General features: G+C 35.5%; 2 protein-coding genes across 3 annotated transcripts; one reads left to right on the top strand and one right to left on the bottom strand.

The window, feature by feature from the left end:
• The first annotated feature begins 41,173 nt into the window (after positions 1–41,173).
• Positions 41,174–44,703, top strand: LOC145134656 (inactive leucine-rich repeat receptor-like serine/threonine-protein kinase At1g60630). The gene is made up of 2 exons (XM_079069501.1): positions 41,174–42,813; positions 43,871–44,703. Exons 1-2 carry the CDS (start codon positions 41,508–41,510, stop codon positions 44,542–44,544), a joined length of 1,980 nt encoding a protein of 659 aa, XP_078925627.1. The 5' UTR covers positions 41,174–41,507; the 3' UTR covers positions 44,545–44,703.
• LOC145134657 (uncharacterized) lies at positions 44,555–47,527 on the bottom strand. 2 transcript variants are annotated; one of them, XM_079069502.1, is made up of 8 exons: positions 46,473–47,527; positions 46,281–46,380; positions 46,100–46,156; positions 45,442–45,562; positions 45,240–45,325; positions 45,089–45,150; positions 44,933–45,014; positions 44,555–44,847 (listed from the first exon to the last, which is right to left on the bottom strand). In XM_079069502.1, exons 1-8 carry the CDS (start codon positions 46,787–46,789, stop codon positions 44,788–44,790), a joined length of 885 nt encoding a protein of 294 aa, XP_078925628.1. In that variant the 5' UTR covers positions 46,790–47,527; the 3' UTR covers positions 44,555–44,787. The 2 variants fall into 2 exon arrangements, with proteins under 2 accessions (XP_078925628.1, XP_078925629.1); XM_079069503.1 differs by having other exon boundaries at positions 45,240–45,322; positions 46,473–47,525.
• Between the last annotated feature and the right edge of the window lie 24,562 nt (positions 47,528–72,089).

Genomic DNA, 72,089 nt, shown 5'->3' with positions numbered 1-72,089 from the left:
AAATGGTGCTGCTTTGAGACTGGTGTGATAACTATTACTATAGGAAAACTCAATCAACGGAAAATGAGTATCCCATAAATTTCCAAAGTCGATTACACAAGACCGTAGCATATTTTCTAGGGTCTGAATGGTTCGTTCACTTTGACCATCTGTCTGTGGGTGGTAAGCTGTGCTCATATCCAAGCGGGTTCCCATGGATTTGTGAAGTGAGTGCCAGAACTTTGACTTGAACCTACTATCCCTATCCGAGATAATAGAAGTTGGCACTCCATGAAGCTTGACAATTTCCCTGAGATATGTTCTCATTAGCTTTTCCACTTTGTCGGTTTCCTTGATTAGTAAGAAACGGACAGACTTAGTTAATCTATCAACCACTACTCAAATAGTGTCATAACCACTAGGTGTCCTGGGCAGCTTTGTGATAAAGTCCATTGCAATTTGCTCCCATTTCCACTCGGTAATCTCAGGTTGTTGCAGTAATCCTGAGGGCTTTTGATGCTCTGCCATGACTTTAGAGCAAGTCAAGCATTTGCCCAAATAAGTGGCAATCTCAGCCTTCATATTAGGCCACCAATATAACTTCTTCAGATATAGATACATCTTGTCGGAGCCAGGATGTATAGAATACCTTGATTTGTGAGCTTCATCCATGACCAAGCTTCTAATGTTACTAAACTTTCGTATCTTATGAATTTTAAAATTATACATATATCTTAAAAATAAAGCCCAATAATGGTTTATTGGTATTATTATAGTTAAATTTGTACTAAAAAGTTTCTAAAATCTGTAGAAAGAGTCTTGAAAATTGTAAAAAGATCATAAGACATGTTAAATACTGTATTTTATGTTTTTTCTTTAAATTATAAAAATCAATTTGTAAATAAATTATAACAACAGTGGATAAATTATTAAGAGAAATTAAATATCATCCAACTAAAAGATGAAGGATATTTATCTTTTCAATTAATAATTTTTTAATTTTCTCAATTAATAATCAAAGCTACAATTATAATCTTTTAATAGAACATGCCAATATCAAGTGTAAGATCGTTTAGTAGGGAAGACAACCTTAGGTAAATCTTATAATGTTTTTTCATCTTATAAATAAGAAATGGAATATCTAAAATGTGTGTAGAATCAAACGTTATTATGTTTGATTATTAAGGATTAGAAAGTTTAAAATACATGCGGATATAGTTTAGATAAATGGATACATAAATATTTCCATTAACTTATATATAAAACATTATAAAGTATTTATATTAATCTAACTTAGGACAACAATATATTTTTTATTTTCATTAACAATGGCATTTATATAATCTTACAATCTTTTGCTTTCCAACAAAAAAATGAAAAGGAAAATGTTAGCTTTAAAAACTATGCACATGCATTCCGCTTCGAACAAATTGAAATGTGAGAGTATAGTTTACAAAATGAAAAATACTAATAAATGCATACTAAAACTCTCTTTCGACTACTAAAAATAACCGTATTAAAAAAATATAAATCAAATTTTGATCAAAATATAAATATAAAATATCGGATACGCTAAAATCATTACATGGTCATGTTGTATACAAAACAACATATTTTTGTTTTTAGGTAAAAACCGCGTACTTTAAAAAAATAGTAATATACTTTTATTTTAACCCAAATAATAACGTCTGTTGAAAAGAAACTATACATTGAAAGGATACAATTTGACGAATGTCAAATGAAAACTAATTCCGGAATGAAATAAATCGCCTCCGCCGCATCGCACGGGTACACCACTAGGATATATATATATATATATATATATATATATATATATATATATATATATATATATATATATATATATATATATATATATATATATATTAGGGGTGGAATTGGTATGGTACCGGTCATTTTTTGCCTAAACCGTGTACCGTACTGGTTGTAGTTGGTATAACTTTTTTGCTACCACTACCGTACCAACTATAGTTGATACCAACTTCTTTGGCTACCAATAAGTTCGGTTGGTACAAGTTGGTAATGGTATATACTAAGATGTATGAGAAATTTGTAAATAACGATTTACATTTTCTTGAACATTGTGAAATGTAAATGAGGTTTTGTAAATTCGAGTTTGGTAATGGTTGGGATTCAAAATTCAATCCAAAAAGATTTTATTAATGTCTACCATGATTTTATAATTTCAAATACCAGAGGAAAATTGGACACGCTATCATTAGTTTAAAACTTTAAGCTTTACTAATACATTGAATGCTAATATAATATTAAACACCAAACATACAAAAACTTTAAATATGCAATATATATATATATATATATATATATATATATATATATATATATATATATATATATATATATATATATATTGAATTGGTTGGTTGGTATTATCGTGGTATTGAAAATTTTGTACCACTACCGTACCATGATTCCTCAATTGATATGGTACTACCAACCAAACATGTTGGCAGCAAACATATTTGTTACCAACATTTTTTGTTTGGTTGGTAACATGTTGGTTGGTTTTCCGTGGTACATATTTGTCAGCCCTAATATATATATATATATATATATATATATATATATATATATATATATATATATATATATATATATGTGTGTGTGTGTGTGTGTGGTGTATATATATATATATATATATATATAAATTAATTTATATTTCTTAAACTAAACACCGATAATAATTAATTTACATTAAATAATAAACATGCACTATCAATATAAGTTCGATACATAAATATTTTATTTTTAAGTGGTAATCTTTTTATTAGATAGTAATTAATAATAAAATCTAATAATTATTTCTCCGTAAGAAAATAATTTGGCAAAAGAGCTTTTTATCGACGCTGCTTTGCACGGGCACACATCTAGTGTGTGTATATATATATATATATATATATATATATATATATATATATATATATATATATATATATATATATATATAGATGAACTTATAAAATAAATAAGTGATTATAAAATTATAAAAGATTATAAGGTTATCAATTTCATAGTAAATGTGAGAAAAAATCTGCCAAACAAGTCATGTGGGCATGCATATCACATATACTGACATGCATGTAAGCTGTGGCATACATATACAACCCACATACATGTCAATGCATGTGATATGCATGCCCACATGACTTGTTTGGAAGTGCATGAATTCTTGGAAAAAGAGAGAGCGAGCCTATATAAAAAATGGAATCAAGCAAATTCAATGAATAAATAGAGTCAACGGTACGACAGACAGCGCTGCCTACACGCGAATTTGCCTTAGCCACATACATGTAAGTGCATTTGATATGCATGCCCACGTGACTTTTTTAGCAGATTTTTACTCACATTTACTATGAAATTTATAACCTTATAGTCTTTTATAATTTTATAATCACTTATTCATCTATAACTTCATCGGTAGTCGAATTCTTTTTTTTACATTGTCTTTATATATATATATATATATATATATATATATATATATATATATATATATATATATATATATATATATATATATAGAGGGAAGGGTTATTTGAAAAACAAAAAAACCCTAAAAAAACCCTAAAAATCATAAAAATGCATAAAAAATACATAGAGATCACAAAACTTTTTTTTGAATTTTTTTATGAAAAAATCGCAACTTTTTTAATAAAATCGCTGAAAAAAAAATAAAAAATCAATTTATTATTATTATTATTATTTTATAAAAAAAAGAGGTTTTTTTTCAAAAAAAATTTCAGCGATTTTATATTAAAAGCAGCGATTTTTTCATAAAAAAATTCAAAAAAAAGTTTTGTGATCTCTAAGTATTTTCTTATGCATTTTTATGATTTTTAGGGTTTTTCATAGGATTTTTTGTTTTCCATAGAACCTAAACCTATATATATATATATATATATATATATATATATATATATATATATATATATATATATATATATATATATATATATATATATATATATATATAGGTCAGTTGAAAGTATTGATCCTATTTTTTTTTCTTTATATCTCAGATTAAGTGAAGTTGAACACATGCACATATCAATGTTATTTTTTTACGTTTGTATTATTTTTTCTAGATTTTTTGTTTTTCTTTGGATAAAAATAATTTTTTTGTTTATCATTAATAGATATTTGGAGTTTATTTAATATTTATATGGTTTTTTGTTTATTTACTTTTTCATTTCAAGTTTTATATAACTTTAGTTGTCGTTTGTTGATTTTTGTATTATAGGATTTGCTGATAATAATTTGCAACTGCAGCTAGCAAGTTTGAACTTGTAAATGGTATAATCTTTTTTTATTACTATTTCAAATGAAATTGTTTAATATATAGTTTGTATGAGATGTTAATAAATTATAATATTGGTATTTGTTTATAAGATTGAAGGGATAAACTGTTGTTTTATTAGAGGGTATATGAGGTGATAAATATTTCCTATGATATGAATTTTAAAATTATACATATATATCTTAAAGATAAATCCCAATAATGGTTTCTTGGTATTATTATAGTTAAATTAGTAGTAAAAAGTTTCTAAAATCTATAGAAAGAGTCTTGAAAATTGTAAAAGATCATAATACATGTTAAATATTGTATTTTATGTTTTTTCTTTAAATTATACAAATCAATGTGTAAATAAATTATAATAATAGTGGATAAATTATTAAGAGAAATTAAATATCATCCAACTAAAAAATGAAGGATATTTATCTTTTCAATTAATAATTTTTTAGCTTTCTCAATTAATAATCAAAGCTACACTTGTAATATTTTAATAGAACACGTCAATATCAAGTTTAAGATCGTTTAGTAGGGAAAGCAACCTTATGTAAATCTTATAATGCTTTTTCATCTTATAAATAAAAAAAGGAATATCTAAAATCAATATGTAAATCTTATTACGTTTGATTATTAAAGATTAGAAAGTTTAAAATATATACGGATATAGTTTAGATAAATGGATATATAAATATTTCTACTAACTTGTATGTAAAACATTATTAAGTATTTATGTTAATCTAATTTAGGACAACAATATTTTTTTTTCATTAACAACGTTATTTATGTAATCTTAGAAACTTTTGCTTTCCAACAAAAAAAAACGAAAAGAAAAATGTTAGCTTTAAAAACTATGCACATACATTCTGCTTCAAACAAATTGAAATGTGAGAATATAGTTTACAAAATGAAAAGTACTAATAAATGTCTAATAAAACTCTCTTTCGACTACTAAAAATAACCGTATTAAAAAAATATATATCAAATTTTGAACAAAATATAATTATAAAATGTCGGATACGCTAAAAATTATTACATGGTAATGTTGTATACAAAACAACATATTTTTGTTTTTAAGTAAAAACCGCGTACTTTTAAAAACAAATACTAATATACTTTTATTTTAACTCAAATAATAACGTCTGTTGAAAAGAAACTATACACAACGATACAATTTGACGAATGTCAAATGAAATTAATTTTCGGCCGAAAACTAATTCTGTAATGAAATAAATTGCCACCGCCGCATCGTGCGGGTACACCACTATATATATATATATATATATATATATATATATATATATATATATATATATATATTCTTAAACTAAACACCGATAGTAATTAATTTATATTAAATAATAAACATGCACTATAAATATAAGTTCGAAACATAAATATTTGATTTACAAGTGGTAATTTTTTTTATTGGATAATAATTAATAATAAAATCTAATAACTATTTTTCCGTAAGAAAATAATTTGGCAAAAGAGCTTTTTATCGACGTTGTTTTGCACAGGCACACATCTAGTTTGTGTGTCTATATATATATATATATATATGAACTTATAAAATAAATAAGTGATTATAAAATTATAAAAGATTATAAGATTATAAATTTAATAGTAAATTTGAGTGAAAATCTGTCAAACAAGTCATGTGTACATGTATATCACATGTAGTGACATGCATGTAAGCTGTGGCATACATTTACATCCCACATACATGTCAGTGCATGTGATATGCATGCCCACATGACTTGTTTGCCTTACCCACATACATGTCGGTGCATGTGATATGCATGCTCACGTGACTTGTTTAGCAGATTTTTAGTCACATTTACTATGACATTTATAACTTTACAGTCTTTTATAATTTTATAATCACTTATTCATCTATAACTTCATCGGTAGTCGAATTCTTTTTTTTACATTGTCTTTATATATATATATATATATATATATATATATATATATATATATATATATATATATATATATATATATATATATATATATATATATATATATTGGTCAGTTGAAAATATTGATCATATTTTGTTTTCTTTATATCTCAGATGAGGTGAAGTTTAACACCTGCATATATCAATGTTATTTTTTTAGGTTTGTATTATTTTTTCTAGATTTTTTGTTTTTCTTTAGATAAAACTAATTTTTTTTGTTTATCATTAATAGGTATTTGGATTTAATTTAATATTTATATGGTCTTTTGTTTATTTACTTTTTCATTTCAGGTTTTAAATAATTTTAGTTGTCGTTTGTTGATTTTTGTATTATAGGATTTGCTGATAATAATCTGCAACTGCAGCTAGCAAGTTTGAACTTGTAAATGGTATAATCTTTTTTTATTACCATTTCAAATGAAATTGTTCAGTATATAGTTTGTATGCGATGTTAATAAATTATAATATTGGTATTTGTTTATAAGATTGAAGGGATAAACTGTTGTTTTATTAGAGGGTAAATAAGGTGATAGATATTTCGTATGTTATGAATTTTAAAATTATACATATATATATATATATATATATATATATATATATATATATATCTTAAAGATAAATCCCAATAATGGTTTATTGATATTATTGTAGTTAAATTAGTAGTAAAAAGTTTCTAAATCTGTAGAAAGAGTCTTGAAAATTGTAAAAGATCATAATACATGTTAAATATTGTATTTTATATTTTTTTCTTTAAATTATACAAATCAATGTGTAAATAAATGATAATAACAGTGGATAAATTATTAAGAGAAATCAAATATCATCCAATTAAAAGATGAAGGATATTTATCTTTTCAATTAATAATTTTTTAGTTTTCTCAATTAATAATCAAAGCTACACTTGTAATCTTTTAATAGAACACGCCAATATCAAGTGTAAGATCGTTTAGTAGGGAAAACAATCTTATGTAAATCTTATAATGCTTTTTCATCTTATAAATAAGAAAATGAATATCTAAAATGTGTGTATAATCAAACGTTATTACGTTTGATTATTAAATATTAGAAAGTTTAAAATACATACGGATATAGTTGAGATAAATGGATATATAAATATTTCAACTAACTTATATATAAAACATTATTAAGTATTTATATTAATCTAACTTAGGACAACAATATATATATTTCTTTTCATTAACAACGTTATTTATATAATCTTACAATTTTTTACTTTCCAACAAAAAAAAACAAAAAAAAAATGTTACTTTTAAAAATTATGCACATACATTCCGCTTCGAACAAATTGAAATGTGAGAATATAGTTTACAAAATGAAAAGTATTAATAAATGCCTAATAAAACTCTCTTTCGACTACTAAAAATAACCGTATTAAAAAAAATTTTAATCAAATTTTGATCAAAATATAAATATAAAATGTCGAATACGCTAAAATCATTACATGATAAAACCGCGTACTTTTAAGTAAAAATTGCGTACTTTTAAAAACAAATAGTAATATACTTTTATTTTAACTCAAATAATAATGTCTGTTGAAAAAAAACTATACAATGAAAGGATACAATTTGACGAATGTCAAATGAAATTAATTTTCGGCCGAAAACTAATTCTGGAATGAAATAAATCGTCGCCGTCGCATCGTGCGGGTACACCACTAGCGTATATATATATATATATATATATATATATATATATATATATATATATATATATATATATATATTTCTTAAACTAAACACCGATGGTAATTAATTTACATTAAATAATAAACATTCACTATAAATATAAGTTCGAAACATAAATATTTTATTTACAAGTGGTAGTTTTTTTTATTGGATAATAATTAAAAATAAAATCTAATAACTATTTCTCCGTAAGAAATTAATTTGGCAAAAGAGCTTTTTATCGACGTTGCTTTGCACAGCCACACATCTAGTATGTGTTTGTGTGTGTCTATATATATATATATATATATATATATATATATATATATATATATATATATATATATTGGGCTGTATAATACATATACAGCTCACATACATGTCAGTGCATGTGATGTGCATGCCCACATGACTTGTTTGCCTTACCCACATACATGACAATGCATGTGATATGCATGCTCACGTGACTTGTTTAGCAGATTTTTACTCACATTTACTATGAAATTTATAACTTTATAGTCTTTTATAATTTTATAATCACTTATTTATCTATAACTTCATCGGTAGTCGAATTCTTTTTTTACATTGTCTTTATATATATATATATATATATATATATATATATATATATATATATATATATATTGGTCAGTTGAAAATATTGATCATATTTTGTTTTCTTTATATCTCAGATGAGGTGAAGTTGAACACCTGCACATATCAATGTTATTTTTTTTAGGTTTGTATTATTATAGGATTTGCTGATAATAATCTGCAACTGCAGCTAGCAAGTTTGAACTTGTAAATGTTATAATCTTTTTTTATTACCATTTCAAATGAAATTGTTCAACATATAGTTTATATGCGATGTTAATAAATTATAATATTGGTATTTGTTTATAAGATTGAAGGGATAAACTGTTGCTTTATTAGAGGGTATATGAGGTGATAGATATTTCGTATGTTATGAATTTTATAATTATACATATATATCTTAAAGATAAAGCCCAATAATGGTTTATTGGTATTATTGTAGTTAAATTAGTAGTAAAAAGTTTTTAAAATCTGTAGAAAGAGTTTTGAAAATTGTAAATGATCATAAGACATTTTAAATATTGTATGTTATGTTTTTTCTTTAAATTATACAAATCAATGTGTAAATAAATAGTAGTAACAGTGGATAAATTATTAAGAGAAATTAAATATCATCCAACTAAAAGATGAAGAATATTTATCTTTTCAATTAATAATTTTTTAGTTTTCTCAATTAATAATCAAAGTTAGTCTTGTAATCTTTTAATAAAACACGCCAATATCAAGTGTAAGATCGTTTAGTAGGGAAAACAACCTTATCTAAATCTTATAATGCTTTTTCATCTTATAAATAAGAAAAAGGAATATCTAAAATGTGTGTATAATTAAACGTTATTACGTTTGATTATTAAAGATTAGAAAGTTTAAAATACATACGGATATAATTTAGATAAATGGATACATATATATTTCTACTAACTTATATATAAAACATTATTAAGTATTTATATTAATCTAACTTAGGACAACAATATATTTTTCTTTTCATTAACAACGACATTTATGTAATCTTACAATTTTTTACTTTCCAACAAAAAAAAACAAAAAAAAAATGTTAGCTTTAAAAACTATGCACATAGATTCCGCTTCGAACAAATTCAAATGTGAGAATATAGTTTACAAAATGAAAAGTACTAATAAATGACTAAAAAAACTATCGTTCGACCACTAAAAATAACCGTATTAAAATAATTAAAATCAAATTTTGATCAAAATATAAATGTAAAATGTCGGATACGTTAAAATCATTACATGGTCATGTTGTATACAAAACAACATATTTTTGTTTTTAAGTAAAAACCGCGTACTTTTAAAAACAAATACTAATATACTTTTATTTTAACTCAAATAATAACGTCTCTTGAAAAGAAACTATACAATGAAAGGTTACCATTTGACGAATGTCAAATGAAACTAATTTTCGGCCGAAAACTAATTCCAGAATGAAATAAATCGTTGCCGCCGCATCGCGCGGGTACACCACGAGTATATATATATATATATATATATATATATATATATATATATATATATATATATATATATATATATATATATATATATATAAATTAATTTAAATTAAATAATAAACATGCACTATAAATATAAGTTCGAAACACAAATATTTTATTTACAAGTGGTAAATTTTTTATTACATAATAATTAATAATAAAATCTAATAAGTATTTCTCCGTAAGAAAATAACTTGGAAAAAGATCTTTTTTATCGACGTTGCTTTGCATAGGCACACATCTAGTGTTTGTGTGTGTGTCTATATATATATATATATATATATATATATATATATATATATATATGAACTTATAAAATAAATAAGTGATTATAAAATTATAAAAGATTATAAGGTTATAAATATCATAGTAAATGTGAGTAAAAATCTGTCAAAAGTGTCATGTGGGCATGCATATCACATGTACTGACATGCATGTAAGCTGTGACATATATAAAAAGCCCCCACATACATGTCAGTGAATGTGATATGCATGCGCACATGACTTGTTTGCCTTAGCCACATACATGTCAGTGCATGTGATATGTATGCCCACGTGACTTGTGTAGCAAATTTTTACTCACAATTACTATGAAATTCATAACCTTATAGTCTTTTATAATTTTATAATCACTTATTCATCTATAACTTCATCGGTAGTCGAATTCTTTTTTTTACATTGTCTTTATATATATATATATATATATATATATATATATATATATATATATATATATATATGAACTTATAAAATAAATAAGTGATTATAAAATTATAAAAGATTATAAGGTTATAAATATCATAGTAAATGTGAGTAAAAATCTGTCAAAAAAGTCATGTGGGCATGCATATCACATGTACTGACATGCATGTAAGCTGTGGCATATATATAAAGCCCACATACATGTCAGTGCATGTGATATGCATGCCCACATGACTTGTTTGCCTTAGCCACATACATGTCAGTGCATGTGATATGTATGCCCACGTGACTTGTGTAGCAAATTTTTACTCACAATTACAATGAAATTTATAACCTTATAGTCTTTTATAATTTTATAATCACTTATTCATCTATAACTTCATCGGTAGTCGAATTCTTTTTTTTATATTGTCTTTATATATATATATATATATATATATATATATATATATATATATATATATATATATATATTGGTCAGTTGAAAATATTGACCCTATTTTCTTTTCTTTATATCTCACATGAGGTAAAGTTGAACACCTGCACATATCAATGTTATTTTTTTTAGGTTTGTATTGTTTTTTTTAGATTTTTTGTTTTTCTTTAGATTAAAATAATTTTTTTTGTTTATCGTTAATAGGTATTTGAAGTTTATTTAATATTTATAGGGTTTTTTGTTTATTTACTTTTTCATTTCAGGTTTTATATAATTTTACTTGTCGTTTGTTGATTTTTGTATTTTAGGATTTGCTGATAATAATCTGCAACTGCAGCTAGCAAGTTTGAACTTGTAAATGTTATAATCTTTTTTTATTACCATTTCAAATGAAATTGTTCAATATATAGTTTGTATGCGATGTTAATAAATTATAATATTGGTATTTGTTTATAAGATTGAAGGGATAAACTGTTGCTTTATTAGAGGGTATATGAGGTGATAGATATTTCGTATGTTATGAATTTTAAAATTATACATATATATTTTAAAGATAAAGCCCAATAATGGTTTATTGGTATTATTGTAGTTAAATTAGTTGTAAAAAGTTTCTAAAATCTGTAGAAAGAGTTTTGAAAATTGTAAAAGATCATAAGACATATTAAATATTGTATTTTATGTTTTTTCTTTAAATTATACAAATCGATATGTAAATAAATAGTAATAACAGTGGATAAATTATTAAGAGAAATTAAATATCATCCAACTAAAAGATGAAGGATATTTATCTTTTCTATTAATAATTTTTTAGTTTTCTCAATTAATAATCAAAGCTACACTTGTAATCTTTTAATAAAACACGAAAATATCAAGTGTAAGATCGTTTAGTAGGGAAAACAACCTTATCTAAATTTTATAATGTTTTTTCATCTTATAAATAAGAAAAGAAATATCTAAAATGTGTGTATAATCAAACGTTATTACCTTTGATTATTAAAGATTAGAAAGTTTAAAAATACATACATATATAGTTTATATAAATGGATACATAAATATTTCAACTAACTTATATATAAAACATTATTAAGTATTTATATTAATCTAACTTAGGACAACAATATATTTTTCTTTTCATTAACAACGTTATTTATGTAATCTTACAATTTTTTACTTTCCAACAAAAAAAAAATGTTAGTTTTAAAAATTATGCACATACATTCCGCTTCGAACAAATTAAAATGTGAGAATATAGTTTACAAAATGAAAAGTACTAATAAATGCCTAATAAAACTCTCGTTCGGCCCCTAAAAATAACCGTCTTAAAAAAATTAAAATCAAATTTTATTCAAAATATGTATATAAAATGTCGGATACGTTAAAATCATTACATGGTTATGTTGTATACAAAACAACACATTTTTGTTTTTAAGTAAAAACTGCGTACTTTTAAAAACAAATAGTAATATACTTTTATTTTAACTCAAATAATAACGTCTATTGAAAAGAAACTATACAATGAAAGGATACAATTTGACGAATGTTAATGAAACTAATTTTCGATCGAAAACTAATTCCGGAATGAAATAAATCGCCGCCGCCGCATCGCGCGGGTACACCACTACTATATATATATATATATATATATATATATATATATATATATATATATATACACATTAAATAATAAACATGCACTATAAATATAAGTTCGAAACATAAATATTTTATTTACAAGTGGTAATTTTTTTTATTACATAATAATTAATAATAAAATCTAATAACTATTTCTCCGTAAGAAAATAACTTGGAAAAAGAGTTTTTTATCGACGTTGCTTTGCACAGGCACACATCTAGTGTTTGTGTGTTTGTGTGTCTATATATATATATATATATATATATATATATATATATATATATATATATATAATAAATAAGTGATTATAAAATTATAAAAGATTATAAGGTTATAAATTTCTTAGTAACGTGAGTAAAAATCTGCCAAACAAGTCATGTGGGCATGCATATCACATGTACTGACATGCATGTAAGCTATGACATACATATACAGCCCACATACATGTCAGTGAATGTGATATGCATGCCCACGTGACTTATTTGCCTTAGCCACATACATGTAGTGCATGTGATATGGATGTCCACATGACTTGTTTAACAGATTTTTACTCACATTTATTATGAAATTTATAACCATATAGTCTTATAATTTTATAATCACTTATTCATCTATAACTTCATCGGTAGTCGAATTCTTTTTTTTACATTGTCGTTATATATATATATATATATATATATATATATATATATATATATATATATATATATATATATATATATTGGTCAGTTGAAAATATTGATCATATTTTGTTTTCTTTATATCTCAAATGAGGTGAAGTTGAACACCTGCACATATCAATGTTATTTTTTTTAGGTTTGTATTGTTTTTTCTAGATTTTTTGTTTTTCTTTAGATAAAAATAAATTTTTTTGATTATCATTAAATTGTATTTGAAGTTTATTTAATATTTATATGGTCTTTTGTTTATTGACTTTTTCATTTCAGTTTTATATAATTTTAGTTGTCGTTTGTTGATTTTTGTATTTTTGGATTTGCTGATAATAATCTGCAACTGCAGCTAGCAAGTTTGAACTTGTAAATGTTAGAATTTTTTTTATTACCATTTCAAATGAAATTGTTCAATATATAGTTTGTATGCGATGTTAATAAATTATAATATTGGTATTTGTTTATAAGATTGAAGGGATAAACTGTTGCTTTATTAGAGGGTATATGAGGTGAAAGATATTTCGTATATTATGAATTTTAAAATTATACATATATATTTTAAAGATAAAGCCCAATAATGGTTTATTGGTATTATTATAGTTAAATTAGTAGTAAAAAGTTTCTAAAATCTGTAGAAAGAGTTTTGAAAATTGTAAAAGATCATAAGACATGTTAAATATTTTATTTTATGTTTTTTTTCTTTAAATTATACAAATCAATGTGTAAATAAATTATAATAACTATGGATAAATTATTAAGAGAAATTAAATATTATCCAACTAAAAGTTTAAGGATATATTTATATTTTCAATTAATAATTTTTTAGTTTTCTCAATTAATAATCAAAGCTACTTGTAATCTTTTAATAAAACACATCAATATCAAGTGTAAGATCGTTTAGTAGTGAAAGCAAAGTTATGTAAATCTTATAATGCTTTTTCATCTTATAAATAAGAAAATGAATATCTAAAATGTGTGTATAATCAAACGTTATTATGTTTGATTATTAAAGATTAGAAATTTTAAAATACATACGGTTATAGTTTAGATAAATGGATACATAAATATTTCTACTAACTTATATATAAAACATTATTAAGTATTTATATTAATCTAACATAGGACAACAATATATTTTTCTTTTCATTAACAACGGCATTTATGTAATCTTACAATTTTTTACTTTCCAACAAAAAAAATGTTAGCTTTAAAAACTATGCACATAGATTCCGCTTCGAACAAATTGAAATGTGAGAATATAGTTTACAAAATGAAAATTACTAATAAATGTCTAATAAAACTCTCGTTCGCCCACTAAAAATAACCGTATTAAAAAAATTAAAATCAAATTTTGATCAAAATATAAATATAAAATGTCGGATATGTTAAAATCATTACATGGTCATGGTGTATACAAAACAACATATTTTTGTTTTTAAGTAAAAACCGCGTACTTTTAAAAACAAATAGTAATATACTTTTATTTTAACTCAAATAATAACGTCTGTTGAAAAGAAACTATTCAAAGAAAGGATACAATTTGACGAATGTCAAATAAAACTAATTTTCAGTTGAAAACTAATTCCGGAATGAAATAAATCGCCGCCGCCGCATCGCGCGGGTACACCACTAGTGTGTATATATATATATATATATATATATATATATATATATATATATATATATATATATATATATATATATATATACACATTAAATAATAAACATGCACTATAAATATAAGTTCGAAACATAAATATTTTATTTACAAGTGGTAATTTTTTTTATTACATAAAAATTAATAATAAAATCTGATATCTATTTCTCCGTCAGAAAATAATTTGGCAAAAGTGCTTTTTATCGACGATGCTTTGCGCGGGCACACATCTAGTGTGTGTGTGTGTGTGTGTGTGTGTGTGTGTGTGTGTGTATATATATATATATATATATATATATATATATATATATATATATAGATGAAGTTATAAAATAAATAAGTAATTATAAAATTATAAAATATTATAAGGTTATAAATTTCATAGTAAATGTGAGTAAAAATCTACCATACAAGTCATGTAGGCATGCATATCACATGCACTGACATGCATGTAGGCTGTGGCATACATATACAACCCACATGCATGTCAGTGCATGTGATATGCATGCCCGCATGACTGTTTGCTATGGCCACATGCATGTGATATGCATACCCACATGACTTGTTTAACAGATTTTTACTCACATTTACTATGAAATTTATAACCTTATAGTCTTTTATAATTTTATAATCACTTATTCATCTATACTTCATCGGTTGTCGAATTCATTTTTTACATTGTCTTTATATATATATATATATATATATATATATATATATATATATATATATATATATATATATATATATATATATATTGGTCAGTTGAAAATATTGATCCTATTTTGTTTTCTTTATATCTCATATGAGGTGAAATTGAACACCTGCACATATCAATGTTAGTTTTTTAGTTTTGTATTATTCTTCCTAGATTTTTTGTTTTTCTTTAGATAAAAATAAATTTTTTTTTGTTTAATTAATAGGTATTTGGAGTTTATTTAATATTTATATGATCTTTTGTTTATTTACTTTTTCATTTCAGGTTTTATATATTTTTAGTTGTCGTTTGTTGATTTTTCTATTATAGGATTTGCTGATAATAATCTCCAACTGCAGCTAGCAAGTTTGAACTTGTAAATGTTATAATCTTTTTTATTATCATTTTAAATGTAATTGTTCAATATAGTTTGTATGCGATATTAATAACTTATAATATTGGTATTTGTTTATAAGATTGAAGGGATAAACTATTGCTTTATTAGAGGGTATATGAGATGATAGATATTTCGTATGTTAAGAATTTTAAAATGATACATATATCTTAAAGATAAAGCCTAATAATTTTATATTGGTATTATTATAGTTAAATTTGTAGTAAAAAGTTTCTAAAATCTCTAGAAAGAGTCTTGAAAATTGTAAAAAGATCATAAGACATGTTAAATATTGTATTTTATGTTTTTTCTTTAAATTATACAAATCAATGTGTAAATAGATTATAATAACAGTGGATAAATTATTAAGAGAAATTAAATATCATCCAACTAAAAGATGAAGGATATTTATCTTTTCAATTAATAATTTCTTATTTTTCTCAATTAATAATCAAAACTACACTTGTAATTTTTTAATAGAACACGCAAATATCAAGTGTAAGATCGTTTAGTAGGGAAAACAACCTTATGTAAATCTTATAATGTTTTTTCATCTTATAAATAAGAAAAGGAATATCTAAAATGTGTGTATAATCAAACGTTATTACGTTTGATTATTAAAGATTAGAAAGTTTAAAATACATACGGATATAGTTTAGATAAATGGATACATAAATATTTCTACTAACTTATATATAAAACATTATTAAGTATTTATAATAATCTAACTTAGGACAACAATATATTTTTCTTTTCGTTAACAACGGCATTTATGTAATCTTACAATCTTTTCCTTTCCAACAAGAAAAAAGGAAAAGGAAAATGTTAGCTTTAAAAACTATGCACATAGATTCCGCTTCGAACAAATTGAAATGTGAGAATATAGTTTACAAAATGAAAAGTACTAATAAATGCCTAATAAAACTCTCTTTCGACTACTAAAAATAATCGTATGAAAACATTTAAATCAAATTTTGATCAAAATATAAATATAAAATGTCGGATACGCTAAAATCATTACATGGTCATGTTGTATACAAAACAATATATTTTTGTTTTTAAGTAAAAACCGTGTACTTTTAAAAACAAATAGTAATATACTTTTATTTTAACTCAAATAATAACGTTTGTTGAAAAGAAACTATACCCTGAAAGGATACAATTTGACGAATGTCAAATGAAATTAATTTTCGGCCGCAAACTAATTCCGGAATGAAATAAATCGTCGCCGCCGCATCGCGCGGGTACACCACTAGTGCGTGTGTGTGTGTGTGTGTGTGTGTATATATATATATATATATATATCTTAAACTAAACATCGATAATAATTAATTTACATTAAATAATAAACATGCACTATAAATATAAGTTCGAAACATAAATATTTTATTTTCAAGTGGTAATTTTTTTATTACATAATAATTAATAATAAAATCTAATAACTATTTCTCCGTAAGAAAATAATTAGACAAAAGAGCTTTTTATCGACGCTGCTTTGTGTGGGCACACATCTAGTGTGACTGTGTGTGTGTGTCTATATATATATATATATATATATATATATATATATATATATATATATGAAATTATAAAATAAATAAGTGATTATAAAATTATAAAAGATTATAAGGTTATAAATTTCATAGTAAATGTGAGTAAAAATCTGCCAAACAAGTCATGTAGGGACGTTTGTAATTTTTTAAGTTGTAAAACTATTCATTTCTAATTTCTAGTTCTTATTATATATTAAATTGTTTCTTGTATTTGTTTCATAATTTTTCTTCTCGTTCTTTCATTTTATCGTTTTTCAAATTAATTATTTAATGAATATCTTTTTATATTAAAATGAGTAATCTATACCATCATCATATCTTGACATCGTCGTCTTGTTTTTTTATTTATATTTAAATATACACACATTGATAAATTTGAAAATAATTTAGATGGAATGTCTATTAGTTATATTTTTCTTATTCTCATAGAATAATATAAAAACGTTTGTTATTTTTAAGAATGTCATTATATAATTATTATTCTTTAAGAATGATATTTTTTCCATTATCATAGAATAATATAAAAATGTTTGTTATTCGTTAAGAGTTATATATTTTTTCTATTCTCATAGAATAATATAAGAACGTTTGTTATTTTTAAGAATGTCACGATATAATTGTTATTATTTAAGAATGACATTTTTTCCATTCTAATAGAATAACATAAGAATGTTTGTTATTTTTATAAATAATAATATAGCTAAACTTGTATATGTCTTTTGACGTAAGATATGAAAGAATATAAATGTCTAGGAGCGACAAATTTATTTCTTTTCTTATATATATATATATATATATATATATATATATATATATATATATATATATATATAACTTGTAATTCACGACATGTTCTTCAAAAATGAGAATGATAATAATTGAAATTGAATTATATCAATGGAAATGTTAATAACAATCTCCAATAAAAAATTATTCTTTAGGAATGAAAATCATAAGAATATAAATTGACAATTGTAAAAGTTAAAAAAATTAATTATAATATTTCAATTTTGATTTTTATTGAGTGATTTCACCTTGTTACCTAAAATATAGGGAAAATTTATTTTTCTCTCTTAACAAAATGTTATAAATGCCCTTATAATTATTTACATGAAATTATAGAGTAAACGCTAGCCCATGTTAATAACATATACCGTAAGATCACAACTCTATATTTTTTTTGTCTAATGGTCATATGTTGGTCATACATTCACATAATAGTTATTATTCACATTTGATCCTAACCCTTACAACACATATATTGGGGTCTTGTTTTATTGTAATATTATTTATGTCTACAATTGCAAGAACGAAAGTTTTTCGATTATGAGGTTGTTATCTTAATACAAAAAGTACAATTGTTGATTAATATAACGGGTCTCGTAGAGAAGTAAACTCGTTATTTCTCATTTACCTACAACGTTACATAATATGGAATTCAAATTCATGGAACTTTAGAAATTCATAGTTTGTTTTTGGTCGTAAGGTATACCAACAACTATAAAGTAACACCGCGTTTATTAAATAAATAAATAGATAAAATTGATGAATGAACAGTAGCCCTAAAATCCATAATATTTAGTGGGGTGTTGATTTTCGGGAGCCAAATGTTATAATTTGGAGTATTCGGCGGTTAAAGTGTAAATTCGAGATTTATTTTGTAACGATTTTTAGAAGACAGGGGGTGTTTGGTATCATTTGGACTTAATATGAAAGGATTTATGGAAGCAGGGGCTAAAAAGTAAATTCTAGACCTTAGTTGAAAAGGTTTTGTAGAGGAGGGGCCATTTGGTAACATAAGGACTTCAGTTGAAAATAATTTGTAGAGGGAGGGGCTGCTTGGTAAAATATTGGACCTAATTTGAAGGGATTTTGGATGGCTGGGGCTAAATAGGTAAATAATGGAGCTAATTCGAAAGTATTTATGAAGGGAGGGACCATTTGCGACATTATGGAAATAAGTTTATGGGGGATCGGGGTATATAACCCGTCATCCCCCGTCCAAACCCTAACCCTAAAGAACTTGTCTCAGCCGCCGGGTAGGATCTCTCCGCCTCCACCATTCACCTAGTCGTTCTCCGACCAGCTAGCGGCCACCGAAGCCGACCACCTCATGAACCCTACGACATGATGTGTGCTAACGATGCTAGGGGAAGAGCTCTGGGACCAACGATGGCGGTGAGCGGCTGTCGCCGCCTCCATCCGCCATTTCCGCTAAAGACAAAGACGCCGTCGAACGAGCCCCGCTCGATTGTTGTCGCTGTTGCACCGCCGCCGACGACGAAGTCGGAAGCCACAAAGTCGAAGACCGCCACTGTTGCATCCGCTATCGGCGAAGAACGAGGACCGACAGGAAGGATCATTGTGGCCGTTGGGAGAAGTAGGAGGAGCTGGAACGTAGATGTTGTCATCGCGAAGCCTCCCTCTTCTCCGGTTCGTTGTTGCTATGCCACCATCCTTCTCTTCTTCTTTCCAATTAACCAATGTTGCCGATGGTGCTGATGTTGCCGCCGTGCTACCCTATTCTTCCGCCACCAGCCACCGTGAGAGGTGACTGTGTGCGTGTTATGGTGTTAGTGTGCGTGTGTTGTGATGGTGTAGGGTTGTTGGAGTGTTTCTTGGCCGGAGAGCCAAAGAAAAACCCCAACGCCACCACCGTGAGGTGGTGGCTGCCACTCTCTACCGTCGCTTGCCGCCACAAGGTGGTTGTGTGTGTATTTTTTGGGTGTGTTTATTTTTGAAATATGGTGTTGTATTATTGTAATTGGTGACCGGAATAATCAAGAAATTCATAACCACCACCGTGAGGTGGTGGCTGCCACCTTCTGCCGCCACCAGCCGCCGTGTTGGATGGCGATGCGCTTTTGCTTGTGTTTAGATTTCTTTTGGGATGCTTGGACATAATTGGACTAGAACCATAACCACCACCGTGAGCCGCCGTTGACCACCACTACCGAGGTGGTAGTGGGTGGTGCCGACTTATTTAACCCTAGTTGACCTAATGAAACCCTAATTGATCTAAAGACTTAGCTTTTGGGCCTAATTGGGTTGTGATTCGGTTGGAAACCCTAATTAGGGTTTAGAAAACCCTAATTTTGGATATATGGGTTTTGGATTGTCGGGACCCGCATTTTGGATGACCGGATTAGGATTATATATTAAGCCCGACCACACTATATGATTGACTTACTAGATTGATGGACTTAATGGGTTAAGTCCTTAATGGGTTAAGTAAGAAACACTTAACCCTAATCGTCATTTTATGTGAAAACCCTAATCTTGCTTGGGCCTTAAGTTGGGCATTTCTATTGGGATTTGGTGATTGTGCTATTGATGGGCCATCCAAGAACAATCATATGGACTAAGAATATATGGATGGGCTTTAGGGTAAGGCCCATGTGAGGGTTTGGGCCTAATTTGGAAAATTGGGCCATAGATGGGCCATAACTGGGCCTTGAGGATTATGAGAGGTTGGACCATTGGAATGCCAAATGTTTGGACTGGAAGAAATGGATGTGCCTTAGGGCAGGACTATGTAGCGGTTTGGGCCCAATTTGGAAAATTGGGCCATATGTTGGGCTTTGGTTCATAGTTTGACTTTTGGGCCTTTGGATTGGGCCTTGAGCTTGAATCAAGCTAAGATGGGGGTAAAGTAATCTTTTACCCCAAGCATGGACTTATGGTTATGTGTTGGAACCCAATTATTGATTGGGTGTTGTTTTGATGTTGACAATTCGGGAATCTGTCATCCAGCAACCAGGGTTTTGTCTGCAGGACTTCAGCAATGCGAGGTGAGTTACCTTCCAGTAGAAGTGGGTCTAAGGCACCAATGTTGACCCACTGGTTGGTGATTATAGTTGAGATGATTCTCTTTGTGATAATTGTCTGGTATGCTACTATCTGTCATGCTTTACGTGCTAGTATGTTATGTTATTATGTGGTAGTGGTAGGGGTGAAATAGTCCCCAGTTACCGGTTGAAAGATACCGAAGGAGAGGCCAACACCTAGATATGCTAGGCAGTATATGATTTATATGTATATGTTATGTTATTATGTGGTAGTGGTAGGGGTGAAATAGTCCCCAGTTACCGGTTGAAAGATACCGAAGGGGAGGCCAACACCCAGTTATGCTAGGCAGTTACCGGTTGAAAGATACCGAAGGGGAGGCCAGCACCCAGTTATGCAAGGCAGTTACCGGTTGAATGATACCGAAGGGGAAGCTAACACCCAGTTATGCTAGGCAGTTACCTGTTGAAAGATACTAAAGGGGAGGTCGGCACCCAAATATGCTAGGCATTATGTGTTTATATGGTATGTGGTATGATGGGGGAACTTAGTAAGTTTCATGCTTACGGTTTACAGTTTTTGTTTCGGGTACTTCGTTTTCAAAGGAAAGGAGTCGGCTCTATTACAGCGCGTCACACTATGTTTTCCGCACATGAGATCTTTGGGATTATACTCTGATATTGTTTTATGATGACATGCTTTGATTATTAACATACTGATTTTGACATGGGATGCTATTATGAATGTTTTTATACTATTGGTTTTTATAACAACTTATTCAAAAATGAAATTTTTGGTCTTGAATTTTGGGATGTTACAAGTTGATATCAGAGCCTTGGTTTGAGGGATTTGGGAACACTCTCGGGTGTATCTGGACTCAAACTGAGGACTTGGTATGAAAATTTTCAAAAGAAAATCATTTTTATAAAAAAAATTGAAAAGAATTTTGAAAAGAGAAAAGAACTTTGAAAAGAACAAGGTGTGTGATGCGTGCAATCAGCCGAGCTCAAGTAAGTTTTCCCCAAGATACCCATACATGTTGTGTTATGATATGATATGATTATGAGAACTGCATAATAGATTAGGTTTGAGGATCTAGGAAGGATTCCTTATATGCCTACTTTATTATTGTGGGTTGAAAACCCTATGTACTCACCAAGTTTCCCAACCTGACCCACTCAGTTTATTTGTATCACATGTGTCGATACGAATCCACATTACACTGAGAGATTAAAGGAGATGTAAATCACTAGTATCAATGAATGTAAGTTCTGTTTATGCTTATGTTTCTGTATTGACGATGACATCCCAAAGTTTTAAAATGAATAAAATACATTTCTTCGGAAATGTCTTGATAACATATTTATCATGTTTTTTTTGGGACAAATTCCGCAACACTTTTCTTTAAAAAGTTACTCTGATTTGAAAATAAAGCATAAACAGATCGGTTTTTCTGGCCGTGAAAATGGGGATGTCACAGAATCTTTTACTCGAAGGATTATCTAATTCACACGCTGAGTTGGGCGTTCAGCATCTGGACAGAGTAAGTGGAATCATTCAGTAGGTAATGACGAAATGACCGGCACTGGGAGTGGCTGGGATTTCAGCAATGTCGGAGGATTTATCCTTCATAGAGATAGGAAAAGGTTTTGTTGTTTATGTACAGTTGCCTTGGGAAGGCCATTGACTGCGTAGGGTAATGGTTGTACCCCTTAGGATGTCAAGTATAAGTATTCAGGGAGTACAGGAAGGACTGTCGGCAGTGGTGAGAGCAGTGTACTCAGGGTTTCTAGTGATGGAAGTATTCTCAAAATTTTACCTTCGGGTTGTAGCATTTCGCTCAGGAAGCCGGACGGAGGGCCAAGTGTAGCGGTCCCTTTGAGGATTGCACCGAGCAGACAAGATGTTACATTGTATAGAAATTTTTGTGAGCTTTCAGGCTAGCATAGAGTGGCCATTGTAACCCATGAAAGACATTAGTTAGTCCGAGATATATTGCAGGAGCCGAGGGCGCAACGCGTGAGATATATCCGAGGTAGGTAACGAAAGGTGATTCGAGGACGAAGTCTAGTTTAAGTGGGGGAGATTTGTAACACCCAGAAACCAGAAGTCTAATTAAGGAAAGTTGATAAGCAAATTGAAGGTCTACTCGTCGAGTCCATAGGGGATAACTCGACGAGTAGGAAATTAGTTTTGGACGCGGGTAGAGAGACCTACCCGACGAGTTGGGGAGGACCAACTTGACGAGTTGGTCTGGGTTTGGGAAACCCTAGATTCGGGGTTTTGCACCCTATTTAAGCATCTTAATACCCACCCCTCGGCCTCATTTACAGCTTCCAAGTCCCAAACCCTAATCCACGAAACCTTAGTGTTTTGTTTGAGGTTGTGAGCCATTTTGAGTGATCCTTGTGTACTTTTGAAGCTTGTGGAAGAAGAGGAAGCTAGAGGGCTCAAGAGGGAGAGAGTAGATCCAGAAACTACACATCATTTGCTACATTTTCGGGTAAGCAAGTCCCAACCTTGCTCAATGGTTTCTTAGATCTCTCCTTTTCATTTTTTATGAGGGTTTTGGTTCAAGAATCTTGATAATTGGGACATGGATGTCCCAAGTGACTTATCTTTCAGATATGGGATCTAGAAGGGGTTTCATGGCATAAAGGTGAAAACTTTATGACTTTGTAAGCCCCATGCAAGCTTTAAAGTGTTGTTATGGCCTTTTAAGCCCCAAAAGGTCGTGCATGGAAGGAAAGCCTGAGAATTTACGTGTCCAAATGAGGTTTAAGATCTAGATCTATGTTAGTATGCTTTAGCTCAGAGTATTATTTCTTTTTGGACAAGATCTATGTCCTAAAGAACTAGGGTTTTAGTTAAACCCATTAAGAAGGACTAGTAGCGGGTAAAGTTGGAAACTTTACCCTTGAGAAGGCATTTTCTATATGTAGAAGAAGTATGGAGTCTTGATCTAAAGAATAGGGGGTTAATATGTTAAGATGGCCCAAACAGACTGAGGAACTCGGTGACTCCAGAGAGGGACTCGACGAGTTGAAGCGATTTGTCCTGATTCAGTACAAGGAAGAGCTCGACAAGTCTGTGAAGGGACTCGACGAGTTGACTCGTTCTATCACGACTATGAGTAGCATGGGAACTCGACGAGTCAGGGGGATGACTCGACGAGTTGAGTCAACTCAGCGTTGATTTTGACTGTTGACTTTGACTTTGACCAAGGTTGACCTAGTTTGAATTTTGAAGGAATTTTGGACTAAGTGTTATTTTGGGTATTGATAGCTTGGCGAGCTGAAAGATTAGCAGTTCCGGGAATTGTCTGTTAGCAGCCAGAGGATTATCTGCAGGATTTCAGCAGTGCAAGGTGAGTCTCCTCACTGTTTGCATGGATCTACGGCCACAATACCGACCCATTTAGTTTATGTATGGTAGGAAGACCCAGGGGTTATCCCTAGGCATGGTATGATAGTGTGCTATTCTAGATCAAGGTCCGATGCAGGGCGGTGCACGAGGAATGTTTGCATGTTAGATTATACTTGTTGTCTGTGTGATACTTGTATGTGCCTGGTAGGGGCGGGGCCCGTGATAGGAGAGAAGTGAGTGTGGGCTGGGGTCCGTATCTCACTATCAGCAGGAGTGTGGACGGGGTTCCGTGACTCATCAGTAGTAGGTCAGGGGCGGGGCCCAAGATAGGCGAGGCTTAGGGCAGGATTACATTTAGAGTATGTTTCTTTATGTACTATTATGATTATCTGATATTGTTGTATGCGTATAGCGGGCGGGGCCCAGAGACAGGCGGGGCCTAAGAGAAACAGATTTGTATACCGAGCGGGGACTGATGCCAGGCGGGGCCTGATGCCGGACATTGTCCGATGCTGGGAGGGGCCCGATGTAGGGGCGGGTGCCCAATATATGCGTTTATGTGTATGGTATGTGGTAGTATGGGGAACTCACTAAGCTTCGTGCTTACGGTTTTCAGTTTTGGTTTTAGGTATTTCCAGTTGTAGAGATAAGAGCTCGGGATGACTGCATTGCACATACCAAGATGTTTTAGCCTGGGATGTTTACTCTGATGATTTGATACTCTGATAATAATATTTTGAGATATTTTGACTATGATTTGATGAAATGATTTATAACTATGATTTTATTTAATTATTTAAAATGAAATTTTTGGTCATGATTTTTGGGATGTTACAACCAGCCACCATGAGAGGTGGTTGTGTGTGTGTTATGGTGTTTGTGTGCGTGTGTTGTGTTGGTGTAGGGCTGCTGGAGCGTTTCTTGTCGGAGATCCGAAGAAAAACCCCACTGCCACCACCGTGAGGTGGTGGCTGCCACTCTCTACCGTCGCCTGCCGCCACAAGGTGGCTGTGTGTGTATTTTCATGGGTGTGTTTATTTTTGAGATATGGTGTTGTATTATTGTAATTAGTGACCGGAATAATCAAGAAATTCATAACCACCACCGTGAGGTGGTTGCTGCCACCTTCTGCCGCCACCAACCGCCGTGTTGGGTGGCGGCACACTTTTGCTTGTGTTTAGATTGCTTTTGAGATGCTTGGACATAATTGGACCAGAACCATAACCACCACTGTGAGCCGCCGTTGGCCACCACTACCCAAGGTGGTAGTGGGTGGTGCCCGACTTATTTAACCCTAGTTGACCCAATGAAACCCTAGTTGACCTAATGAAACCCTAATTGATCTAAAGACTTAGCTTTTGGGCCTAATTGGGTTGGAAACCCTAATTAGGGTTTAGAAAACCCTAATTTTGGATATATGGGTTTTGGATTGTCGGGACCCGCATTTTGGATGACCGGATTGGGATTATGTATTAAGCCCGACCACACTATATGATTGACCTAGTAGATTGATGGACTTAATGGATTAAGTCCTTGATGGGTTAAGTAAGAAACACTTAACCCTAATCGTCATTTTATGTAAAAACCCTAATCTTGCTTGGGCCTTAAGTTGGGCCTTTCTATTGGGCTTTGGTGATTGGGCTATTGATGGGCCATCCAAGAACAATCATATGGACTAAGAATATATGGATGGGCTTTAGGGTAAAGCCCATGCGAGGGTTTGGGCCCAATTTGGAAAATTGGGCCATAACTGGGCCTTGAGGATTATGAGAGGTTGGACCATTAGAATTCCAAATGTTTGGACTGGAATAAATGGTTGGGCCTTAGGGAGGACCATGTAGCGGTTTGGGCCCACTTTGGAAAATTGGACCATATGTTGGACTTTGGTTCATAGTTTGACTTTTAGGCCTTTGGAATGGGCTTTGAGCTTGAATCAAGCTAAGATGGGGGTAAAGTAGTCTTTTACCCCAAGCATGGACTTATGGTTATGTGTTGGAACCCAATTATTGATTGGGTGTTTTTTTGATGTTGATAGTTCGGGAATCTGTCATCCAGCAGCTAGCCAGGGTTTTGTCTGCGGGACTTCAGCAGTGCGAGGTGAGTTACCTTCCAGTAGAAATGGGTCTAAGGCACCAATGCCGACCCACTAGTAGGTGATTATAGTTGAGATGATTGTCTTTGTGATAATTGTCTGGTATGCTACTATCGGTCATACTTTACGTGCTAGTATGTTATGTTAATATGTGGTAGTGGTAGGGGGTGAAATAGTCCCCAGTTACCGGTTAAAAGATACCGAAGGGGATGCCAACACCCAGATATGCTAGGCAGTATATGATTTATATGTATATGTTATGTTATTATGTGGTAGTGGTAGGGGTGAAATAGTCCCCAGTTACCGGTTGAAAGATACCGAAGGGGAGGCCAGAACCCAGTTATGCTAGGCAGTTACCGGTTGAAAGATACCGAAGGGGAGGCCAGCACCTAGTTATGCTAGGCAGTTACCGGTTGAAAGATACCGAAGGGGAGGCCGACACCCAGATATGCTAGGCATTATGTGTTTATATGGTATGTGGTATGATGGGGGAACTCACTAAGCTTCATGCTTACGGTTTACAGTTTTGGTTTCAGGTACTTCGTTTTCAAAGGAAATGAGTCGGCTCGATCGCAGCGCATCACACTATGTTTTCCGCATATGAGATCTTTGGGATTATACTCTGATATTGTTTTATGATGACATGCTTTGATTATTGACATACTGATTTTGACATGTGATGATATTATGAATGTTTTTATACTATTGGTTTTTATAACAACTTGTTCAAAAAAAAATATTTGGTCTTGAATTTTAGGATGTTATGTATAAACTTGAAGTTTATTCATACCTTTGAAATATACTTTATCCATATTGGGAAGAGAGTTTGGTGCAATGTTAATATTAGACATGCAAACAACTCTAAATTTAAGTTTTAGTCATACATTTGTAATATACTTTATCAAATATTGAGAAGACATTTTGGTGCAATATTTATCTTAGGCATGCAGTCTATGAACTACAATTGTATGTTTATTTTTATATTTATAATTTTCATAATTTTCTTTATAAATATGATAAATATTAATTATAGTAATAAATATAAGGCGAACGTCATTTTTATAAACATCTAGCAATAGTTGCCAACGATCTATCATATATGAAATGTGTACAAGTGTAGTATGTATAAACTTTAATTAGCGAGTAATCATACATTACTTAGTGTGATGCTTAGACTCATAAAAAAATGATAAGCGAGTGTTTCCCTAATATTCTTGTAAAAGTATTTAAATCATGTCATGGTTGTTTTCACCTATTTCCTAAATAGGTTTATGTTTCCCCTTTGAACGTTTTTAACTTTTCTACATGTTTTGCCGGTTACTAATAAGTATTATTATCAGTATTGAGTATAAGTTTCATAGTATGACCCATTTAATATTTAAATCATGGCATGTTTGCTTTCACATAAAGTATAAATCAAGACTCATGAAAATAAACACTTTTGTTTCTATTCAAAAACTTAAACGGTCTATTCACTTGGTCACATCATGTTGGCTTGCATATGGATAGCGTCAAAAATAGTAGTAATCGGACAATAAAGCATAGTAAAATGGTTTGAAATTTGAATAAAGACAAACTCTTAACAAACAACTAAAAAAAATATATGTGATAAACACAACTATACATGCTACATCGTTTTCTTTGTTATATATTGGAATAATGATATGTAAGGGTAAATAATTTTGTTTCGTGTACACATTTATTTATTTAAGTTTTTTTTTGTACAAGCCTTATTATCGAACTTGTTTATAGGGTTCAAAATAGATCATTATATGATAATATTGCAGGTCATATAATATATTTAAACACTATAAAAAAATAGTAAGATGTAGACATAAAAACTTGAATGATTAATATATATATATACGAAACAAAAGTTTGGTACTTTTTTTTTTGGATTATGAGCATGATCAAATATTGCAATGTTTAGAGCAATAAGATGTAATAAGATGGAGGGAAATGACACATTGATTATTTCGACTTTGTCATTTTTGTCCTAAAGTTTTTTTCGTGTCTTTAAGACCATCCACATCGATGGCTTGCAAATGGTTTGCAAGGCCAAGTAGGCCATTATTTTATGCCACATATGAGTGTCTTTTTCAAAACTTGAAAGGCTTGCAAAAGGATTATATTAGTATTTTAATCAAATAGTCATATCAAGATATTAAAAACAATTGAATTGATATATTATATTACCTTTATAATAAAATAATAATATCTAATCCATGTGTCTTGCAAACATTATACAGGTGGCCTTTACAAATATATTGCAAGACTACCACTGATGTGGTTGCTCTAAGACCATCTCCATCGGGTCGTTCAAGTAAAATTTGCAATGCCACTGAGCAATAATTTAATGCCACCTAGGACTTCATCTTGCTATATATGAAAAGCTTGCAAATACTTTTATAGTGGCCCACTGGTTTCTCTTTCTACAAATGGATGAATAATGATGAGCTGTACACCATTTGCAAGATCTTAACATGGCACCGGTGTGGGTGCTCTAAGGAAATAAACTGTTTGGTGACATGTTACTCCTCTTTACTTGTTTTAACCGGTTTGAGAGACTCATAAATAAAACCTGGGGCCATCTATCTCTTTCTCTCTCTTTCCCTCTGTGTGTGTTTCTTTATGCCAGATAAAATCCAACTCACCCCCTCCCGTCATCCTCTTCTTCTGGGTGCTTCTCCTCCGACGAACCACCACCACCTTACTCTTCTCCGACAAGACAGTCGGCAATCCCTCCTCCTTCTATGCCCATATTTGAAATGAATCAGTAGATGCATCATCTGTAGATGCATCTGAAGAACACAAAGCACTGAGTGAAACCTGTGGAACTAAAAGGAGGTGATGATGATGCAACCCCCCGAATCTCACACAAGCAAAACATCGAACACCTTATGGGTGTCACCCAGATCAGTTTGTAAGTTTCGAGTGTTATGTTGATGAATCCATTAGTGAATATGTTGAGCATTAACATCAACAAAATTGAATTAATGTTGAAAACCTGAAAGTATTTCCTGAATTGAATCAAAATGAAGTTGGATTAATGTTTAAAATTCAATAACAGGTCAACTAACATCAACAAAACTGGTGAAACATGCAAACACTGAAGCAACATCCAAAGGTCCCATTCTTCATCATCTGTGAAATTGATGAAAAAAAAAGTAAAAGGATGATGAAAGATTAAATAGATTACATTGTTCATGGGTGTGAGCTTTTCGTCTTGTACTGACTTCATGATTTTGTATCAATCTGAACTAATCAAGTCCCAAACAAAGCACATAATCTTATAAACGAAAACCCAGGAGAGAGGGTGCGGGAAAAACCCATCAACGTCTCCACCATCATCACCATTACCGTTCACCTTCATCTTCCTGTCACCATCGAAGACCAGCACATACGCACAACATAACCCAAGATCTTTGTTCTTGACATTCTAATCGATCCACTAAGGTGGAAGGGGAGATAAGCAGAGATCGAGTTTTAAAGATAAGGGTGTAAGTTCTTTTTCTTTCTTCTACGACCAACTTAGAGCAACACAAAAGAACAGAGCATACCACGTGGGTGTGTGTTTGTGTGTGTAAGAGAGAGACTTGTCATTTTCTTTATACTAAACAAATAAATAATTAGACAAATTAAGTGAGCTGGCACAAGGGATTCGTTTTTTTGCAAAAAATACCTATTCCCATATTTGTTCCCTTAGAAGCACAAAAATAACTTAAGGGCTGAACGGGTAAAATCGAAATACATAGTAGTGTCCTTGCGCATTCTATATAAATTAATATCGACAAAACTGCACAAATGGTCCCTGTGGTTTACACAAAATTGCCACTTTGGTCCAAAAAAGTTTGGGCTAGGACCACAAGTCCAAAGTTTTCATTTTCTTGCGTCTTTGGTCCAAAGGGTTAACTTCCGTCTATTTCCCTCTGTTAAGTTCTGTTTGACTAGTCAAATTAGGGGTATTTTGGTCATTCCATATTTATGCCCCTTATTTTATATTAATAAAAGAGTCCTATAAGAACCAATTCCAATCCCTCTTTGTCGTCGTTCTCAGCTGCGTCTTCTTCAACTCTGCGATCGTCTTCGATTTCTTCAAGAAATCAAAATCAAAAATAGTGCTTTGTTTTTGTGGTAAAATGGCCATAGTTCGCATAGCATGGACTGACAAAAATCCAAGTAGACGCTTCTGGGGATGCCCTACTGAGGTACGCAAAGGTTTTTTTTTGGATTTCAGCATAAATCTCCCATTACATGTTATGATCTTCTTTTGTTTCTTAAATTTTGAAGGGATCCAAATGTCGATTTATTGGTTGGTTTGATGGTCCAATTTGTGAACGTTCAAAAGCTATTATACCTGGGCTGCTGAGGTCAATCAACAAATAGAAGTCACAAAACACAAGACTCAAGTGTTACCTGTTATGCAGTTGGGTGTTGTTCGTGTTTGTTCTGTTTTATAAGAAGTAGACCGAAGTGTAATGGTTTGGGTGGTTTCTAAGCAGTATATTGAAGTGTAATGGTTTGGGTAGTGTTTTAATGTTTTTGGTAGTATCTTGTTTAAGCAATGTAATCTTTTGGGCAATACTTTGTGGTAGTCTTTTGTGGTTAAAATGTAAGCAATGTAAGACATGTTTTGCAAGAATTTGTCAATGGTGATTATATTTGGTATGTACATTTTGACCAATTTATTTTGTTTGTTGTTTTGTTTAAAGGGGCATATTGGTCAATTTATTTAGTTTGTGGTTTACACATTATGAATGACAATGGTATGTTTTGTTTAAAAGCGCATATTGGTCAAGTTCTACAACAAAAAATTATACATGAGAATAACATCAAGACATTAAACATAACGTAAGCCATTACATCAAATCCAGTGTAAATTGTTCCCATACATCACATGGGTACACTATCAAGTACCAAAAATAACATCCAAATTGCTTAAACCCCAAAACACATAAAGTACTAAACATACAATACACATAAACATAACATTATCCCAAAAAGACACTTATACCCCTACATACATCAAAATCCCTTGAAATCCCATCACTTACCCCCTTGGCCTTTGCAAGTTCTAGCATTGTGCCCTTTAATTTTACACTTGCTGCAAGTTACTTGGATAAACTTTCTTGTAAGCTTTCCACTCCCACTAGCAATATGGCTTTGACTCCCACTACCACTAACAACATTGTCTCCCTTCTTCTGGTTTTTCTCCTCAACAGATTGCCTCCTCTTTTTCTTGGGCCTTCCAGGCTTATTATGGTGTAGAGGAGGGGTGATTTTAATTGGGCATTCACTTATAGGCCACATTGCTCGACCTTTAATAGGCTCTACCTTGTACACATAAGCTGCTTTCCATGTTTCTAGCCAGTGCACCCTGTAGGCATAAGTGTGCAGCTCTCCAACTTCCTCACCATTATCTGTTTTGTCATTTAGGACTGCAATGACATGCTTACAAGGGATTCCTGTTAATTCCCACTTCCTACAACTGCATACTCTTTCAACCATGTCAACAACATGTTGATCCTGCCATGGCCCTTGCACTTGGTATTTATCTGACCCATTCCACCTAGTTGTGTACTGAGATGCCCAATTCACATTCTTCTCCATGATCTTTGTTGCAGATGGGGTTAGTGGACCAACACACTTCTTTTGCACCTTTATGACATTGTATATTCTTTTCATCATATACTCCCTAATGTACTCCAAGCAGGTTATCAGTGGCTTGTCCCTTCCCTCAATCAATTTGCTATTAAAAACTTCACAAAGATTATTCAGAAGCATGTCTGAAACTGCTCTACCTGAAAACACCACAATAATGTCAGGATCAAACATATACTAACATAAAAGGGTAAATTTGGAAGCTGAAGTATATACCTGTGAAGTGGCTTCTTGCCCAGTGTTGTGGGGGAATCTGCTTCAACCAATTATAAGCTTCTATATCATATGAGTTAAATTCCTTCATCCTTTGATTGAACTCTGGTACTGTTGTAGCTGTAGCACAATTCCACAAGTGTTCTTTGTACTCATTAGTTCTCCATGTTTTCCTCATATTGTTATGTATATGCCTGAGACAAAACCTGTGCTCAGCACATGGGAACAACTGAGAAATGGCAGCCTGCAATCCCTGTAAAGGAATTAAAACATAGTTAGTATAATACATCTAAATATGTCAAATATAAACAACAAATTACAAACCTTTTGTCTATCACTTATAAATGTGAAGTTTGAGTTTGCATATAGGTCCAGATCATCTCCAATACACTCAAGAAACCACTTCCAACTGTCAGTGTTCTCAGTCTCAACAATAGCATAAGCTAGGGGGGTATATTCCATTGTTGGAGTCTACCCCAACTACAATTAAAATTTGTCCTGGGAAAGGGCCCTTCATAAATTCCCCATCAAAACCTAGAAAATCCCTCAGGCAAGCTCTAAACCCCTTCTTCATTCCACCCAGGCACACATACATCCTTTTAAACCTTCTTGAGGTAGCACTTAGGTTGGGTTCTGAATCAAACTCTAACTTCACAGTGGTTTCTGGATTAGTAGACTGCAACTCCAGGATGTAATCTCTGAGAACATCATACTGCTTTTTGTAATCACCCTGGACAAGTTTTTTTGCAGTAGATTTGGCCCTGAATACCTTGTGAATAGAGAATCCAACTTGATATTCCTTTTGAAGTTGTTCTTGAAGAGCCTTGACTGGGATTGTTGGGTTGGATTCAATTTGGTCCATTATCTGTTTCGAGATAAACTTTGCAGTTGCACTTCTTACTTTTCTTGTCTGGAGGCATCTATGTTCATGGTTGTAAGTTTTTATGAACCAAGTACTATTTACATCTGACCTAGAACCTTGTATCACCCAAGGACAAGGGGTAGGTTCACCCACATGACCATCATTAAAGGCTACAGTTCCTTTACAGAGTGCCCTTAACCTCATTTTGTCGTTTTTCACAAAGATTATATTCCTTCTTGTTTCCAGTGCATGCAATTGTATCTTGTCCTTTAACTCCTTCTTACTTTTATATTTTTGTCCTATCCTAAAAGTTACCTTGTGTACCTCACCTTGAGAGCACCTTGTCTCCTTCCCCAATTCCTTTATTACAGCTCTTCTTTTCCTATCTATATCAGAACCCTCATCCAGTGAATCCCATTGATCATTATCTATAACATCCAATTCTTCATTGACCCCATCACTCTCATTATCTCTATGCTTTGATAATCTTTTTTCAAGAAATTCTGCTTCAAGATCTATATTCATGTAAAAATCCCTCATATCTACTTCTACATCAGGGATTATGTTGTCTTCATCCACCCAGAAGTCACTATCATCACTGTCCTCACTCTCATCACTTCTTTCATGATTCTCTTCATCGGTCTCTGTCTTATCTTCACTTCCATCATCAACTGCAAAATCTCTCATCTCTACATTCTCATCATTCATTTCATTTCTTTCATGATTCTCTTCTTCAGTGACTTCCTTATTAACTGCATTGTCCTCACCTTCATGAACCTCATCATCTACATTTTGGTCATTAGACTGTAAAATCTCTTGGTACAACCCAAGATCAAAGTCATTAGCTGCCTCATCAAATTCATTGAATCCCTGGTCAAAGTCATTAGCTGCCTCATCAAATTCATTAAATCCCTGGTCAATATCATTAGCTGCCTCATCAAATTCATTAAATCCCTGGTCAGTATCATTAGCTGCATCATCCTTATTCCCACCAATCCTATCAACACCAACATCATCCATCACCAATTTCTTAATAGATGATGACAATGGTTTGTCCTTGATAAATTCCCTTTTCTTAGTATATTCAGGGGATATCGACAAGGCTAAAGCAGCTTCATTTGCTATCACATGTGGTATGCATGTTTGTGGCATGCCACTGGGTTGGTTATTAGTTGGGGGGGGGGGGGGTTTGATGTTCATCAATCTCCTCTAATTGCTCAATAATAACTTTTCTTATAGGTTTAAGAGCCATAAAGTAAGTAAGCAAGTTAGTAATACCATGTTCGGTGTAAACCCTTATTAGTTTATGCTCCTTCACATACTGGGCAAGATTGAGGACATCATCATCATTTCCTAGGGCCCGTAGCCCAAAATGCATGTCTCCCTTTGGCACTCGAAAATGATAGTAGATAACTGGAGGAACTGAGTATCCTAACCCTTTCATAATCGCATCCATCTCGTGAATAGAAAACTCTTCTATATCCACCATATCTACGTACGTCACAGTACCCTCAATGTAGTTGACATTTGGAAACTTTGTGAACTCACCTCCATGATGTAGCTTGATGGTAAACAATGTAGGGTATCCATCTTCAACACAAGAGCAAAAAAAACTTCAGAAGGTATGATTTCTTGTAAGCAAATCAAGAAAATGATCAAAAACAAAATTACGTACCATAAACCACCCTTGGGTCAAATGACGTGCTTGACAACTTTAAGTGCCACATTGATATATGCATTCACTACGAAAGTCGCCTGATCGAAGCTATCAACCTTGGTAATCAGTTTAGGGTTCTTGATCCTCAGTCAATGAGGAGGGAAATTGTATCGACTCGCGGTTTTTAAGGACTATAAATGTGAATTAGGCTCGATATTATCCGTATGACGATGCATACATACAGACTCTCTTTTATTAATATAAAATAAGGGGCATAAATATGGAATGACCAAAATACCCCTAATTTGACTAGTCAAACATAACTTAACAGAGGGAAATAGACGGAAGTTAACCCTTTGGACCAAAGACGCAAGAAAATGAAAACTTTAGACTTGTGGTGCTAGCCCAAAATTTTTTGGACCAAAGTGGAAATTTTGTGTAAACCACAGGGACCATTTGTGCAGTTTTGTCATTAATATCAAATAATCTTACAAATCTAACTGTTATTAACTTTGTAAGTACATATATTTTTTTTTTCATGAAATACCGTTCTAAAGATATATATTTTGCCGGCAATTGGTTACAATCAAATCAATTATTGTCAAATACTTGTACTAAAAATAGATTTTCTTTAATACATGCTAAAGAAGTGATTTGTTCAACAGTGTAATTAATATATATCATACAACAATTAGGTTTTGTAAAACCTGATATTATCATTTTTCTAAAATTTTAATGTTATGAACTAGGCATCTTTTTAAAAATATTGCCAATCATTCAAAATGTTTATATTTCCACATTTCTCGTAAAAATCATTTGTAAAAATGGGATAATAATCCATTGATTTGTAAGGGTAACAAATTTTGTTAAATATACATATTTAATCACTTGAGTTTTCTTTATATATATATATATATATATCTTACCAAAGCACTTGTTTATGGTGTTCAAAATTTGTCGTTATGACCTGTAATACCTGGTCATAATGATATATTTTTCACGTCAAAAAAAATTCAATGGTAAAATATGTATAAAAAATTAAATAATTATATATACACACATAACAAAGTTCGTTATCCTTTATGAGTCATTATCTCTATATATTTAAGACAAAAAAAAAACATACTAATCATATATTTATTTTGTTAGAATCTTGTCTTGTTATATCATCTTGTTTAATTTTGAAAACCATACAATCTCATATTTCATCCAAGACCACCAAATATTTATGACTCTTTAATATATGTCGCTCATTTCTAAATCGCATCCCTAAAATCATCAAGTTCCTCTATTTCTAGCCTTATTGTTAGTATACGTTGCATTTCTCTATTTCTAGCGTTATTTATGACTCGGATTACATTACCCTTTTTGTGTTAGATCATCAAGTAACAATCGTGATGTAAATATCAATTGCTTAACATTAGGATGAAGGGTGTGGGCGCGGTCTGGGACCGCGGTTTGTGCCACGTCAACCGCGAACACCGCCCTCAGGTCGCGGTCTGGTGCGGTCTTGGCCGCACTGCGGCTAAAACTACCGCGTGCTGTGATTGGTCCTTGGTTTTTGACTGCTTTTTTGACCGTTGAATCGGTCTTTGTGGTTAATTTTTTTTTTTTAAACTTTACTACACACACACATATATATATATATATATATATATATATATATATATATATATATATATATATATATATATATATATATATATATATATTACCATTTTACACAACAATTTTACACAACCTTTAACCATATCTCTACTCCTTTTCTCTATTTTTTTTTTTGAAAAATGTCATCTTCCAAACGACCCAGCAAAGAAAAAACACCAGTTAGAAACACCAACACCCCAATACCTTCATTTGATCAACCGATTTTCTCACCTCCGTATTACCACTACGGCGGTATGTTTCCGTATTTTCCACAACGACCAGCGCAACCACTACCACAAAAACCACCACTACCACAACCCGACCCAGATTTTAATCCATTTGATTTTTTGTCTCAACCCGAGTTTGTTCAACAAACACAACCAGAAACGGTCGTTTCTGATTCTGAATCGGAATTCGTTACAGAAACCCAGCCCACTCGAGCAGCAACTAAAAGAAAAGATAAGGTGAAGGCTAGATGTTGGGAACCTTTGGAAGCGTTAGTGTTGGCACAATCTTGGATCGATATTTCAGAAGATGCGACGGTTGGAAAAGACCAAAAGCATGACCGCTTTTGGATTCGCGTTTTACACAGGTTCCATAAAGGAATGAACCGTGGAGAATACCGTTCAAAACATCAAGTGTACTCCAAATGGGGGAAAATGAACAAGGAAGTCATGTTGTTTATGTAACACCCATAAAATTTGAGCCAAATTAAAACATTTTAATCATTCAAAAACCATTACGTTCATACAACTCATTTTCAAAATAGTTTAAACATCAGAGTATCCCCCAGAACCATATCATATAAATCATAAAACATGAGGAGCGGTACGATCACGCCTTCGCCTCGCCACGATCTCCTGAAGTACGTGAAACAATACACTGAAACTGTAAGCCCGAAAGCTTAGTGAGTTACCCCCAAAATACCAACCACACATATCATACTCATAGCATATCATAAATAGAACAGCCACGCACATCGGGTCTACTGTGTGACTGGTCCGCCCGCACCGGGCCTTCAGTCCACCTGGTCCACCCTCCGAGTCTAGCCATGTACATTGAGTCTACAGTGTGATTGGTCCGCCCGCACCGGGCCTTCAATCCACCTGGTCCACTCTGAGTCTACAGTATGACTGGTCCGCCCGCACCGGGCCTTCAGTCGGCCTGGTCCACTCTCCGAGCCTCGACACGTCTGGTCCGCCCTCTTGGGGCCTTCAGCCTATCCGGACCGCTCGCTGGGCCTTCGGAATGTCCGGTCCGCCCTGGGTATGTTGGCCTACAGCACGAAGCAGGACCCGCCTCAACCCAACCACAGTCCAACAACCATGTGCACATAAACATATAATCATATACAATCCTCAACCAGACAAACAGTCTAACAAATCACATAGCATATCAATATCCTAACCAGGATTCCGACCTAACCGGTCACTAGCATAACATTACCCTATATCCCGGGTACCGACCTTAACCAGGTCTCTAACACATACCATCCTAACTACTAGGATGCAAACATAGCAAAGCAATAACATAACAACAACTACCCGGATTTCCATCCGATAAAGGGTCGGCCTTGGTGCCGTAGACCCTGTCGATATAGTGAGGATAACTCACCTCGCAATTGCCGACTGGAAGGATAAGATCAGCTGCTCCGACCCCGACACGAACTCCACCACCGTACACTACCAAGAACCAGATTCATAAGCCCAATATTACCAAAATACCCTTGGTAAACAAATTGGTCAACTCTTGGTCAAAGTCAAAGTCAACCTCCTGACTGACTCTACTCGCCGAGTCGACCCGTCGACTCGTCGATTCCCTATACTAAGAACTTCCCATAACACGACTCAGCTCACCGAGTTACCTCCCGACTCACTGCTTCAAGGTTTGACCAGAAAAGATTGGGGTTCTGCGACCAAACTCGTCGAGTCCAAGAACAGACTCGCCGAGTCCAAGGCAATCTTCAACAGGCTCGCCGAGTTGTTCTTCAACTCACCGAGTTCATGCACATATTCATACTACTCGTCGAGTGCACTCATGTGACTCGCCAAGTTCAAACGTGACATCTTCCTTCAGACGATTTCAGGCCATTTCATTGCTTCCAATACATAGATCTGGACTCCTAGGGCCAGATTCACACGTAAAGTTTCCAACTTTACGTGCATGCAAGGCTCAACAAGCTCCAACCAAGCTACAAGGAGGTTTTGGGACAAAGATACTCTCCATCAAGCCCCATGGCTGATGCTTTATGCTTGCATGGCTCACTACTAACCTAGATCTGAAGTTGCAACCTCAGATCTGGCCTCTAAACCCGAAATGGATTCCAAACAAGCTAAAAACCCCAAATTAACAACCAACAATGGATCTAGAAGAGGAAAACTCAAGGTGACGACTTGTTACCTCAGAAATGTGCCAAAGAAGGAGTAGATTCCGGATCTACAATGATCTCCCGATGCTAGCCTCTTGATCTTCTAGCTTTCTTCTCTTAACCTCTTCTTCCAAGCTCAAAACTCTAACAATGGAGGTTCACACACTCTAATTAGGGTTTCTGGAACTCAAATGGACAGTAAAGAGGCTGAGGGTGGCTATAATGTGCTTTATATAGGGCACAACTCCCGGATTAGGGTTTTCTCCCTTCAGCACCAACTCGCCGAGTCCACTTCCGACTCGCCGAGTTGGTCACTTAACGTGTGACCAAATCGCGACTCGACTCGCCGAGTCCATCCATAGACTCGCCGAGTCGACCTTCCTTATTTACACTAAGAACCCTAAACTTGCACTTCTGAACTCGGGGTGTTACAGTTTAATGACTTGTGGAACAACATGAAACGTCAATGGAAAAGTGGAGAAAGCGATGAAGTGATTTTGAAGAAAGCGTTGAAAGTGTATCAAAAAGAAAATCTGAAGGCTTTCAAGTTTCTTGAAGTTTGGAATTTTTTGAAAGATAACAGGAAATGGCTGAGTAGCAAAACATCAGACGAGCATATACAGTGGTTCAAAACGCAGCAGAACATCTGAGTCCGACCACACTACATCAGATGTTCGTGTTCAATTTGATCTGAGCGAAGATGAACCTGTTCCAGTTTCACCACCTTCCCGACCAATGGGAAGAGACAAAGCAAAAAGCAAAGGCAAAGGCAAAGCGTCGGATTCAGAAGATTTGAAAGAAATGGGAGCCGACATGAAGGGTATAAAAGACAGAATGGACAAGATTTTGCAAACTGCTTCTGAAAGAGAGCTTCGGAAACAAAGGGAGAGCGACATGTGAATACTAGCGACGGACACGTCGAATATGACCGGGGCCGAGCTTGAAGTGGTTTTGGCGATGAAGGAGGAAGTGAAAAAACGTTACATCAATCGTGGCTAATTTCTAGTTTTTTTTTCAAGTTTTTAATCGTTTGGTGTGTGTGTGTTTTTTTTTTTTAAGTTGTAGGTTTTATGTTTCTAATTTGTTTTTCTAAATTTTTAGGTTTTTTTTAAGTTAAGTAATGTATGGTATTTGTATTTTTAATTAATGAAATATTATCTTTTTAAAATTATGTTTTTTTTATTAAAAAAATCAGTTTTATTAAATTAAATAGTTAACAAAAAAAAGAAAATAAAAGTGTGGCACCACCCCTTTGGTGTGTCAAGAAACCACACTTGTGTGGTAAAAAATGACATGACGTTTATGTGGCGGGGGAGGGAGTACGGTTTCGGTGGCACCACTCCTTCCAGCCTTAATCCTTCAAATAGTCCGAACCTCAAGTAATTTTGGCACATGAGTTACCTCATGATGCCCTCACAACATGGAGTTTATAGCAACTGTCCACAAACTAGTAAAAGACAAATTTGTCCTCATACTATTCACCAACCTAGCTTGCATTCTTCCCCTTTATCTTTATATATTTTGCTATAAAACAACATAAGTAAAACATAAAAAAAAAAAAATTATAATACTAAAGTTAACCAAAGTAAAGATGACAGTAGACTGTAAGAATAATGTTGTTACATTTGATTGATTTGGTAGGCAACTGCATTGGATCCCATGTTTACCTCACTTCCATAAAAACTGTTAAATTTATAATTTTTTAGATTTTTAATTTCCATTGTTTAAAGCTTCTACTGACATCAAGAAAAGGAGTGGGGATTGGCCCTGAGAAATCACGTGGACGCTCACTTAACCATTTGTCCGTGACTCTACTAACCACCAACTTCAAGAACACCTTAAAAAACCTGCAAATTGTTATCTGATTCTTCCTTTTTCTATTTTGTTTTTGTTCTTTCAAGCTAATCTATAATCCAGATCTATTGCAGATTTCGTGGTTAAAAATCTTCTGTCAATCATGGGTTTTAATGGCGGATTCCACCCTTCATTGCTTCATTAATGGAAACCCCAGCTCTAAACTACAACTTTTCTTTCGAAATTTGATTTCAAATGTTTGAAATGAGAAACTCGAGAGCTGTTCTTTTTCTTTTATTTAGCTTGTGTTTTCGATTTGTATTCAGTGGTGATTTAGAATCACTTCTGGAAATAAAATCATCCATTGATCCTTCGAATTCATTGCAATGGAGAGGAAATGATTTCTGTAAATGGGAAGGAGTTCGAGAATGCTTGAGAGGTCGAGTTTCGAAACTTGTTCTTGAGAATTTGAACTTGAGTGGGACATTTGATTCAAGAATCATCAACCAGTTGGATCAAATTCGTGTTTTGAGCTTAAAGCAAAACTCAATCTCTGGTCAAATCCCTAATCTTTCCAACTTAACCAACCTTAAATCACTCTATCTTTCATACAACAACTTTTCCGGCGAGTTTCCGGCGTCTCTCACCACCCTCCACCGTCTCAAAATCATTGTTATTTCCGGTAACCACCTTTCCGGCGACATTCCTCATTCATTACTTGGTTTACAAAGACTGTATATTCTTTACTTAGATGACAACATGCTAACCGGAAAAATCCCAGCTTTCAACCAAACCACCCTGAAATACCTAAATTTGTCCAACAATCAACTTTCCGGCGAAATCCCGATGACACGAACTTTATCAAGGTTCAACTCAACGTCGTTCATCGGTAACAATATTGACTTATTATGTAGTGATCCCTTTGGTATTCCATGTGGGGTAGTTTCCCCGACTCCGTCTTTTACTCCGGCGGATCAAACACCACCCACCACCGGAACATCGTACCACCATCGCCGGGTAATCAAGATCATAACGATAATCACCGGTTCCATCGGTGGATTATCTTTATTGTGTGTTTTAATCATTTTACTGGCGTTAAGCTTGAAAAAGGAGAATAAAACCAAGACGGGTACGTTCGTCGGAGGTAAAGGTGTAGAATCAGCAGAAGCGGTGGGTGGTGGTGGAACAAGTGGAGACGGAGGATCTTCATGGGATGAAGAAGGTGGTGGGATGGGGTCACTGGTGTTTTGCGGCGGTGGAGATAAGCCGGAGATGAATTATAAGTTGGAGGATCTGTTGAAAGCGTCGGCGGAGACACTTGGAAGAGGTACGGTGGGGAGTACGTACAAGGCGGTGATGGAGACCGGGTTTATTGTGACGGTGAAGAGGCTGAAAGATGCCACGTGTCCTAGTCTGGAGGAGTTTCGTAGACACGTGGAGGTGATCGGGAGGCTGAGGCACAAGAATTTGGTGCCACTCAGAGCGTATTTTCATGCTAAAGAGGAACGTCTACTTGTATACGATTATTTCCCAAATGGCAGCCTCTTTTCTCTTCTTCATGGTACGCAATTAATATTATGCAATCGTTTCTATATATACTTTTTAATTTGTGAAAAAAAAATAGAGATTTTATACCAAATATACAACCAAAAAAAGGTTAACATATCTTTCTATGTTAACGTTTAATTTTTTTAATTATGTAACAAACTGACTTTTATACAAATTCATTTAAGATAAAGAAGATATGATATTTTAGTGGTTATTTGTTTAACAAGTTTGAAATATGGTTGCATTAGTTTGAGTTGCATTACTTGTTAAAAAATATATAAAATTGTTATTTAAATTAGTAAAATTTTGATTTTATTTTTGTTCCTTACTTGGCAAAAAGTTAAAAGTAGGTAACTAGTTACTAGTTAGGATATTGCATATATTGTCGTAGAACAAAATATGGTAACATGTTTTGTCTATATTCACTTTGTTGTATAATTAGAAATGAAAATAAAACATTGATGTGTAAATATACATTAACCAATATGATTCTTTATGTCATGACATTATTATTTCTTATTTATGCAAAAAAAGTTTTTTTCTTTTCAGAGAGAGAGAATCATTTTTCATTTTTATGATCTATATGCAAATTTACTTGTAGCTTGTCTAATGAGTTGCAATGCAATTGTATCCTTTGTCTCGAAAACTAGCTTATTACATAAATCAACATAGATACAAACTTATATAAAAGTATGTTGCTATGTTATCTAGGTTTTCATATACTTCTTTGACGATAAAACAAAAGAGATATAACCATAATTGCTTTACTTAATAGAAATTTAGTTAATTTTTTAACAAATTCTTATGTATTTACAAAAAAGAAATTATGAGATGTTAAAAAAATGCTTTACAAAAATTATCAAATTATCAAAATATGATAAGGGACTATTTTGTATTTGAAAAATATTTTTACTTTTCAAAAAAACTTGTTCATTAACAAATTTATAAAAGCTCTAATTTTATGTATTATTTTGAATTTTTGATGATATAATTAGGCTTTTCGTATTTTCATTAAAAACTCTAACTAAAAAAATTTGCCCTAATTAGAAATAATTTACGGCCTGTTGCAGGATCAAAAACATCATCTGGTGGCAAGGGCAAACCACTTCACTGGACTTCCTGCCTCAAAATCGCCGACGATCTCGCCACCGGACTCCTCCATATCCACCAAAACCCAGGCCTCACCCACGGCAACATAAAATCATCCAACGTTCTCCTCAGCTCCGATTTCGAATCCTGCTTCACCGACTACGGCCTCGTCTCCTTCAAAAACCCCAACTCCACACACGAATCAAACCCTAATAATTCTCTCCTCCGCCGTGCCCCTGAATGCAGCAACCAAAAAACACCACCATCTCAACAATCCGACGTATACAGCTTCGGCGTTCTTCTCTTAGAGCTACTAACAGGCAACCCTCCATCCCAAGCCCTAATTTCAGACAATGGCTCCGACATTCCTAAATGGGTCAACACCATAAGAGAAGAACAAACCGAATCCAGCGGCGAAACCGTTTCTTCAGGTAACGAGAAACTCGCAGCGCTTCTCAACATTGCGATGGGTTGTGTGTCGGTTGTTCCAGACAACCGGCCGGCGATGAAGGATGTTTTGAAGATGATTAGGGAAACGAGAGCAGAAGCAGGTCATGTGTCGTGTAATAGCAGTGATCATTCACCTGGAAGATGGTCGGATACCGTTCAAAGCTTGCCGAGGGATAATCATAATCATCTGAATCTCAGCATATGATCATGGATAGTTGCAGTAATTCGTCTTGCTAATTAAGTAAAATTAAGTAATTATCACTCGATTACAGTAGGAATCTTGTTTCTCTTCTCCTAATTGCTACCCAGCAAGCTAAACATTCTTAGCTTTTTGAAAATGGAAGTTTCTTATTGTGGGTTTCAATCGAAATGGGCAATCAAAATACATGAAGAAAATTTGGATTGAATTCTGTACTTGGAGAATCTAAAAACTGAAGAAATCGTCTTCTCACCAAGAACCTGGTTCTTGTTTCATATGCATCCCGCTTGATGAGGTGAACATCATTGTCTGTGTTATTATAAAACTTTCATACATTACTCTAAAAAAAACAAGAATTGTAAAATGTAAATGTAAATTTGAAAAAAAACGATACCTGATTTTTAGTGGAGAGAATGGTATTGGCAAGATCTTCGTTTAGCGATACAGGTAGTGGTGGCCCAGGAATAAATCTCATGCTGCAAGAATTGAAGTAAAATTCATATCAATTTAAAGAAACAAAATTGATGTTTACAGAAGCAATAAAACATACTCGTTTAAAATGGCAGATATATTGTTCTTCATCTGGCTGAAGAGGTTGACATTGTCTTGAAGCTGTTAAAAAATGAATTCAATTCCATTGTAATCCAATTCCTTTGATGGATTCCATTCCTTCCAAAAAAATTTACTAATAATTTACTTACCTTTAGTGCACACATATTAGTTGAGATCTGACCAATAACTTGTTTGTTTTGTTCCAACAAATGTCTTATTGAGCCTTGTAAAGCTGCTTAAATGAGTAAAAATATAAATCATTGTGTCAATAAAAGTAAAACAATCAAGATAAAAATCATCTTACAAAAGGCATACATTGGAATATGAAGGAAGGAATCATGAGAGACTAACCTTCAACATGATTACCATCAGCCTGGACTCGATTATTCATTGAAACTGAAAATGGAGCCACATTAAATGTTGATATTGGTGGTACGACACTTGGCTTTGAGGAAAATTCCACCAATTTATCCTGAATAAATATGACACTTTAATTGATAAGTATTGTATACTAATATATAAACATGGTAAAGAGAGAAAGAGAGTGTTTCACAATGTAAATGGAGTATTAGACATTAGTTCTTACAAGCAATTTCTTAATTATTATCTTGGGATCTTGCAAAAATCATCTCATGTAAGTCAAGCTGAGTACCTGATCATATCAAAGCCCTCATTATCCTATAAAATGCTACTATATAACAAACTACTCAAAACCTATGAGTAGTACAACCTTAAAGACTATTATTCGATTATCTTTTTGACAATGTGCCATTAGAAAACTAAAGATGATTAAGAGACAGGTGTAAATTCATCCAAAGAATCCAAGGTCGCAACATTATTCTAATTCTAATTCCAGAGTTCCCCAATATACACAGTTAGATATGGTTATCATTTCTAATTAATTTGAAAAGAAAAAATAAATTAGTTGTTTCATATATATTTCAATAACAAAAATAACAAATAACAAAAATAGTCATATATATATATATATATATATATATATATATACCTTCTTGTCTTTTGACTTCTTCCACAAACTGAATTCCTCATGTTTCCGTCTTTTTCTCTGATATGATGCAAAGATATTGATCAAAAAGTAATCTCTTAAAGTTTTATTTTAACTTTTTTAATTAATAAAAAGCAATTAATATGTTATATATTATATAAAAAATAAAGAGTGAGAAACTCACCGCCATCCATCTACACCTGAGAGCAACATCACGAACAGTTTTATTACGCAATGTGGCAGCAATCTTGACATACCTTATAATTCCAGGTTCATCAGCATATCTACATATATTGAACAAGGAAAAGGGCATAAATGTAATTTTCCAATTTTGAAAATGCAACACAAAGTGAACCCACTAGAGCAAAATACATACTTGAGAAGTGCTTCCTCTAGTTTATGTTGTTCTTCAACAGACCACTCCACAGCCACGCCTGCTCTGTGCTTCAATTCCGGGACGGAATCAACAATAATAGAATCACAGGAATTCCCAATTCCTGTGAATGTTGAACTACTGTTGTTTACTATAGCAGAATTCCCTGAAAAAATCATGCCATGTGTACCATTCATTCGATGGAAATCCAAACCCCCAATCATACTAATCTCAGATTTGCTGTCTCTTGGGCTAGATTGGAACGATATAGCTTGTTGGTTCAGAGATGAAGTTTGTTGATGGTGAAAACCCGTATCCATCACAATTGATTGATTTGTTATAGACAGGAGTATGATTAGGAAAATGGTGTTGAAGTTATGTAGCGTTTGAGCTACAAAACGGAGGGAATTTCGTACACCCAAAACGAAAGAGGAAAGGAAATACCCATGTTTTGAAACCCTAGATTCTCAGCTCAGATAGATATAACAGCCATAAGAATAAAAATCAAAACCTCCATTGATATCATCAAGAGCAACGTTAAATCGATCCGATCCCACGAAATAAAGTAGCATAGAATTACTGAATCAGTGGTGGAAGTACCTTAGTGAAGCTGAAACCCCAATCGGAGAAAAGACGAAATACCCAAAAAGGCTGAGAAGTTTCGTAAAATCTACGGAGTTCAGCAAACAAGTATCGATACAAAGAAAATTGAATTAAAAACGGGTAACTGAAAAGATAAAAAGGAAAGTTTGATAAATTGCATCCACTTTAGAAGGGAAGCTCTGATTGGTTGTTTGTGTCGCCGCCTTCGTTCTTTCTCTCACTACAACATTCTCTACTTGACTTTCTCTCTCTATATCTATTGGTGGCGAAAGAATAGAGAAGAGATCGTGTGGATAGATGAATGACTTTCCTTCTGCTGTTGAGCTTTTTTATAAAGTTTTGGTCTAGCAAGCAGACCAGGCCATGGGATTTAGCAAAAAGTGCGAATCGATAAGCATTTGATGCCCATTACTGTCACCATTCCACCAACCACCATGAAAGGGTGTATACCAATGATAGCCTCGATTGTCGAAAATGTTTTTCTTGAAGGTGTTTAAAGTTTAAACCTAATTTATATTTAGTTTAAACCTAAAATATAAAAGAAAAGTAACCAAAAATATATCATTGTACAAAATCAATCGATTCATAAAAATTTATTAGGCTGTGTAAGTTGATAAGAAATAACATTTAATAAAAATTAACTTATAATTTAACTAAAAGTATAGAATAACATAAAAATACACTTGGAAACATAATTCGGTATTTTCCAAAAGAGAAATTAAATATTCTCCTATTTTTTCTTTTTATAGTATCTTCATTGATAAACATATCTTATCACTTAGTATTTTTGCCCCTCATCATCCTAATACTTTTGATCTCTAATTAAATGAGTCTTCCAATGGTTAAACATTTTCAATAGTTTTTTTATAAACTAACACCTAAATTTCACTTATGTTCACAACGGGATTTGAACCATCGACCTTAAAAAGGAAGGGCACCACCTGATACTACCCATGTGAAATGATGACACTTATCATATTTTGTTAAAATTAATAATAATTTAAAACATGTGTTATCATTTCATATGGATAAAAAGATAAATAGGAAAAAATAAGATAATATTTATTTTCTCATTCCAAAAAGTTGAAACCTTCGCTAACATATTTGTTTGAAAACCTAGTGCAAATGTATATAATAATTCAACATTTTCTTTGTATACGATAATAACTCAACATTTTCTTTAGATTGGTAAGTTATCATTTGGGGTAAATTACACCAATCGTCTCCTGTGTATGTGCGATAATGCACGTTTAGTCTCTATTTTTAAAAATTAACTCGGACTGTCCATCGTTTGTTTAAAACTTTAACGTTTCGTCCCTGATATGCACATTGTTGCGATTTTAGACCATGCTAGATTTTAAATGACCATAATGCCCTTTATGTATTTTTTTTCCAATGGATTTAATGTTATTATTGTTATCTGTAATTTAAAGAAAAATATGGCCCCACCCTCAACCCCGCCTCCTTCACTGCCATGAAACAGAACCTCTTCCTCACATCCACTGGCGACCATGTACCTCTTGTCAAATGCTAGCATGCCCTTCTTCTCTGATGACTCTCAACTCCGACAACTCTCAATTCTGTTACTACCTAATCGTTTTTCAGGAAAAAAACATATCAATTTGAGAAAAGCAAACCAAAACACATCGATTTCATAAAACTAAAGCAAATTGATTTCAAAATGTTAAGACATAAAGTGACCATCGATAGCTGAAGTGTGTAATAAATACCGCAGAGTTGATGATTCAAGGAACCAGAGAGGAGATAAAGAATACCGAAGAGCCTTGTAAGTTGTTGAGCAATACTAGAGAGGAAAAGTCTAAAAATATTGTTATGTCTTTTCAGTGATAAAACAATGATGAACTTTATCCTGACATTTCTTGGTGGATTCCACACATCAGTCATGGGCAATAGGGTCACCCAAGCTACTCTTATTTTATAATTTAATGTGTAATGTTTTGTCCTATAAATAGATGATCTTGTTAATCAATCTAAGTAAGCTTTTCCACTTTCAATATCTTTTCTCTGTGTAATCGTTATATCAATACAGAAGTCTCTTTATCAAGATTATCTTTCATACTTAGTTGTTCATCATATTCTAACTTGGTCTTGAATGCAAGCCTTGTTACGATTCAACTAAAGTGTTATTTACTTGCCTATGTTTTAAGTAAACTTGTTGCTATATCTCTTCCTTATTATTCCGTAATCTAGTCATTGTTGAGCTTCACTAAAAGATCCATTAATTTCGCACTTAACTCAATATCATTCAAAGATTAAAACATCTTTTTTACTGAACAATTGATATCAGAGCCATAGTGGTTGCTTTTTATTTTTCTTTAAAAACAAAACTCGTTTTCAAAAGAAGAACTCTGATTTAAAAGCTTTCTATACCACTTAGCTCATTATTTTAAAAGGAAATATAGCGCAAACTTACTCTTTAAATATATCCAACAGTGTTGGAGGTTCTAATAGAGCTCCAATACTTGTTGCAAGTGAATATCATCATTGGTCTCAATGTATGGAAATATATTTAAAAAGACTAGATAAAGAAGTTTGGAGATCCGTTGAAAAAGGACCACATGTACCTGTCCTTACTCCCATTGTCGTCGATAACGCTCAAGTTAGACTTGGAGGTGGTCAAGTAACTATGACCAGACCTACCAACGATGACATAAGCAAGATGGAGAAATATGAAATTGCTTTCTATGAAATCTCTTGTGGAGTTCCACCTTATAGTTTTGATTTTATCATCAACTGTAAATCAAAAAAAAGTATGGGATGTTCTTAAAAATCTTTATGAAGGTACAGAGCAAGCTCAAGATAAAAAGCTGACAACTGCTCTAAACGAGCTCAACAACTTTAAAGCTCTTCCTGGTGAAAGTCTCGATGACTCCTTCAAAACATTCAACCTCATCGTCACCAAACTCTCAAATGAAGGAATCACTCGTAGTGATCACGAAACAAACCTACAGTTTCTAAATGGCATGGGAAAACAATGGACAGTGGCGAAGATGATAGTTCAAGGAGATAGCAAATTTAAAACTCTTTCGTTATAAAAACTCTACGGTGAACTACAAGCTCAGGAGTCTACGGTGATGAAGAACAACATGGATCTAGGCGGACCACTCGCTTTAGTCGCCCACTCACCGCATACTACCAACCCATCTCATCAGTATCATCATACCGTGTAAACATCATGTCAAACTTCATATGACGACACACTGCAGTCATATGAACCATAAATGCAACACGGTGATGAAGAAGCTTTTCAACAAGCATTAGCCCTTGTTAGCCAACAGTTCAACAGACTCCCTCCTCTCAACTACCGTAAAAACCAACACTTCACAAGACCTCCATTTAACCGCAACTACCATCCTCAAAACAACTCCCCTCAACACTATCCTCAGTTTTCCAGATATCCTAGAAATCCATTCTATCATCCCCAGTCTCAAAACACACCATTAATGATCTCACACTCCTCTGAAGCATCAAAAGAAGAAAAATATTTAGATAACACAGAAGATACAGAAGAGAAAAATGAAGGAGTTCTCATATGCCATAAATGTCACAAAGAAAATCATTTTGCTAGAGACTACAAAGCCAACGTCTTAAAAGACAAAGCATTCTACCTAAGAATGACTCAAGAAGCTGAAGATAAGGAGAAGATTGAGAAAGCCTTTATGGCACAAGTGAGAAGAGACCATCAAGTTTGGTCCTCAAGAGATGAAGATGAAGATAATGACAACAAGAGGAAAAGAGGCAAGCTATGTCTAGTTGCAAAGGAGAACACTGAAGATATGAAGAAAAACTATTGCTTCATGGCAAAGGAAGGAACCATCAGCATCGTTGAACAGGTAAAACTTATGATTAAGTCAAATAATTACAGCATGCATGACTATCAACCATATCTTGTATAAATTACTCAAACGTGTGATGACGTCTTTTCAGACTACAACACGGCCTTATATGAAAAGAACATAGTGACCCAAGAGCTATACCACTTGAGAGGAAGACTAGAAGACAAAAAGCTTAAGGTCATCATGTTAGAAGCAGATCTGAAACTAGAAAAGGATAATAGGTTACTTAGTAAAACTCAATTAGACGTTGCTTTTAATCAAGGGGATCTAGCCCGAAATGAAATTGTACGCTTAAACAAATCAATAGAAAAGATTTTTAATGAAAGTGAAGCAATTGAAAATTTAGTCAATAATGGGACCGTAGACAACACCTATAACTGGGGATGGTCAAATGGTTACAATACCGGAGAGAAATATCCACCTCGGTTTGATGCCGAACATCCCTATGTACCCCCTGAAAGGAACTTTCACTTCCCAATCAATGACAAGACCTATCCCAAAGAGATTTAATGTCATTTTAGAAAACTTCGTGTCCTAAACAACAACTGTGTTGTTGAAGAAATTGTCCCAGAATCCTCAGGACTCTCTGAGAATATGCAATCCATACCAGTCATTGGATCGATATATCCTAGCGCGGGATCTGACTTGGACGAAGAAATCATTATGGATCTGTAACATTCCATTTCAAATAGAGTAATTAAATAATAAATCTGGAACCCCAAGATGTAAATTTACATTTTATATTAATTTATAGTGTCCCAAAAATTCATAATATTTAGCGGGGTGTTGATTTCGGGGAGCCAAACGATATAATTTGGGTTTTCGGGGGTTAAAGTGTAATTTCAGGATTTATTTTGTAAAGATTTTCAGAAGTCAGGGGGTCTTTGGTATCATTTGGACTTAATATTAAAGGATTTATGGAAGCAGGGGCTAAAGAGTAAATTCTAGACCTAAATTGAAAAGGTTTTGTAGAGGAGGGGCCATTTGGTAACATAAGGACTTCAGTTGAAAATAATTTGTAGAGGGAGGGGCTGCTTGGTAAAATATTGGACTTAATTTGAAGGGATTTTGGATGGCTGGGGCTAAAAGGGTAAATTGTGGTATTTAAGTTGAAAAGAATGGACTTGGAGGGGCTGAAGGTGTGAATAGGGCCAAAGGTTGAGTTGGGACGGATGCGTATAAACCCATCACACATGCATCCCTAACCCTAACCCTAATATCACACACCAACCACCACCCTCTTTCCTTCGATCTCCGGCGCCGCTACCCCCTGTTGTCGAGTGCCACCGTCGTAGTTCCTGCCGCCGATGAAGACAAGAACTAGGGTGGCTGTTGTTACCGCTGTTGTGGGTCGCGTAACCCCCCTTTTCTCCAACCTGCCATCTATCACGCCACCCGGTGTTGCCGACTGCTGGCCGTGGCCGTCGGTACTGCCATCAACGAAGGTGAAGGACGCCATATACGTGTGCAGTCGGAAGATCATGGTGGTGACTAACTTTCTCCCTTCTGATATGGCGCAAGTGCTTCCCTTCTCACATCTCTTCGTGTTGTCGTCGCTCGTTCGTGCACTCTAGCCTCGTCCGTCGCCGCTCCAACGGCTGTTCCGCTCGATGTCGTCGCCGTACGCCACCAGGTGGGTGGTTGTGCTTAGATTCCGAGCTAAGGCGGGTGTGTGTGTGCTTCTGCTACGAGTATACATGTCGTATGCGTGTTTGCTTTGCGGGACTTCACGAGAAAGGCTACCACCACCACAGTGGGGTGGTAGCTGCCACCCTCTACCACCGCCTGCCACCACAAGGGCGGCTGTGTGTACATTTTATTATGTGTGTTTATTTTGGATATTTGTTGCATGGATGTTGTATCATTGTATCGTGGCCGAATAATAAAGGAAAAAACCCACCACCACCACCGTGAGGTGGTGGCTGCCGCCACCAGCCGTCGTGTTGGGTGGCGGTGTGCATTGTGTGTTTGGATTTTTAGTTTAGATGCTTGGACATATTTAGCCTAAAATCATAACCACCACCGTGAGGTGGTGGCCGCTGCCGTGAGCTGCCGTTGACCACCACTACCCGAGGTGGTAGTGGGTGTTGCCCCACTTATTTAACCCTAATTGACCTAAAAACCTAACCATTTGACTAATGGGCACGCGATTGGGTTGGAAACCCTAATTAGGGTTTAGAAAACTCTAATTTTGGATTTGTTTGTTTGGGCTTTTCGGGACCCGCATTTTGGGCCATTGGAATTGAATTATAAATTACACCCGATCACACCGTATGATTTACCTAGTAGAATGATGGACTTAATGGATTAAGTCCTTAATGGGTTAAGTAAGAACACTTTAACCCTATTCGTCATTTTATGTGCAAACCCTAATTTTACTTGGGCCTTGAGTTGGGCTTTGATGATTGGGCTATTGATGGGCCATCCAAGAACAAGTATATGGACTAGAATATTTGGATTGGGCTTTAGGATAAGGCCCATTGGAAAGGTGTAACATCCCGAGATTTTACAGGTATTTTTGGATCCTCTCTTTTGTTATTTTGTCAATTGTAGTCTCTGGGGTTAGAAGAGTCGACCCATTAGAAGCCTAAGGGCTAAAGTTGCAACTTTGATAACAATACTAGTACACTAAGCGTACATAAGGTACGCTAAGCGTACTAATGCGCGCCTTAGTACGCGGGGTGTACACTTGTGTACGCTAAGCGTACTCGTGACAGATGCAAACCCTAATATTTAGGGTTTGAGTGCTATATAAACATCCTTATGAGCTCACAACCCTCCCTTACCTCAGCCTCCACAGTTTTGAGCCGTTTTCCCCAAACCCTAATCCTTTCCTTGAGTGTGTGAGCTTATAGTGTGTATTTTGAGTAATTGGAGAAGAAGGTGTTGCATCAAGGAGTTGGAGAAGAAGGACAAGCTTGTAGATCTGAAGTTTCTTTGTGCTCTAGAAGCTCTAGAAGGTAAAAAGCTTCAAACTTTATGCTTGTATGTTATAGATCTTGCCATGTTAGCTTTATGGAACCATTTCTTGTCCCAAAGTCCCCATATTGGTGCATGATATGATTTGGACGAAATAAGTTGTCCTTTCAGACCCTTGAAGAGGTCCTAAGTGATAAAAATGATGTCCCAATAGCTAAATGTGTCTCATGTATGGAGTAGGAAGGTCTTAATGGGTTAAGACCATGTTTTAAGAACTTTCTGGACGTCCAAAGTCATAAAGTTCGAGACTTTACGGTTCAAAGACACATTTGGTCGATGGATCTGGAATTTGGGCTTAAGTGCTTAATCCATTAAGCACTTATTAGGGTTTTGGCAAAACCTCGTGTACATCCCGCGTAAATTTTGTACGCCCAACGTACTGAGTCAACCACCCCGATGGTGGTCAACGCAAAACGAAGTACGCCCAGCGTACCAGAGGAGTACGTTCTGCGTACGCCCTCTGTTGGGCTTTTGATGAATTAGGCTTCGGGATTAGCCCGCTTTTGGACTCATTGGACTCGGGCCTTGCTGGGCTTTCTGAATAATGGTGTTTTGGGCCAGTTTTGGATTTGGATCTTAGAATAAGGCCTAATTAGGTAGTTGGGCCCATATTGGAAAATTGGGCCAATGATGGGCCTTGTATATGTGAACTTGTGGATCATGGATTTGGTAATTGGGCCTTGGCTCAAATTAGAGAAAGGACAAAATGGACTATGATTATATATGGGATTCTTGGTCAAAATTGATATTCCCAATTATTGACTTATTATTCGTTATTTTGGAATAGTTCGGGATTCTTGGTGAGACAGTGAGTTGGGAATTTGATTCTTCAGTTCAGATCGACATTGCAAGGTGAGTTCTCCTCACTATATCAATAGGGTAGAGGCCCCAATGTAAGTGTTGGATTCAAATTGATTAGTAAGTTACGGAGTTGTTTTGAGAAGAATTTTAGAAGCAAGGGTACGTTTGGTAATTAATGGATTTAAATTGAAAAGATCTTATGGAGTCATGGACTAAAGTGTAAGTGTTGGATTCAAATTGAGAATAAATTGTGGAGGAGGGGCTTTTTAGTAACTTTTGGGATTATATTGAAAAGAAATCGGATTGGAGGGACCAAAGATGTTAATTGATCACAAAGTTGTATGATCGGGTATTAAACCCGTCACCCTACTCCACCCATGTGAACCCTAACCCTAAATGATGCAGCCGCCAACCTTATGACGCCCTCTCTCTCCGACGCCGCCACCCCTCTTGCTCTCACATCTCCGATCATCGAGGTCGCCGCCCACCGCCACGCCATGGAACCGCCACCATCAAGACTCGCTGCCGACAACGACGTGAGTCACCGAGAGTTCCTCCGTAAGACCATGGCGGACCTGCTGCCGGAGGGATAAACAATCGATCGCCGCCTCATCTTCTTCTACTTATAGCTTCTGCCACCGGGCGCTGTTGTAGCCGGGAAAAAACCTTAGGGACCGACGTTGTGGTCGTGGGAGAACTGGTCGCGTTTGCAGCTGTTGGGTTCATTGTTGTTGTCGCCGCCATGCGGTTGTACCTCTGTAAAGCTGTTGTAGTCGTCAGCCGCTACCGTGCCGTTGTTGATACTGTAGGACGCCATCTCGCTGTTGCTGCCGGACCGCCGTGAGCCACCAGGTGGGCGGCTGGGTCCATAGTGAAAATTAATGAGAAACGTGTGTGGGGCTATATTTTTATATTTAGTGTGTGATGTGTGTGTGTTTTGTTTAGCCGGAATTCCCAAGAAAGCCACTGCCACCACCGTGAGGTGGTGGCTACCGCCTTGAACCACCGTCGGCCACCACTTGAATGGTTGCGTGTGTGTGTTAGAGTAGTTAGTGTGTGTGTGTTTATTTGTGGATTAAAAACTGTAATTGTAATTAGCAATTTGAATAATAAAAGAAACGCAAAACCACCACCGTAAGGTGGTGGCCGTCGCCGTGAGCCGCCATTGACCATGAATACCGGAGGTGGTAGTGGGTGGTGCCCCACAAGCAAAACCCTAATGGAACTAGCCAAAACCCTAATGGGCTTAAAGATTAATTTTGGGCCTATTGGGCCATGTTTGAGTGGAAACCCTAATTAAGGTTTAGAAAACCCTAATTGTGAGTAATTGGGCCTTAGACTTATTGGACACACTTTTGGGCCATTGGGATTGGATTGTGTATTAAGCCCAAATTATTCCATATCATTTATTTAGTAGAGTAAAGGACTTAATGGAGTAAGTCCTTAATGGGTTAAGTAAGAAACACTTAACCCTAATCGTCATTTTATGTGAAACTCTAGTTTCACTTGGGCCTTGAGTTGGGCCTTTCGATTGGGTTTTGGTAATTGGTTTATTAATGGGCCATCCAAGAATAATCAAATGGACTAGAGTAATTAGTTGGGCTTTGCGGTAAGGCCATATGAAGGATTTGGCCCAATTTGGAAAATTGGGCCATAGATGGGCCATAGTTTGGGCCTAGATGGTTGTATGATAATGGGCCCTTAGAATGAGACATGTTGGACTGGACTGAACAATTGGGCCTTAAGGGAAGTCCATGTAGAGGTTTGGGCCCAATTTGGAAAGTTGGGCCATATGTTGGGCTTTGATCCTTAGTTGACTTTGGGCCTATGGATTGGGCCTTGGGCTTGGGTAAGCCAAGCTAGGGGTAATGTAGTAATTATCCAAAGTATGTATTTATAGTTATGTAGTGGAACCCAATTATTAATTGGGTGTCATTTTGATATTGACAGATCGGGAATCTGTCTTCCAGCAGCTATGGTTTTGTCAGCAGGACTTCAGCAATGTGAGGTGAGTTTCCTTCCAGTAGGAACGGGTCTACGGCCACAATGCCGGCCCGTATAGATATCAGTAGTTCCGGACTGCGGTCCGATGTCGGGGCGGTCCCGAGAAGTAGTTCAGTATGTTTGATGTCTTCGTGATTCAGGCATGTCTATGTGTTATGTGTTCCGGACTGCGGTCTGATGCAGTATGCAGTAAATGTGTTAATGTTATATGTTATGATTATGTTATGCTATGTTCAGTCAGTTTCGGACTTCGGTCTGATGCAGGGGGCAAGGCCCTAGTCAGTTCCGGACTTCGGTCCGATGCAGGGGGCAAGGCCCTAGTTAGTTCCGGACTTCGGTACGATGCAGTAGGCGAGGCCCTAGTTAGTTCCGGACTTCGGTCCATTGCAGTGGGCAAGGCCCTAGTCAGTTCCGGACTTCAATCCGATGCAGTGGGCAAGGCCCAGTATGTGCTTTATATGTTATTGTATGGTACGTGGTAGTTTGGGGGAGCTCACTAAGCTTCGTGCTTACAGTTTCTGTTTTGGTTTCAAGTACTTCAGCTAGCAAAGGGATTGGCTCAGGATGATGGCATGGCACACACCACAGTTTCAGCCTGGGAGTTAGACTCTAATATTTTTGACACGATCTTGACATCAGATTTGATTTGATACATTTATTATGACATTTTGAGATACACGACCTATGGTTTTTATTATATGATATTTGGATAATATGGTTTTAGTAATGTTTTCAAACGAAATTTTTAGACTGTATTTTGGGATGTTACAATATAGGATGATGTTATGTTAGTGACCGGTTAGGTCAGTATCCTAGTTAGAGAATGTTCCTATGATTGATGATCTGTTAGATCGGTTTGACTGTTATATATGCTAGCCTATGATATTATGTGCACATGTTTATTTGATTGAGGGATTGAGTTAAGGTGGTCCTGCTTTGTGCTGAAGGCCAACATACCCAGGGCGGTCCGGATAGACTACAGGCCCAGGAGGGCATGTGGTCAGACCGAAGGCCAGGCGAGTGGTCCGGATAGGCTGTAGGCCCTGCGAGGCGGTCCGGATGTGCCGAAGGCTCGGAGAGCGGTCCAAGTAGGCTGAAGGTGTAACATCCCAATATTCAAGACCAAAAATTTCATTTTTAATTATGTTATTGTAAAACCAACAGTATAAAAACATCCATAATAACATCACATGTCAAGACCAAAGTGTCAATAATCAAAACATGTTATCATAAAACAATATCAGAGTGTAATCCTAAAGATCTCATGTGCGGAAAATCATAGTGTGATGCGTTGCGATCGAGCCGACTCCTTTCCTTTGAAAATGAGTACCTGAAACCAAAACTGTAAACCGTAAGCACGAAGCTTATTGAGTTCCCCCTTCATACCACATACAACATAATACCCTCTGTATCTTTCAACCGGTAACTGTCTTCGGTATCTTCCAACCGGTAACTGCCTTCGGTATCTTTCAACCGGTATCTGCCTTCGGTATCTTTCAACCGGTAACCGGGGACTATTTCACCCCTACCACTATCATATCATAAACATACTAATCACATAATAGCATATTGTAAACATACTGATCACATAATAACGTATCATAAACATACTTAAATATACTGTCAGGCATATCTGGGTGCCCGACCTACCCCTTCGGTATCTTTCAACCGGTATCCGGGAGCTGGCCTCCCCTTCGGTATCTTCCAAATTGTAACTGGGGACTATTTCACCCCTACCACTACCACATAATACCATAACATAACATACTGCTAGGAATGCATGTGTTCTGACGTCCCCTTCGGTATCTTTCAACCGGTATCTGTGGACTATTTCACCCCTACTACTACTAACACATATAACAGAGCATCATAGCACATAAAGCATATCAGATAGTGAAATTAGGGTTTTCACATAAAATGACGATTAGGTTAAGTGTTTCTCACTTAACCCATTAAGTCCATAACTCTACTAGACAAATCATATGGTGTAATCGGGCTTAATACAAAGTCCAATTCCAATGGCCCAAAATGCGGGCCCCGATAAGTCCAAGCCCATGATTCCAAAATTAGGGTTTTCTAAACCCTAATTATGGTTTCCAACGCAATCATAGCCCAATAGGCCCAAAACTAAATCTTTAGATCAATTAGGGTTTCATTAGGCCCATTAGGGTTTCACTAGGCCCGTTAGGGTTTCGCTAGTCGGGCACCTCCACTACCATCTTGGGTAGTGGTGGTCAACGGCGGCTCACGGCGGCGGCCACCACCTCATGGTGGTGGTTAGGGTTTCTAGTCCATTTTGTCCAAGCATCCAAAAAAGCAAATACACGCAAGAAAAAGCACACCGCCACCAACATGACGGTTGGTTGTGGCAGGAGGCGGCAGCCACCACCTCACGGTGGCGGTTTTGAGTTTTCTTATTATTATTCCATTACAGATTACAACATACAAAGCAAAATCCCAATAACACACACACACACTAAACTAAACACACACACACAATCACCCTAGTGGTGGCCGACGATGGCACGTGGCGGCAGCCACCACCTCACGGTGGTGGTGGTGGCCTTCCTCGATTTTCCGATCAAACACAACCACACACAACACACACACTAATCAACAGAAAGCACACCCACGCTTGGATTTCGACGTTTAAGGGGAAAGACGGTGGCGGCAGCGACACAGCGGCAGTCAGCAGCGGCAACAATTAGCGGCAGATGGAGCTGGGGGTGGCACCGATGAAGCGACGACAGACGGAATGAGGAGGGAGGAAGCCTGGCGGCACTGTCGTCGGCTGGGAATGGCAGCAGCAGCGGCACGGTGGCGACAGTGGCTCTATCGGCCGGAAGATTGTGGCTACGATCTGCTTCCCTTCGTTATCGGCTGAACAACGACATCACACGATGGTCTCCGTCTTCAGCAATGACGGAAAGGCACAATGGCGGCTCGGTGGTCGGAGAAGCAAGAGAGAATAGGGTGGCGGCCGGTGGTGGGAGGCATAAGGGGGAGGTGACGGTTGTTCATCTCTTTAGGGTTAGGGTTTGGATGGAGTTAAATACCCGATTCCCTACAAGGCTTATTTCCATAATGGCAGAATTGGTCCCTCTCTATGAAAATCATTTCGAATCAGATCCCCTATTTTACCATTTAAATCCTGCCTTCTGAATTCCCTTACAAATTTGATCCATAATTTACCAAACAGCCCCTTAGCCTCCAAAATCTCTTTAAATGAAGTCCCAGAAGTTACCGAGTAGTCCCTGCGTTCAGAATTATTTACGAAACCAATCCGAAACTTACACTTTTAACCCCCAATCTCTAAAATTATGACAATTAGCTCCTCGAGACCAACACCTTACTATATAATTATTGATTTTAGGGCTACTATACATTCATTAATTTATTTATTTAATAAACGGGGTGTTACAACTCTCCCCCACTTAAATTAGATTTCGTCCTCGAAATCATTCCTTACCATTCCTTACTCGCCCCTACCACTCTAGTAACATGGTCACCATCCTGGGCACACCCTAGCCTTCCCGGGGTAGCCGTGACCAATCTTCGCAAAGCCCTAAAATCTGTAGGTGAACGAATTCCTCACAACAAGATCACATCTACTCCGTCTGAAATCTGCTGTCTTGAGATGGTCTATTCCCTGACAGACCACTCATACTGAATCATTATCGTTGAATCCAGTCCGTTTATCCCTCAACTGAATACTCAACTTCTAATAGCTCGAGGTTCCCACTATAAAACAGGATCACAGACCTAGTTATCCCTGCAAATCACTTATACTTGGCCAAGACTCAGCTAATCCCGTTGTGAGTGACTTGTCACTTCCCAATCAACCAACTATTATGTCCGTACTTGCAACCTAAAACACAATTACTAACACTGCCCAAACGCTGAAACTGCCCGAACACTGAACTGCCTGAAGAAGTATGTTGCCACATGGCTGCTTTCCAAAATCTACCGAGACCTACCTAGTCTCAATTCGTTTATCAGTCTTCTGAAATACCGGGTTCCAGCCCGGTTGCGGAGCCAAGGACCCCCACACAGTCGTCCCCACACGACTTTCGAACAAAATCCTCTTTAGTCAATAATTACCACTAGTTATCTTACCACTATGGCTCTAACAACCTCCTGATCCAACCGATCGGACTCATGCGTCGAATCCTGACGTCACCAAATCCACGACCAAAATCGATTGCTACATGACCAATGGTATCCTTATCTCACACGTCCTTAAGCAGTCCATTGTTTCCCTGATCTCATAATTATAGTGACGTTCCTACAGTCTTATCACTGGCTCAACCAGGTCTAATCCCTCTGGGGAAATCCATAAACCAATCCGTGGATTTGCCACGCCCTCACTGCTACACCCGAATTGGTGGGTACTACTGTTCCTTCCGTGTCATAACAACGCGCTCATGCTATCTACCGACCTAGTGAATGCTACGGCTACACCCACAGACTTACAACACTCTATCACTATCCGACCGCTAGTGAATGCTACGATTACCCCCGCAGTCTTACAACACTTTCCATGTTAGCTGTCTGTTAGTGAAAGCTACGGCTACCCCCGTACTCTTACAACACTTCCCATACTATCTGACTGTTAGTGAATGCTACGGCTACCCCTGTAGTCTTATAACACTTTCCATACTATCTAACTATTAGTGAATGCTACGGCTACCCCCGTAGTCTTACAACACTTTTCCATACTAGGTCGAACACGCACTCGACCTAACACTTAACTGAACTTGAGTCCTAACTGAAGCTCTAACCTGGTTCCCAAAACCTGCTATCTGATTCCAAGGAAAAGCATGAACCAAATGTTGGAACGTGTTCTGAACTCCCAACTCACAATCCTCAATCTAGACGGCCACTCGGCCGCCTTTCTCCATAACGGGGATGTGAAACTCATCCTAGTTTCACACCCATTTATGTTCTTGAGTACATGATCGATTCTCCCCCACTTAGCTTCAGCTAAGCCTTCACGGCACGTGAGAATTGAAGGATCCCCAGTCCTTCTTGCTTTCCAATATCCGGGAGCTAACCTCCCCTTCGGTATCTTTCAATCGGTAATCGGGAGCTAACCTCCCCTTCAGTATCTTCCAACCGGTAACCGAGGACTATTTCACCCCTACCACTACCACATAATACCATAACATAACATACTGCTAGGAATGCATGGGTTCTGACGTCCCCTTCGGTATCTTCCAATCGGTATCTGTGGACTATTTCACCCCTACTACTACTAACACATATAACAGAGCATCATAGCACATAAAGCATATCAGATAGTGACAAACCAGACAATTATCACAAAGACAATCATCTCATACATAATCACCTACTGCTGGGCCGGCATTGGTGCCTTAGACACACCTCTACTGGAAGGTAACTCACCTCGCACTGCTGAAGTCCCGCAGACGAAAACCCGGACTGCTGGATGACAGATTCCCGAACTGTCAACATCAAAACAATACCCAATTAATAATTGGGTTCCAACATATACCCATAAGTTCATGCTTGGGGTAAAAGACTGCTTTACCCCTATCTTAGTTTGATTCAAGCCCAAGGCCCAATCCAAAGGCCCAAAAGTCAACTATGAGTCAAAGCCCAACATATGGCCTAATTTTCCAAATTGGGCCCAAACCTTTACATGGTCTTATTCTAAGGCACAACCATTTAGTCCAGTCCAAACATTTGGCATTTCTAATGGCCCAAAATCTTATAATCATAAAGGCCCAATTATGGCTCATGTATGGCCCAATTTTCCAAATTGGTCCCAAACCTTCACATGGGACTTACCCTAAAGCCCATTAAATTATTCTAGTCCTTATGATTGTTCTTGGATGGCCCATCAATATCCCAATCACCAAAGCCCAATAGAAAGGCCCAACTCAAAGCCCAAGTGAAATTAGGGTTTTCACATAAAATGACGATTAGGGTTAAGTGTTTCTCACTTAACCCATTAAGGACTTAATCCATTAAGTCCATAACTCTACTAGTCAAATCATATGGTGTAATCGGGCTTAATACATAGTCCAATTCCAATGGCCCAAAATGAGGGTCTCGATAAGTCCAAGCCCATGATTCCAAAATTAGAGTTTTCTAAACCCTAATTATGGTTTCTAACCCAATCATAGCCCAATAGGCCCAAAACTAAATCTTTAGATCAATTAGGGTTTTATTAGGCCCATTAGGGTTTCACTAGGCCTGTTAGGGTTTCGCTAGTCGGGCACCTCCCACTACCACCTCGGGTATTGGCGGTCAACGGCGGCTCACGGCGGCGGCCACCACCTCACGGTGGTGGTTAGGGTTTCTAGTCCATTTTGTCCAATCATCCAAAAAAAAGCAACTACATGCAAGCAAAAGCACACCGCCACCCAACACGGCGGTTGGTGGCGGCAAGAGGTGGCAGCCACGACCTCACGATGGCGGTTTTGAGTTTTCTTATTATTATTCCGTTACAGATTACAACATACAAAGCAAATCTCAATAACACACACATACTAATCTAAACACACACACATACACAGCCACCCTAGTGGTGGTCGGCGGTGGCACGTGGCGGCAGCCACCACCTCACGGTGGTGGTGGTGGCCTTCCTCGGTTTTCCGATCAAACACAACCACACACAACACACACACACACTAATCAACAGAAAGCACACCCATACTTGGATTTTGACCTTGAAGGGGAAAGACGGTGACGGCAGCGACACAGCGGCAGCAATTGGCGGCGGATGGAGCTGGGGGTGGCACCGATGAAGCGACGATAGACGGAAGGAGGAGGGAGGAAGTCCAGAGGCACTGTCGTCGGCTGGGAATTGCAGCAGCAGCGGCATGGCGGCGACAGTGGCTCTATCGGCCGGAGATGGCGACTACGATCTGCTTCCTTTCGTTACCGGCTGAACGACGACATCACACGATGGTCTCCGTCTTCAGCAACGACGGAAAGGCACAATGGAAGCTCGGTGGTCGGAGAAGCAAGAGAGAATAGGATGGCGACCGGTGGTGGGAGGCATAAGGGGGAGGTGACGGTTGTTCATCTCTTTAGGGTTAGGGTTTGGATGGAGTGAAATACCCGATGCCCTACAAGACTTATTGCCATAATGGCAGAATTGGTCCCTCTCTATGAAAATTATTTCGAATCAGATCCCCTATTTTACCATTTAAACCTTGCCTTCTGAATTCCCTTACAAATTCGATCCATAATTTACAAAACAACCCCTTAGCCTCCAAAATCTCTTCAAATGAAGTCCCAGAAGTTATCGAGTAGTCCATGCCTTCAGAATTATTTACGAAACCAATGAAACTTACACTTTTAACCCCCAATCTCTAAAATTATGACAATTAGCTCCTTGAGACCAACACCTTATTATATAATTATTAGTTTTAGGGCTACTATACATTCATTAATTAATTTATTTATTTATTTAATAAACGGGGTGTTACATAAGGCCTGCGAGGCGGTCCAGTCAGGCTGAAGGCTCATTATGCATGTTGTTCGTTCTTATGTTATTATGTTATCGATATGTTTTATGGTGTTGGTATTTTGGAGGTAACTTATTAAGCCTTCGAGCTTACATTTTACGATTATTGTTTCAGGTACTTCTGATGATCGCGGGAAGGCGAAGGCGTGATCGTACCACTCCTCACATTTTCTGATTTTATGATTTGATTCTGGGATACTCTGACATTATAAACAAGTTTTGTAATAATCATGGGTTTTGAAATGTTTGAAAAAGTTTAAATTTGGCCTGATTTTTATGAGTGTTACAAAAGGCTTGGGCCCAATTTGGAAAATTGGGCCATAATTGGGCCTTGATGATTATGAGATATTGGGCCATCGGAATGCCAAGTGTTGGGACTAGAATAAATGGTTGGGCCTTAGGGTAATACCATGAAAAGGTTTGGGCCCAATTTGGAAAATTGGGCCATATGTTGGGCTTTGGTTCATTGGTTGACTTTTGGGCCTTTGGAGTGTGAGTTGGGCCTTGGGCTTGGAACCCAATTATTAATTGGGTGTTGTTTTGATGTTGACAGTTCGGGAATCTATCATCCAGCAGCTAGGGTTTCGTCCGCGGGACTTCAGCAGTGTGAGGTGAGTTTTCCTCACTATACTCAAGCGTCTAAGGCACCAAGGCCGACCCTTTGGATTGTTATCCTGATATGTTGTATGCTCGAGTACTGTATGATCGGTTAGATCGGTATCCTGGTAGATAAGACGTTATTATGTTGTTATGATCTGTTAGATCGGTATCCTGGTAAATAGGATGTTACTATGCTTAGTGATCTGTTAGATCTGTTGACTGGCTGTAGGTTGTTATGCGATTATCTGTTATATGAGCATATGTGATTAGTGGTTGAGGCTTTACTGCTCTGTGCGTGAGCCAACAGACCAGGGCATTCCAACCCGATGGTTGTGGGCCGAGAGTATTCCATCATGAGGATGATTGGACTCCTAGTATGTGGGCATTCCAACCCGATGGTTGTGGGCCGAGAGTATGTCATCCCGAGGATGATTGGACTCGCAGTATGTTGGCATTCCAACCCGATGGTTGAGGGTCGGGGTATTCCAACCCGATGGTTGATTGGACCCATAGTATGTTGGCATTTTAACTCGATGGTTGAGGGCCCGGGTATTCCATCCCGATGGATGATTGGACCTATAGTATATTGGCATTCCAACCCGATGGTTGAGGGCCTGGGGTATTCCATCCCGATGGATGATTGGACCTGTAGTATGCTGTTTGTGATATATGTTATTTTGTGTGTGTTGGAATTTTGGGGGAACTCACTAAGCTTCGTGCTTACGGTTTCAGTTTATTGTTTCAGGTGCTCCAGATGCTCTGGCAATGCGAAGGCGTGACCATACGCATCCTCGTGTTTTTGGAACTTATGGTTTCTGGGATACTCTGATATGAAACTATTTTGAAAACAAATTTGTAATAATTATTGGTTTTTGAATGATTTAAAAAGTTTTAAGTTGGCATGATTTTTATGGGTGTTACAGGATCAACCATAAGAGTCCCTAAAGCCAAATGTCCCAAGAAAAGTGAAGACTGCATACTCTGCAGTATCTCACTCAACACTTGTCTCACCGCAGACCTCCGGTAAATCCATCACTAAGATACAAACTCTTCCCCAAGGAAACTTGAAGCCCAAATCTGAAATCCAACAGAAGACGTATGCGAGGTGTACTCCTTCGGCACGTAAGGCGTACACCGAGCCTCGCATTGACCCACATCGGGGTGGCTGACCGAGTACGCGGGGCGTACTCCTCCTTACACGGGGCGTACCCTCGCAGATCCAAAAGTCCCATTTTGTGCTTAATGGGTTAAGCACTTAAGCCCAAACTTCAGATCCATGGTCCAAATGAACCCTAGAGCCATAAAATCTCCAACTTTATGACTTTACACGTCCAAAAACTCTTAATACAAGGTCTTAATCCATTAAGACCCTTCTACCAAATGCATGGGACACTTCTAGCCATTGGGACCTCATTTTTATGATTAAGGACCCCTCCAAGGGTCTGAAAGGACGACTCAAAACATCCAGAACATGCAATGCTCAAGATGGAGCATTTGGGACCAAAATGAAGCATAAAAAGAACCCAACAAGAGATCTATTAATTAAACCATAAAGATATGAACTTTATACATTTAGATGATGGAGAAGGAAGCCAAACTCCCATATCCAAACTTTGCTTTAAGCTTCCAAGCTTCTTGATGCACTTCCATTTCCTCTAAATCACCAAGAATACACTTTAGGGCTCTCAATCTCACTCAATGGGGCTAGGGTTTTGCAAGAACGACTCAAGGACTTGGAGGCTGAAAGGATAAGGGTAAATGGTCCATAAAGATGTTTAAATACTCCTCAAACCCTAAAATTTAGGGTTTCACTCGGACACTAATACACCCAGCGTACATATGTGTACGCCCATCGTACTCATATGTACGCCCAACGTACACTTCCTGCCCCAAAATTACCATTTTGCCACTAGGGCTTCTTAGGGCTAATTCCAACCAATCCAAGGACCAAAATGACATAATTAAAAACCAAGGGAAGGATTTGAAAATACCTGAAATCCGGGATGTTACAAAGTTAAAGAAGGTCGAGATGAATTCTCTGTCATCATCCGAGTCAAAAATTTTAAAGAAATCCATGTGTTTTTTTGGTTTTGAGAATGAGGGTGTAAAATTTGATGAAAAGTAAGGATTTTATTGTGTTTATATATGTATTGAGTTTGTAAAAAAAATTAAAAACCTGAAAAAAAAATGATCGTTGAACGGTCGAATGCAAGCCTCGGAATCCCATTGGACGTCCGCCTCCGTCGTAGCCACCACGAATGGCCACGACCACGACGCACTATGACACACCGGAACCGTGTGCACGATCGTGGTTCGTGGCCACGTATACCACGAACATGCTCGTTTGAAGTATACCGTATGGCCTTATGTCATTTACAAAAGTTTTCAAAAGTTTTTGCCTCTCAGACCTAAATGTAACAAAAAAGAAACCTAAATGTAACAAAAAATAATTAAGTAGGGACCATAATATGCTTTCTTGAAAATTGTTTTGAAACTAAGGCTAAGGAGAGTGGTAACACTCCTAACACCTTGTCATGTCATATTTTTTAATGACACATCATTTTTTACAATTTAACACCTAACTTAGCATTTGATAGGGAGTGACAACATTCCTAGCATTCCATTTTTTTATTTTCTTTTTTCTAATTTAATTAAATTACTTTATTTTAAAATACAAACATTTTTTGTTCACAAATATTAAACACATTTTATTTTTTTAAACCAAAAACAATTAATATAAATATAAATTATATTTTTAAAAACAAAAAAACGTGTTAATACTAGACAAACACTTAATATTTAAATAAATGAAAAAATTAAATTGGAGTAAAAAATCAGACTTATTAATAAAAATGGTAAAAAGTTGAATTTTTAATTAAAGTGAGGTAAAAGTCAGATTTAATAAAAAAAGAGGGGGGGAGGGGGGGGGTTACGAATTGAATTTTGTTTGAATCGTAAATTCACTTAAATGAGTTTCCACCAATCACCAACAAGCACTCCTTCTCTCTTCTCTCTCTTCTCGTTAAATTTTTGACGAACCCATCTTTACAACTCCCTAGCGAGTGCTAGGGGGTGGTGTGCCTCTGGGCTTAGCGACTTTAGCGACGGATCTTAACACTTTCACTCCTCTAAGTGTAATAAATTCTCAAACATGTACTAAAACGGTAATTTCTATAGGCTTAAACGATAATTTTATAGGTTTGATCATTTCTAAATGATTAAAGGATACCAGGCTCGTAACCCAAAATAATATTATATTCCCAAAATGTAATTTTGCTAAAATAGTGGGCCAAACCACAGCTTTCAATATACTTTTAATATAAAAATGTATTTTATAAAGATTTCTTTGATTCTAAATATTTATCTCTAAATCATAACCAAAATCATCATACTATTTAAACTTTAAGGTTGGGTTTGAACGTATAATCTAATTTATTTTTATTACGGTGCAGTGTTTGGTAAAACCAATTTCAAAACCAATTTTTAAAAAAGTTATTTAGGATATCTTATTGATAAATTTATAAATATTTTTCCACGAGTTTTCAGAATATATATTTTTATGTCGTTTTATATTTGTCATCTAGTTTATTAATTAGTTTTTATTACCTAATACTACTATTTTATCTTTTACCAACCAACTAGCTAGTTTATCAGACAAAAACTAGTTTTTCAACTCATTCTCAAATACAATCTATTCAAAAAAGCAATTTTTAATTGACAAAACTACAAAAATAGTCCATATGATATGTATTTTTTCTGAGGTTTAGTCCAAACCTAGACTTTTTTAGTTTCGTGATCCTTTTGAGCTAGTTTTGTTGCAGATTTGGTCCCTCAATAAATTGAAATGACTTTAATACCCTTGGAGTAAATATTTTCTATTTTTCTTTCATTTTTTAAATCCAATATTTAATCATTTACTTAAACAATAAAAAATAAGAGGAATCTCTCTCTCTCTCACTCACACACACACACACACACTGTCGTGTACCCCTTTCATATTTCTCTTCATACATATTTCTAGTGAAACTCTCACCCTTTTCTTCTTAAAGAACCTTAAAAAGCATTCTCACATTTTCTCACAACCAAAGGTTCTGAATTAATTTCCTTTTTGTGAGCACTTTTGGCTTCTACCTTAGGATCAACATCTTTCCTATTTAACATGAGTTTCTTTTTGGAATCGAAAGAAGACTTGGAAGTTTGACCTACAGAAGGGTTGTTAAACACAGACTTGATTGGCACAAGATTAGTTTTAGAAATCACTTGTGAGTCAGAATCACCTGAATTTCACGAATCATCAACGTCACTGTCTAAGGATTCCCAAACAAACTCAAAGGTATCAAGTTCAGTTGTCTCCGGAATGATTTCCTCAACAACACAGTTGTTAGGAGGGCTGTGGTTCGGAGTTTGAACGACAGTGTTTGGAATATTAGAGTGGGATTCCGAGGACCAATTCAAGTCCAGGTTTGTCAGAGGCGGAAGAGGCGTGGAATCGGGACACTTGACAACTATAGACTGAAACTCAGGAATCAGTGATGCAAATTGGTTAGAAGTCTCAGGAAGGGGTGACAAAGGCGAGACATGGGTGTCTGAATGTTTGTGGTTTGGAACGTCTCCCATAAAAGTTAGGTTTTGCAACTCCTTCAAGGGAAGAGCAATAGGTTTCAGAAACTCGCTTCCGAGACCAGGAGCTTTTGACCAAGGATGAATGTTTGTGGTTTGGCATTGAGACGTTTGTTGTCAGAAATTAAAACATTTCTTTCAGAATAAGTGATTTTACATTTGTCTGTAAGAATGATACATTCATCTTTTGACATTACAAGCTCTCGTTCTAAAGACTCTATTTTTAACTTCTTATCCTTGAAATGTAATCTAAGACGACTTAATTCACTCTCCATCTTCTCACTGGCTTCTATGGCTGACAAATAGGCTTTGTAAATGATGTTCATATCTGATTGGATATGGGTTAGATATGGTTCGCATAGAGACAAATCAAAGTTATTATCAATAATCATAAATTTTACCTGTTGAACGATGCTTCTACCGGGTGGATCGTTGGTAGCCATGTAACAGTAGTTTGGTTCGACATCTTCATAGTCTTCCTCTGATCCAGATGACCAATAGCCTTCATCACATTCAATTGTCTGTCTAGCCATAAGGCACATGTTTCTGACAGTACTCGCGTCATCATCATCTCCAGAAGACCAATACCCTTCCACTTCTCTTGATACAGTGGTAAAAAAAGCCTTTTCACTTTCTTCCATCTCTTGAGCTCGACGTGCATAGTAAGCAAAGTCCTTGATCTTGGGTTTCTGTGTGATTTCAGCTAAGCAGTCTTTGGTAAAATGGTTTGTATGACCACATTTGTGACATGCAATCTTGGGTTTGTCTGACTTCGGAGTCTGTGAAGATTCTGAGGTGTGATTTGGTGTAGGAAGGTTAGGTTTGTAAGCTGGTGGGTTTTCTAAAGGTTTGTTGAATGGTTGAGGATTATTTTGGTGAGGAGCATGGAAACGGTTGTGATATGGCTTGTTAAAAGGACGATTGTATTTCATGGAAAGCAAAACAAACTCCTGTTGGAAGCGGAGTTCGGAGTCCATTTCTTCAGGGTTGAGGTCACCATTTAATGGATAGTTGTTGTTTGAAGGAATAGGTAAGACTGGAGGTGAGGGTTGAACAGGTGGGATATTAGGAACAACAGCTGTGAAGGGTTCCGAGACAGCGAGGTTCGGAATCTGAGGATCGTAAGAACTAACAAGAGCTATAGGACCTCCTGTGAGTTCTCGTAGGGCTTGTGAAACATTTGATTCATGACCTTGAAGCTCATCGAACAGTTGGTAGAGCTTCAACTTTTTCAGAGATCCATTACTCTGAAGACACGATTTCACATTTCCCCGTCCCTTTTATGAGGCTGTTAATGAACTTGAGGTTGTATTCAAGTGGGGTTCAGACTATCCCATGAGCTGTCATGTTGTTGACGACGATTCGGTATATGTTTGAAGCCGAGGCAACAAATTCACCAGGAGTTGAAGTGAAGGTATCGAACTCGTTGACAACGGAGGTTAGACGCTTATCCTTCATGTTTTCTGATCCCTCGAACAGGTCTTGAAGTGTGTCCCAATTCTCTTTAGCATATTTGCACAGTTTAATGTGCTCAAAGAGAGAAGGTGGAACACCAAACACCATTTCTGAAAAGGCAACTTGATATGCATGCAGTTTTTCGATGTCATCAGCAGTGAGAAGTGCTTGACGCAGTTGTCTTGTCCCATGAGAGTTGCAGCACCATCTCTAACAATTGTTCGAACCGGAACATGTGGACCTTCTTTAACAGATCTCCAGATAGCTTCGCCTTTTTGTTTACCAAGTAAAAATCTTTCCATTCTGACTTTCCAGTGATCATACTCTTCAACAACTAGCAGTGGGGCACGAGAAGGGCAAACCACGTTATTTTCTATTTGCATTGAATACATTCGTTGAGAATTAGAAGCGGCCATTGAATTTAAGATATCTTGAGCAAAAGTGGTATATAGAAGAACTTTTATCCTGAACACAGAAATGATCGAAGTACCAGGGTAATCTCGAATAAACTATAATCTGTTCTTATGGATTCAAAGGACAACCACTCAAGCTCTGATACCAATTGTGAGAACAAAGATACGATGCGCATGGACAAGGTTCGGAAACTCAAACCTTGATTTAATGCTTAAGATCAATGTCTGCTTATAATTATGTGTTCTAGTCAAGTCCGGCAAGACCAGTCGAGACTGAAGATAGAAATCAACAAAGTACTTCAAGTATTAAATATAGAACTAAGAGTATATTCAGGGTAAAGACAATAAATGAACAAGTATAATGTTTTGAAAGCGTTTGATATGAGAGAAAAGGTGAAAGAGAGTTAATGTGAAAATATGCTTAACTTGGAAGAACAATCTGTAATATTCTTGTCATTCAATCACTCCTTAAATAGTCAAGGAGGAACATTGTACAAACTGTTTGACATACAAAGGACCAGATAATAATACTACTTCTGACATACTAATTATCAAAATAAACAAAAAGACTTGGTCCTATGAAAAGTTACATCAAACTAAAGACAAGAATAATTAATGCACAGACTGACACATGATCTCGAAACATTTCTTCATCTCGGCACATACTCCACTCCGGACTCTACCATCATCTCGTACCATAACCATTTCGGACTCAAGCCTGACTTTGGATCTTTGAGTGTTAGAGATTGCTAGAGGTTCACTTTCAGGTTCCAAAACCAAGACCCACAAA

This window comes from Lactuca virosa, chromosome 8 (genome assembly GCF_052849685.1).
Source record: "Lactuca virosa cultivar CGN04683 chromosome 8, Lactuca_virosa_CGN04683_v6, whole genome shotgun sequence".
Classification (NCBI taxonomy): domain Eukaryota; kingdom Viridiplantae; phylum Streptophyta; class Magnoliopsida; order Asterales; family Asteraceae; genus Lactuca; species Lactuca virosa.
This window is presented reverse-complemented; position numbering and strand designations above follow the sequence as displayed.

Bases quoted from the DNA above. Each gene is read 5' to 3' on its own strand.
- LOC145134656 (XM_079069501.1), top strand. From the start codon at position 41,508: ATGTTTGAAATGAGAAACTCGAGAGCTGTTCTTTTTCTTTTATTTAGC. The intron at 42,814-43,870 runs GTACGCAATTAA...GGCCTGTTGCAG, and splicing joins CCTCTTTTCTCTTCTTCATG to GATCAAAAACATCATCTGGT.
- LOC145134657 (XM_079069502.1), bottom strand. From the start codon at position 46,789: ATGGATACGGGTTTTCACCATCAACAAACTTCATCTCTGAACCAACAA. The intron at 46,157-46,280 runs GTGAGTTTCTCA...GCATCATATCAG, and splicing joins TCAGGTGTAGATGGATGGCG to AGAAAAAGACGGAAACATGA. The intron at 45,326-45,441 runs GTTAGTCTCTCA...TACTCATTTAAG, and splicing joins TGATGGTAATCATGTTGAAG to CAGCTTTACAAGGCTCAATA.